Below are 57415 nucleotides of genomic sequence, written 5' to 3'. Positions count from 1 at the left end.
TTCCAGGAAGCCTTCAGGAAAGAAGAGGCCTGACTCGTCCCCCTACACAGATTAAAGTCTCCGTGGGCTGTCCGGGTCCTTCCTGGGCAAGGTCATTTATTTTACTTGTACCTATCTATTCTATTTATTTTATTTTGTTAGCATGTTTGGTTTTGTTCTCTGTCTCCCCATTTTAGACTCTGAGCCCACTGCTGGGTAGGGACCGTCTCTACATGTTGCCAACTTGTACTTCCCAAGCGCTTAGTCCAGTGCTCTGCACACAGTAAGCGCTCAATAAATACGATTGATGATGATGATGATGCTCCCATCTATCCCCCTGCCTCCTCCCACACCTCGTCCACTGCTGGCTTCTAGAGAAGCAGCGCGGCTCGGAGGTAAGAGCCCGGGCTTTGGAGTCGGAGGTCATGGGTTCAAATCCCAGCTCCGCCAACTGTCAGCTGTGGGACTTTGGGCAAGTCACTTCACTTCCCTGTGCCTCAGCGACCTCATCTGTAAAATGGGGATTAAGACTGTGAGCCCCACGTGGGACAACCTGATCACCTTGTAACCTCCCCAGCGCTTAGAACAGTGTTTTGCACATAGTAAGCGCTTAATAAATGCCGTTCTTCTTCTTCTTCTCCTTCTGTGGGCCTCAGTGACCTCTCCTCCCTTCAAGGCCCTGCTGAGAGCTCACCTCCTCCAGGAGGCCTTCCCAGACTGAGCCCCTTTCTTCCTCTCCCCCTCATCCCCCTCTCCATCCCCCCATCTTACCTCCCTCCCTTCCCCACAGCACCTGTATATATGTATATATGTTTGTACATAGTTTTTTACTCTATTTATTTATTTAATTTATTTGTACATATCTATTCTATTTATTTTATTTTGTGAGTATGTTTGGTTTTGTTCTCTGTCTCCCCCTTTTAGACTGTGAGCCCACTGTTGGGTAGGGACTGTCTCTATATGTTGCCAATTTGTGCTTCCCAAGCGCTTAGTCCAGTGCTCTGCACACAGTAAGCGCTCAATAAATACGATTGATGATGATGATGATGATCCCATCTATCCCCCTGCCTCCTCCCGCACCTCGTCCACTGCTGGCTTCTAGAGAAGCAGCGCGGCTCGGAGGTAAGAGCCCGGGCTTTGGAGTCGGAGGTCATGGGTTCAAATCCCAGCTCCGCCAACTGTCAGCTGTGGGACTTTGGGCAAGTCACTTCACTTCCCTGTGCCTCAGCTACCTCATCTGTAAAATGGGGATTAAGACTGTGAGCCCCACTTGGGACAACCTGATCACCTTGTAACCTCCCCAGCACTTAGAACAGTGTTTTGCACATAGTAAGCGCTTAATAAATGCCATTCTTCTTCTTCTTCTCCTTCTGTGGGCCTCAGTGACCTCTCCTCCCTTCAAGGCCCTGCTGAGAGCTCACCTCCTCCAGGAGGCCTTCCCAGACTGAACCCCTTTCTTCCTCTCCCCCTCATCCCCCTCTCCATCCCCCCATCTTACCTCCCTCCCTTCCCCACAGCACCTGTATATATGTATATATGTTTGTACATAGTTTTTTACTCTATTTAATTTATTTGTACATATCTATTCTATTTTATTTTGTTAGTATGTTTGGTTTTGTTCTCTGTCTCCCCCTTTTAGACTGTGAGCCCACTGTTGGGTAGGGACCGTCTCTGTATGTTGCCAATTTGGACTTCCCAAGCGCTTAGTACAGTGCTCTGCACATAGTAAGCGCTCAAGAAATACGATTGATGATGATGATGATGATGGGGATGAAGACTGTGAGCCCCGAGTGGGACAACCTTGTAACCTCCCCAGCGCTTAGAACGGTGCTTGGCACATAGTAAGCGCTTAATAGATGCCAGCATTATTATTCTGGTCTATAGTGCCTGGTTCCAGGGAAGGCTTTGAGTGAGAGGAGGCCGGGGGGAAGAGGCACGGAGACGGGCGATAGTGGGAATGGACCTTGGGCCGTCCCTTGGCCTTAGAGGCCGGATGTTTAGCAGGAGCGGGGCGGAGGCCAGCTTGAGTCATGAGTCTGGTGTTGGGCAGAGGCCTAAGCGGAGGAGCAGGAGGATCGGGTCTTGGCAGGCTCCACCTGGCCCTGCCCTCAAGCTGCCCCCACCCCCTGGACTCCATCCACCGGCCAGGCCGGGGGTGTAGTCATTCATTCACTCATTCAATCCTATCTATGGAGCGCTTAGGGGGTGTACTCATTCATTCATTCAATCCCATTTATTGAGCGCTTGCTATGTGCAGACCACTGGGAAGTCCAAGTCGGCAACATCTAGAGACGGTCCCTACCCAACAGCGGGCTCACGACCTAGAAGGGGGAGACGGACAACGAAACAAAACACGTGGACAAAACAAAACGTGTGTATGTATATGTCGGGGGGGGGGGTATTAATTGCGAGGAGGGTGCACTGTGGGCAGAGAATGTGTCAGTTATATTGTAATAATAATAATGGCATTTTTTTATTAAGCGCTTACTATGTGCAAAGCACTGTTCTAAGCGCTGGGGAGTTTACAAAGTGATCATCATCATCATCATCAATCGTATTTATTGAGCGCTTACTGTGTGCAGAGCACTGGACTAAGCGCTTGGGAAGTCCAAGTTGGCAACATAGAGAGACAGTCCCTACCCATCAGTGGGCTCACAGTCTAAAAGGGGGAGACAGAGAACAAAAGCAAGCATACTAACAAAATAAAATAAATAGAATAGATATGTACAAGTAAAATAGAGTAATAAATATGTACAAACATATATACAGGTGCTGTGGGGAAGGGAAGGAGGTAAGATGGGGGGATGGAGAGGGGGACGAGGGGGAGAAGAAGGAAGGGGCTCAGTCTGGGAAGGCCTCCTGGAGGAGGTGAGCTCTCAGCAGGGCCTTGAAGGGAGGAAGAGAGCTAATAATGGCATTTTTTTATTAAGCGCTTACTTTGTGCAAAGCACTGTTCTAAGCGCTGGGGAGTTTACAAAGTGATCAGGTGGTCCCACGGGGGGGCTCACAGTCTAAATCCCCATTTTGCAGATGAGGGAACTGAGGCCCAGAGAAGTGAAGTGACATGCCGAAAGTCACACAGCTGAGAAGTGGCGGAGCTGGGATTTGAACCCATGCCCTCTGACTCCAAAGCCCGGGCTCTTTCCACTGAGCCATGTACTCTCCTGAGCGCTCAGTACAGTGCTCTGCATGCAGAAAGAGAAGCAGCAGGGCCTAGTAGAGCGCGTGACTGGGAGTCGGAAGGACCTAGGTTCTAATTCCGACTCCGCCATCTGCGTGACCTTGGGCAAGCTCTCACTTTTCTGGGCCTCGGTTACCTCATCTGTCAAATAGGGATTAAGGCTGGGAGCCCCATGTGGGACGGGGGTTGTGTCCAGGGCTCGTAACTGCTCCGGCGCTTGGAGCAGCGTGAGCCCGTTGTTGGGTAGGGACCGTCTCTTTATGTTGCCGACTTGTACTTCCCAAGCGCTTAGTCCAGTGCTCTGCACACAGTAAGTGCTCAATAAATACGATTGAATGAATGAACAGTGCTTGATGCATAGTAAGCACTCAACAGATACCATTATTATTAGTATTATTATTATTAGTCAGCAATCAATAAGTATGAGTGAGTGAGTGGGAGGGGAGGGTCCTTGGGGAAGAGAAATGGAGAAGCAGCGTGGCTCTGTGGAAAGAGCCCGGGCTTTGGAGTCAGAGGTCGTGGGTTCAAATCCCGACTCCACCAATTGTCAGCTGTGTGACTCTGGGTAAGTCACTTCACTGGGCCTCAGTGACCTCATCTGTCAGATGGGGATGAAGATTGTGAGCCACCCGTGGGACAACCTGGTCACCTTGCAGCGTGGCTCAGTGGAAAGAGCCCGGGCTTTGGAGTCAGAGTTCATGGGTTCAAATCCCGGCTCTGCCCATTGTCAGCTGTGTGACTTTGGGCAAGTCACTTCATTTCTCTGGGCCTCAGTGACCTCATCTGTAAAATGGGGATTAAGACTGCGAGTCCCCCGTGGGACAACCTGATCACCCTGTAACCTCCCTGGTGCTTAGAACAGTGCTTTGCACAGAGTAAGAGCTCTCCCCCTCCTCCCGCTTCTTACCTCCTTCCCCTCCCCACAGCACCTGTATATATGTATATATGTTTGTACATATTTTTTACTCTATTTTACTTGTACATATCTATTCTATTTATTTTATTTTGTTAATATGTTTTGTTGTCTGTCTCCCCCTTCTAGACTGTGAGCCCGCTGTTGGTAGGGACCGTCTCTAGATGTTGCCAACTTGGACTTCCCAAGTGCTTAGTACAGTGCTCTGCACACAGTAAGCGCTCAATAAATACGATTGAATGAATGCCATCATTATTATTATTATTATTATTGTAACCTCCCCAGCGGTTAGAACAGTGCCTTGCACGTGGTAAGCGCTCTGCACACAGTAAGCGCTCAAAAAGCGGTTAGAACAGTGCTTTGCACATAGTAAGCGCTTGCTACACGCCATCCTGAAGGGCGAGGAAAGGGACCTCTAAGCCACTGTTGGGTAGGGACTGTCTCTATATGTTGCCAACTTGTACTTCCCAAGCGCTTAGTCCAGTGCTCTGCACACAGTAAGTGCTCAATAAATACGATTGATTACCTCATCTGTAAAATGGGGATTAAGACTGTGAGCCCCCCGTGGGACAACCTTAGCACCTTGTAACCTCCCCAGCGCTTAGAACAGTATTTGCACATAGTAAACGCTCAATAAATACGATTGATTACCTCATCTGTAAAATGGGGATTAAGACTGTGAGCCCCCCGTGGGACAACCTTATCACCTTGTAACCTCCCCAGCGTTTAGAACAGTGCTTTGCACATAGTAAACGCTCAATAAATACGATTACCTCATCCTGTAAAATGGGGATTAAGACTGTGAGCCCCCCGTGGGACAACCGTATCACCTTGTAACCTCCCCAGCGCTTAGAACAGTGCTTTGCACATAGTAAACGCTCAATAAATACGATTGATTACCTCATCTGTAAAATGGGGATTAAGACTGTAAGCCCCCTGTGGGACAACCTTATCACCTTGTAACCTCCCCAGCGCTTAGAACAGTGCTTTGCACAGAGTAAGCGCTTCATAAATGCCCTCAAAAAAAATAAAATCAAGTAAGCGCTCCTCCGGCCCAGCCTCTGCTCTCCCCCGCCCCCTACTGACTGTCCCGGGGAGCGAGGCGGGCCGCTTCATCAATCAGAGCGCGAGCCGGGACTTCCGCGGGTGCAGCATGCCCCTTTAAGGGCCTGGGGTGTGAGTCCCGCCCCCTGGAGGTCTGGGCCAATCCCGAGCCCGCCCGGGGACGCTCGGACGCTCCCATTGGCCGGCGGCCCACGGGGGCCGCAGCACGGGAATGCGGAAGGGCAGTGAAATCCCCTCCCGCCTCCGGCGTTTAAAGGGCCAGCGTGTTTCTCGTCGGGCCCTCCGTGCCCACCCCCACCTGCTGCCCTTCCTCCCTTCAAGGCCCTGCTGAGAGCTCACCTCCTCCAGGAGGCCTTCCCAGACTGAGCCCCTTCCTTCCTCTCCCCCTCGTCCCCCTCTCCATCCCCCCCATCTTACCTCCTTCCCTTCCCCACAGCACCTGTATCTATGTATATATGTTTGTACAGATTTATTACTCTCTTTATTTTACTTGTACATAGCTATTCTATTTATTTTATTTTGTTAGTCTGTTTGGTTTTGTTCTCTGTCTCCCCCTTTTAGACTGTGAGCCCACTGTTGGGTAGGGACTGTCTCTAGATGTTGCCAATTTGTACTTCCCAAGCGCTTAGTCCAGTGCTCTGCACATAGTAAGCGCTCAATAAATACGATTGATGATGATGATGATGTATATATGTTTGTACATATTTATTACTCTATTTATTTTACTTGTACATAGCTATTCTATTTATTTTATTTTGTTAGTCTGTTTGGTTTTGTTCTCTGTCTCCCCCTTTTAGACTGTGAGCCCACTGTTGGGTAGGGACTGTCCCTAGACGTTGCCAATTTGTACTTCCCAAGCGCTTAGTCCAGTGCTCTGCACATAGTAAGCGCTCAATAAATACGATTGATGATGATGATGATTCTGTTGCTGCAGCGACTCCGGGTCGGGCGGGGGCTTGGCAGCAGGGGGCTTCCCCCCGGGCAGGATGTGGCGCCGAGGGCAGGATGTGGGGGTCGGGGGAGGGGGGCGGCCGCCGGGCGACAGCCTTCTCCTCCCCCACCCCCATCTTTTGGCATCGTCACGTGACTTCTGCCCCGCTACTTTCGGGAACTACTTCGGCGGAAGAGCACTGCTTTCTATGCAAGCTCGAGAAAGAAGATCCGGGGTGGAAAATAGTCCCGTGCCCCCTCCAGGAGGCCTTCCCAGACTGAGCCCCTTCCTTCATCATCAATCGTATTTATTGAGCGCTTACTATGTGCAGAGCACTGTACTAAGCGCTTGGGAAGTACAAATTGGCAACATATAGAGACAGTCCCTACCCAACAGTGGGCTCACAGTCTAAAAGGGGGAGACAGAGAACAACACCAAACATACTAACAAAATAAAATAAATAGAATAGATATGTACAAATAAATTAAATAAATAGAGTAAAAAAATATGTACAAACATATATACATACATTCCTTCCTCTCCCCCTCTCCATCCCCCCATAATAATGATGGCATTTATTAAGCGCTTACTATGTGCACTGTTCAAAGCGCTGAGAAGCTTACAAGGTGATAATAATCTTACCTCCTTCCCCACAGCACCTGTATATATGTTTGTACATATTTATTTATTTTACTTGTACATATCTATTCTATTTATTTTAGTTTGTTAGTATGTTTGGTTTTGTTCTTTGCTTCCCCCTTTTAGACTGTGAGCCCGCTGTTGGGTTGGAACCGTCTCTCTATGTTGCCAACTTGGACTTCCCAAGCGCTTAGTACAGTGCTGTGCACACAGTAAGCGCTCAATAAATACGATTGATGATGATATGTATATATGTTTGTACATATTTATTTTACTTGTACATATCTATTCTATTTAGTTTGTTAGTATGTTTGGTTTTGTTCCCTGTCTCCCCCTTTTAGACTGTGAGCCCGCTGTTGGGTAGGGACTGTCTCTATATTAGTTGCCAACTTGTACTTCCCAAGCTCTTAGTCCAGTGCTCTGCACACAGTAAGTGCTCAATAAATACGATTGATGATGATATGTATATATGTTTGTACATATTTATTACTCTATTTTACTTGTACATATCTATTCTATTTTAGTTTGTTAGTATGTTTGGTTTTGTTCTCTGTCTCCCCCTTTTAGACTGTGAGCCCACTGTTGGGTAGGGACCGTCTCTATATGTTGCCAACTTGTCCCAAGCGCTTAGTCCAGTGCTCTGCACACAGTAAAAGCTCAATAAATACGATTGATGATATATATATATATGTTTGTACATATTTATTACTCTATTTATTTTACTTGTACATATCTATTCTATTTGAGTTTGTTAGTATGTTTGGTTTTGTTCTCTGTCTCCCCCTTTTAGACTGTGAGCCCGCTGTTGGGTAGGGACTGTCTCTCTATGTTGCCAACTTGGACTTCCCAAGCGCTTAGTCCAGTGCTCTGCACACAGTAAGCGCTCAATAAATACGACTGATTGATTGATTCCTGGTTCCGCCTCGCCCCCACCTATCTTCGACGCCCGGGGGTGCGGCCCCTTTAAATGCAAATGAGCTGCGCTCCCCCTGCCCCCCTCTCGGGCGCCATTGACGTCACGCGTGCGTCACCGTCGCCAGCCCAACCGGCCGGCACGTGGGGGGAAGGGGGGGCCTTAAAGGGCCAGGCGCCACCTTCCCCTCAGAGGGGCGAGCCTGCCACAGTTCAATAATGATAATGGCATTTACTAAGTGCTTACTATGTGCAAAGCACTGTTCTAAGCGCTGGGGAGGTTACAAGGTGATCAGGTTGTCCAATGGGGGGCTCACAGTCTTCATCCCCATTTTACAGATGAGGGAACTGAGGCACATGGGGACAAGGGGGGGCCTTAAAGGGCCAGGCGCCACCGTCCCCTCAGAGGGGCGAGGCTGCCTCAGTTCAGTAATGATAATGACATTTACTAAGCGCTTACTATGTGCAAAGCACTGTTCTAAGCGCTGGGGAGGTTACAAGGTGATCAGGTTGTCCAATGGGGGGCTCACAGTCTTCATCCCCATTTTACAGATGAGGGAACTGAGGCACGTGGAGAGAAGGCGGGCCTTAAAGGGCCAGGCCCCACCTTCCCCTCCGAGGGGCGAGGCTGGCACAGTTAATAACAATAATAATAATAATGGCATTTACTAAGCGCTCACTATGTGCAAAGCACTGTTCTAAGCGCTGCAGAGCTTACAAGGTGATAATAATAATAATAATAATGGCATTTCTTAAGCCATTATACATGACATTTATTAAGCCACAAGGTGATAATAATAATAATGATGGTGGCATTTATTAAGCGCTCACTATGTGCAAACCACTATTCTAAGCGCTGGGGAGCTTACAAGGTGATCAGGTTGTTCCAGGGGGGGGCTCCCAGTCTCCATCCCCATTTTACAGATGGGGGAACTGAGGCCCAGAGAAGTGAAGTGACTTGCCCAAAGTCACACAGCTGACAATTGGCGGAGCCGGGGTTTGAACCCATAATAATAATGGCATTTATTAAGCGCTTACTATGTGCAAAGCACTGTTCTAAGCGCTGGGGAGCTTACAAGGTGATCAGGTTGTCCCACGGGGGGCTCCCAGTCTCCATCCCCATTTTCCAGATGAGGGAACTGAGGCCCAGAGAAGTGAAGTGACTTGCCCAAAGTCACACAGCTGACAATTGGCGGAGCTGGGGTTTGAACCCATGACCTCTGACTCCAAAGCGCGGGCTCTTCTCCACTGAGCCACGAAATAATAATAATGGTATTTACTAAGCCCTTACAATGCGCAAAGCACTGTTTGAAGCGCTGGGGAGCTTACAAGGTGATCAGGTTGTCCCGTGTGGGGCTCACAGTCTTCATCCCCACTTTACAGATACGGGAACTGAGGCACGTGGGGAGATGGGGGGGGGGGGGGGCCTTAAAGGGCCAGGCTCCACTTTCCCCTCCGAGGGGCAAGGCTGGCACAGTTAATAATAATAATAATAATAATAATAATAATAATAATAATAATAATGGCATTTACTAAGCGCTCACTATGTACAAAGCACTGTTCTAAGCGCTGTGGAGCTTACAAGGTGATAATAATAATGGCATTTATTAAGCGCTTACTATGTGCAAAGCACTGTTCTAAGCGCTGGGGAGGTTACAAGGTGATCAGGTTGTCCCACGGGGGGCTCACAGTCTTCATCCCTATTTTACAGATGGGGGAACTGAGGCCCAGACAAGTGAAGTGACTTGCCTAAAGTCACACAGCAGACAATTGGCAGAGCTGGGATTTGAACCCATGACCTCTGACTCCAAAGCCCGGGCTCTTTCCACTGAGCCACGCTGCTCCCCTGAGCAGGTTGTCCCGTGTGGGGCTCAGTCTTAATCCCCGTTTTACAGATGAGGGAACTGAGGCCCAGAGAAGTGAAGTGACTTGCCCAAAGTCGCACAGCTGACCAGTGGCGGAGCCGGGATTTGAACCCATGACCTCCGACTCCCAAACCCGTGATCTTTCCACTGAGCCACGCTGGAGGGAGGACAGGAAGGAAGAAGGGGAAGGAGGAAAGGGGTGGGGGAGTGGACTGGCTGGCCATGTCATTTAGGTGCAGTTGGAGGGATGAGGGGGAAACGGCCAGAAGAATTTAGTTTAGCTACCCCCCCCTCCCTCAATAATAATAATAATGGCATTTATTAAGCACTTACTATGTGCCAAGCACTGTTGTAAGCGCTGGGGAGGTGAACAGGTTGTCCCACGGTGGGCTCACAGTCCTAATCCCCATTTCAGAGAAGCAGCGTGGCTCAGTGGAAAGAGCCCGGGCTTTGCAGGCAGAGGTCGTGGGTTCAAATCCCCACTCCGCCACTTGTCAGCTGTGTGACTTTGGGCGAGTCACTTCACTTCTCTGTGCCTCAGTTACCTCACCTGTAAAACGGGGATTAAGACTGTGAGCCCCCAGTGGGACAACCTGATGAGCTTGTATCCCCTCCCAGCGCTTAGAACGGTGCTTTGCACATAGTAAGCTCTTAATAAATGACATTATTATTATTTTACAGATGAGGTCACTGAGGCACAGAGAAGTGACTTGCCCAAAGTCACACAGCTGACAGCTGGCAGAGTTGGAATTTGAACCCATGACCTCTGACTCCAAAGCCCGGGCTCTTTCCACTGAGCCACGCTGCTTCTTGCCATTCATTTAGAACAGTGCCTTGCACATAGTAAGCGCTTAACAAATGCCATCATTATTATTCATTCATTCAATCGTATTTATTGAGCGCTTACTGTGTGCAGAGCACTGTACTAAGCGCTTGGCACTGCCATTCAAGTGCCTAGGGTAGGGGTGACACCCCCTCCCCCACTATAAAGGGAGGGGAGAGCTTGAGATGGGAGGGTCTGGTGCAGAGGCCAGGGGAATTACAGGAATCACAATTTATAGTCCCCTCTAAACCGTAAGCCCCTTGTGGGCAGGGAACATGTCTAGCCCCTGTTGTAGTGTACACTGCATCATCATCATCATCAATCGTATTTATTGAGTGCTTACTATGTGCAGAGCACTGTACTAAGCGCTTGGGAAGTACAAATTGGCAACATCATAGAGACAGTCCCTACCCAACAGTGGGCTCACTGCACACACCAAGTGCTCAGTAAAGCACTTAGAGAAGCAGCGTGCCTCGGAAAGAGCCCGGGCTTTGGAGTCAGAGGTCGTGGGTTCAAATCCCGGCTCCGCCAGTTGTCAGCTGTGACTTCGGGCAAGTCACTTTACTTCTCTGGGCCTCAGTTCCCTCATCTGTAAAAAGGGGATTAAGACTGTGAGCCCCCACTGTGGGACAACCTGATTACCTTGTAGCCTCCCCACCGCTTAGAACAGTGCTTTGCACATGATAAGCACTTAATAAATGCCATCATCATTATTATTATTAATAATAATGGCAGTTATTAAGCGCTTACTATGTGCAAAGCACTGTTCTAAGCACTTAACTTCTCTGTGCCTCAGTTCCCTCATCTGTAAAAAGGGGATTAAGACTGTGAGCCCCCACCGTGGGACAACCTGATTACCTTGTAGCCTCCCCAGCGCTTAGAACAGTGCTTTGCACATAGTAAGCGCTTAATAAATGCCATCATCATTATTATTATTATTAATAATAATGGCATTTATTAAGCGCTTACTATGTGCAAAGCACTGTTCTAAGCACTCCACTTCTCTGTGCCTCAGTTCCCTCATCTGTAAAATGTTGATTACGACTGTGAGCCCCATGTGGGACAACCTGATCACCTTGTAACCTCCCCAGCGCTTAGAACAGTGCTTTGCACATAGTAAGTGCTTAATAAATGTCATTATTATTATTATTCCATATGAATGAAATGATTGAGGATGTCTGGAGGGATGGGAGGGATCCTACGGCTGTCAGATAGGGATTGTGGGCCCCGTCCCCTCAAGGCTCCGTGCGTTCCTTGCTCTCAAGAGGAAGGGTGGGAATTTCCCAGGATGCTTCTAGGACCATCCAAATCCCCGCTATCTTCCACTCTAAAGTGGGTCCCTAATTAGCCCCGACCCGAACCCTGTTCCCCGCTGCTGTCTGCCCTCCATCCTTCCCACTGCAGCCTCCTCTTTTCCCCCAGCAGATGCTGAGGTTGCCGTGGCGGCTGTGGTGGTTGCCGTGGCGACGCTGGGTTGCCACGGCGACCGCAATCTCGCCGCGTGGGCTGCGGGGAGGAAAGGCCCACAAGCCCTGGGGACCGAAAGGATGTTCTGGGAGTGAGGAGGAGGTGGCGGGGGGGGGGGGGGGGGGGGTCCTCGGCCTGCCAAGGCAGGAGTGTGGGAGACCCGGGACGGGACGAAGAGGCGGGGGCTGGGGTGAAGGGTCGATTTTATTTTCCTGGATTGGAGGAGGGAGAAACAAGCGGGTGGGAAAAGGGCTGGCCGACCTGCCCCCGACACCCACGGCGGGGGCCGAGGGGGTGGGATCTGGGGGCGAATAAGTGTGTGTGTGTCTGTCGGGAGATATATGCTTGTACATATTTATTACTCTATTTTACTTGTACATATCTATTCTATTTAATTTTGTTAGTATGGTTTTGTTCTCCATCTCCCCCTTTTAGACCGTGAGCCCACTGTTGGGTAGGGACTGTCTCTAGATGTTGCCAACTTGGACTTCCCAAGCGCTTAAGTCCAGTGCTCTGCACACAGTAAGCGCTCAATAAATACGATTGATGATGATGATGGGGGGGGGTAGCCCCCTTCCGCCCCCCGCCGCCCCCTCACTTCTTGCAGAACTTCCTGTCGAGGAGGAAGAGGAGAAGGTTCACGTTGACTGTCGCCCTGTGGAACAACTTCATGACAGCAACCCCCTCATATTGCAGCTGCAGCAGGTCCTGGGGAAATAATAATAATAATAATAATCAGCATTTGTTAAGCGCTTACTATGTGCAAAGCACCGTTCTAAGCGCTGGGGAGGATACAGGGTGATCACGTTGTCCCACGTGGGGCTCACAGTCTCCATCCCCGTATTCCGGATGAGGGAACTGAGGCCCAGAGAAGTTAAGTGACTTGCCCAAGCTCACACAGCTGACATGTGGTGGAGTCGGGATTCGAACCCATCCCCCTCTCCATCCCCCCCATCTTACCTCCTTCCCTTCCCCACAGCACCTGTATATATGTATATATGTTTGTACATATTTATTACTCTATTTATTTATTTTATTTGTACATATCTATTCCATTTATTTTATTTTGTTAGTATGTTTGGTTTTGTTCTCTGTCTCCCCCTTTTAGACTGTGAGCCCACTGTTGGGTAGGGACTGTCTCTACATGTTGCAATTTGTACTTCCCGAGCGCTTAGTACAGTGCTCTGCACATAGTAAGCGCTCAATAAAAACAATTGATGATGATGATGACCTCCGACTCCAAAGCCCGGGCTCTTTCCACTGAGCCCCGCTGCTTCTCAGGAGGGGGTGGGCTCGGACCCGAGTCCTGACCAGAATCAATCAATCATATTTATTGAGCGCTTACTATGTGCAGAGCACTGGACTAAGCGCTTGGGAAGTACAAATTGGCAACACATAGAGACAGTCCCTACCCAACAGTGGGAAAGGAAAAGGGCTTCGTGGGAAAAGCCCCGCCCGCAGTCCAACCCTCGTGGGCTCCCGGCACCTGGTAGTTAAGTTGGAACTGCTCCATCTCGACGCCCATGAACCGGGCGGAGACCTCGAACTGTCCCGCCCGGACCCCCGGAGCGATGTCGAAGATCACGTTGCGGAGCCTGGCGGGACGGAGGGACCGGCTGCCGCACCGCCACCCACCCGGGCCTCCCCCCAGCCCTACCTCGCGTCCCTCCCGCTGTGGGCCCAGCCGGTGCCCCCCGCCCCCCGCGCTCACTGTTGGGGCGGGAGTCCCTCGATGCCCAGCAAGACCCCCTTGTCCAGGAGCCGCATGGCCGTGTAGCGCACGGGTGACGGGGCCTTCCCTTTCCCCGGGCACCTGTAGCGGGAGGACACCGGCATGGGGTTGGGGTGGGTCTCCCCTCGCCGACCACCCTGGTTCAGGTGGCGGCGGGGAAAGGGAGCGGGGGGCTTCGGGTGGTCCCAGCCCAGACCTGTCCCCGCCGCTGGCCGCCAGCCCGCCCAGGCACGTCCGGAGGTACTGGCCATAGTAGTCCAGCTGCTCCTCGTGGAAGGCCGCCTTGGCCTCCAGGGCCCGCAGGGCCGCCCGCAGCTTGGCCAGCTCCATCCGCACCCGCTGTCGGGCCCCGTGCTGCTGCCGGATGTCCTGAGGACCGGGAAGGGGGGGGGTTTCGAGGTCATCCACCCCGTGGTGGGACGGCGGCTTCAAGGACCCCCCGAGGGGAGACCGCTCTCCCCCTTCTATAACATTTGTTGGCATTTGTTAAGCGCTTACTACGTGCCAAGCACTGTTCTAAGCACTTGCGGGGGATACAGAGTGATCCGGTTGTCCCACGTGGGGCTCACGGTCTTAATCCCCATTTTACAGATGGGGGAACCGAGGCTCAGAGAAGTGAAGTGACTTGCCCAAGGTCACACAGCAGACGTGGTTTTGTTCTCTGCCTCCCCCTTTTAGACTGTGAGCCCACTGTTGGGTAGGGACCGTCTCTAGATGGTGCCAACTTGGACTTCCCAAGCGATTAGTGCTCTGCACACAGTAAGCGCTCAATAAATACGATTGATGATGATGTGGCGGAGCTGAGATTCAAACCCATGACCTCTGACTCCAAAGCCCTTGCTCTTTCCACCGAGCCACGCTGCTTCTAGACTGTGAGCCCACTGTCGGGTAGGGACCGTCTCTGTTTGTTGCCAACTTGGACTTCCCAAGCGCTTAGTACAGTGTTCTGCACACAGTAAGCGCTCAATAAATATGATTGAATGAATGAATAAATACGACTGAATGAATGAATGAGGGCACTCCATGGGGAGAATGGTTTCAGGGGCTCCCTTTGGGGGAAAGGGGCACTGTTTCAAGAGCACCCCTGGGGGAGAGGGGAAAAGCGGGTTCAAGGGCACCCCAGAGAGGGGGTTGTCGAGCTCCACCCCCTGCCCGACAGTTGTGTGTCCCCCCCAACCCGGTGGCCCCCGACCTTAGCCATCTCGTCCACGATGCCCTGGTAGCCTTCGGCCGGGGCCAGCACCCCCAGCCCCTCCAGTCGCCGCAGGTCCCGGGCAAGACGGCGTTTCTTCTCCTGCAGGGTGAGCAGGGGCGGGCGGAGGTCGCGACCCCTCGGGCCGGGGGTCCGCAGCTCCTGCTCGCGGCGGCGGAGCTGCAGGCGATGGTGGGCGTCCTCCTGGGGGTCGGCAGGAGGGGAAGGTGAAGCCGGGGCGGGCCGAGGAGCCGCGAGACCCCAGGCCCGCCCGGAGCGGGGGGAGCCCCTCACCTGCGCCTGGGACGGCGGGAGGGCCAGGACCTCGGGGACGGTGTCCCCCGCCTGGAACTCGATCACGTCGGCCAACATCTGCTTCGCGCTGCGACGGAGATCAATCAATCAATCAATCAATCAATCGTATTTATTGAGCGCTTACTATGTGCAGGGCACTGTACTAAGCGCTTGGGAAGTACAAATTGGCAACACGTAGAGACAGTCCCTACCCAACAGTGGGCTCACAGTCTAAAAGGGGGAGACAGAGAACAGAACCAAAAACATACCAAAAAAATAAAATAAATAGGATAGAAATGTACAAGTAAAATAAATAAATAGAGTAATAAATATGTACAACCGTATATACATATATACAGGTGCTGTGGGGAAGGGAAGGAGGTAAGATGGGGGGATGGAGAGGGGGACGAGGGGGAGAGGAAGGAAGGGGCTCAGTGTGGGAAGGCCTCCTGGAGGAGGTGAGCTCTCAGCAGGGCCTTGAAGGGAGGAAGAGAGCTAGCTTGGCGGAGGGGCAGAGGGATTGGGGGCATTCCGGGCCCGGGGGTCGACGGCGGGACAGGCGAGAACGAGGTACAGTGAGGAGATTAGCGGTGGAGGAGCGGAGGTTGAGGATTAGCGGTGGAGGACCGGACGGAGATCCGGTCGGTCGGTCGGTGGCTCGGGGAGGGCACCCCGGGCAGCCTCCCGCCCCGGCCGGGCGAGCGGCTGGTGGGATGTGGCTCGGGCCCGGGACGGGGGGAGTCCTGTCTGCCCCAGAGGGGGTGCGGAGGGGCGGCCTCCACCTTCACCCACCTCAGCAACAGGCTCCCGGCGGCGGCCTGGTCCGTGTCAGCCTCGGCGGCGGCGGCGGCGACGGCATCGGCTGGCTTTGCGGTCAGCGTCAGGGAGATCTCCAGCTGGTCCAGCTGGCCGCCATCGGTTTCCTCGGCCACCCCTGGACGGTGGGAGGGAAAAACGCTGGGCCGGGCGGGCGGGGCCGGGAGCTCCGGCTCCCATGGCTCCGAGCTGGACCCCGGGAGCGTTGGGCACCGGGGGGGAAGAGGGCAGAGGGCAGAGGACCGGCCCGCCAGCCTGGGGGTACGGGTGCCAGCCGGGGGAAGGGAGCACTTCTTCCAGTTCTGCCTGGCCGTCAGCTGACAGGCCTTTTAGACTGTGAGCCCACTGTTGGGTAGGGACTGTCTCTATATGTTGCCAATTTGTACTTCCCAAGCGCTTAGTACAGTGCTCTGCACATAGTAAGCGCTCAATAAATATGATTGATGATGATGATGATGATGATGATGATGATGGCATTTATTAAGCGCTTACTATGTGCAAAGCACTGTTCTAAGCGCTGGGGAGGATACAAGGTCATCAGGTTGTCCCACAGGGGGCTTCCAGTCTTCATCCCCATTTTACAGATGAGGTAACAGGCGCAGAGAATAATAATAATAATAATAATAATGATGATGATGGCATTTATTAAGCGCTTACTATGTGCAAAGCACTGGGGAGGATTCAAGGTAATCGGGTTGTCCCACAGGGGGTTTACAGTCTTAATCCCCATTTTACAGATGAGGTAACTGTGGCGCACAGAATAATAATAATAATAATGATGGCATTTATTAAGCGCTTACTATCTGCAAAGCACTGTTCTAAGCGCTGGAGAGGATACAAGGTCATCAGGTTGTCCCACAGGGGGCTTAGAGTCTTCATCCCCATTTTACAGATGAGGGAAGAGGCGCAGAGAATAATAATAATAATGATGATGATGATGGCATTTATTAAGTGCTTACTATGTGCAAAGCACCGTTCTAAGCGCTGGGGAGGATACAAGGTGATCAGGTTGTCCCACGGGGGCTCACAGTCTTCATCCCCATTTTACAGATGAGGTAACAGGCGCAGAGAATAATAATAATAATAATGATGGCATTTATTAAGCGCTTACTATGTGCAAAGAGCACTGTTCTAAGCGCTGGGGAGGATACAAGGTGATCGGGTTGTCCCACAGGAGGGCTCACAGTCTTCATCCCCATTTTACAGATGAGGTAACTGTGGCGCAGAGAATAATAATAATAATAATGATGGCATTTATTAAGCGCTTACTATGTGCAAAGCACTGTTCTAAGCACTGGGGAGGATACAAGGTGATCAGGTTGTCCCACGGAGGGCTCACAGTCTTCATCCCCATTTTACAGATGAGGTAACTGAGATCCAGAGACTGGGGAGGCCCTTCCTCCGCGGATAATCTCCGCCCAGACCCCCTGCTCGGACCCCTGAATGGCCTCGCCTTTCATTCATTCAATCGTATTTATTGAGCGCTTACTGTGTGCAGAGCACTGGACTAAGCGCTTGGGAAGTCCAAGTTGGCAACATCTAGAGACGGTCCCTACCCGACAGTGGGCTCACAATCAATCAATCGTATTTATTGAGCGCTTATTGTGTGCAGAGCACTGTACTACGCGCAGCTCGGACTGAAATTTACCTATTCCTATTAATCTCTGTCTCAATCAATCAATCAGTCGTATTTATTGAGCGCTTACTGTGTGCAGAGCACTGTACTAAGCGCTTGTCTCACCCTCCAGACTGTAAGCTTGTTGTGGGCAGGTAACGCGTCTGTTTATTGTTGCATCGCGCTCTCCAGAGCGTTTAATCCAGTGCTCTGCACACAGTAAGCGCTCGATAAATACGATCGAACAAATGAATGACGAGGGTCTCTGGGGACATTCATTCAATCATATTTATTGAGCACTTACTGTGTGCAGAGCACTGTACTAAGCGCTTGGGTTGGCCCGGTGGGAGGGGGGCCGGGGGCTTCCCTTCAAAGCCCTACTGAGAGCTCACCTCCTCCAGGAGGCCTTCCCAGACTGAGCCCCCTCCTTCCTCTCCCCCTCCCCATCCCCTCTGCCTTACCTGTATATATGTATATATGTTTGTATGTATTTATTACTCTATTTTACTTGTACATATTTATTCTATTTATTTTATTTTGTTAATATGATTTGTTTTGTTCTCTGTCTCCCCCTTCTAGACTGTGAGCCCGCTGTTGGGTAGGGACCATCTCTATACGTTGCCAACATGTACTTCCCAAGCGCTTAGTCCAGTGCTCTGCACACAGTAAGTGCTCGATAAATACGACTGAATGAATGAATGAATGAATAGTAAGCGCTCGATAAATACGACTGAACAAATGAATGACGAGGGTCTCTGGGGATGGGGCTCTCTGGGGACAGGCCTCTTTGGGATCAGGTGCCTCTGAGACCAAGGGTCTCTGTTTATTGAGCGCTTACTGTGTCCCAGACTGAGCCCCTTCCTTCCTCTCCCCCTCGTCCCCCTCTCCATCCCCCCCATCTTACCTCCTTCCCTTCCCTACAGCACCTGTATATATGGATAGATGTTTGTACAGATTTATTACTCTATTTATTTATTTTACTTGTACAGATCTATTCTATTTATTTTATTTTGGTAGTAAGTTTGGTTCTGTTCTCTGTCTCCCCCTTTTAGACTGTGAGCCCACTGTTGGGTAGGGACCGTCTCTATGTGTTGCCAACTTGGACTTCCCAAGCGCTTAGTCCAGTGCCCTGCACACAGTAAGCACTCAATAAATACGATTGATGAGGATGATATGTTGCCAACTTGTACTTCCCAAGCGCTTAGTCCAGTGCTCTGCACACAGTAAGCGCTCAATAAATACGATTGATGATGAATAGGGGGTCTCTGGGACCAGTCTGCCAGGCCCTCGGACCCAGCCCTGACGGAGAACTAAAACAGTGGCTGGAGGCACTGTCAATGAGCCCCCCCGGGGCCACTCTGTCAGGATAACGGCCCTCCCTCCTCCCCCCCCATCAACATACACACTCCCCCAGCCCCCCTCCCCCCCGGGGCCAACCCAAGCGCTTAGTACAGTGCTCTGCACACAGTAAGTGCTCAATAAATACGATTGAATGAATGAACCCAGTCCCCCCAGCCCCTCTGTGGCCCGGTACCTAGCAGAGCTGTGATGGAGGGCACCTCCCCCAGGTCTTCGAGGAGCCCACGCAGCGGGTCCCTGGGGTCCGGGGCGACGGAGTCCCGGTGTGCCAGCAGTAGCTGCCCGGACATGAGGGGTGCCAGTCAGAGGCCGCACGGGCACGCCCTCTCCCCCAGGGCCCCGGGCAGCGGAGGGGGAGCATCCCCGTCCTCACCTTGTGGATGTTGACCAGCTCCCCGGCCGTGAGGTAGACCACAGGCCGGGCCACGGACACCAGCTCCGCGTACTCATCGACGCCAAAGCGCGCTTCTGGCTCCTGGACGCGGCACACCCTGCCCACCAGCTTCCTGCAGGGGTGAGGGAGCCCCAGGGAGCCCCAGGGGCAAGTCCCGCATTGGCTATTTCGGGAGGAAAAGCCTCCTCACCCCCCGCTTTTCCGCGACAGGCCCGAGGGAGGAGAAGAGGGGGGATTAGGGGAAGAAGGGGAAAGCAGGAGGGTTGCCGGAGACCTGAACTGGTGGTGTCCCTCCGTCAGGAAGTCGTTGAGCGGCTGGAGGTGACTGCAGCTAGGCCCGGGCCAGGTCTGGCCACTGGCCGCCCGCTGCAGCAGCTGGGCCACGGCGCCGAGGTGACGCCGCTGGTCCAGGGTCAGGGCCCCTCCGGCCACCAGGTCCACCACGTCAAAGGCGTCCGGGGCCACCACGGCCGGGTTCAGGAAGCGGTAGTACAGGACGTGGCTCACCACCTGCTCCGGGCCGGGCGGACGGAGGGATGCCCCCGAAGCCAGGCTGTGAGATCCAACACCCTCGCCAGGGCGAGAGGGAGGGCTACACCTGCCCCTCCTCACGCCCACCCCCTCCTCCCCCGGCCCCACCTTCCAGATCTCGGCCTCGGCGTCGGGGAATTTCTCAGCCAGACTCGTCCTCAGGACCTTGGCCACGTAGCGCATCCCGTACCTCGGGGGGAGGAAGACGAGGTCAGCGCCGCCCGCTTCCTCGGGCCGCCCCCCCCCCCCCCCAACCCCTCCCACCCCCGTCCCGGGCAACGCACGGGATCCCATCCGCGGAGGCGGTGATGGCAGCCGAGAAGCGCGAGGCCGAGGCGACGAGGCTGCAGATGGCCGCATCCAGCTGCTGCCGGACCTCGGGGTGGCTGAGGGCCTCGTCGGGGCCGACGTCGTAGGGCAGGGCGCTGCGGGCAAGAACGGGGGACGGGAACGACGAGACGGATGGGGGAGGGCAGCACCACAACCCAGGGGGCACGGGCTGACCGGAGTTTCCTCCTCCACCCTCCGCGCCCTCTGGGGTTAACGTCACCCTAGGGCGGTGGGGGGGCTCCTCTCTGGCCCCCCCGTTTTGCCCCCCTGCTCACCTCTTCTTCCCGGTCTGAGCCTCGGTGCGGTTGACCCAGGCCTTGTAGACGTCTACGGGGTCCGTGCGGACAGCGGGGGCCGGGTCTCGCAGGACGTCCCGGACGGGACCCTCCAGGATGGCCCGCAGCGCGCCCGTCCCGGGCCCCCGCCGGTAGAAGCTGACCACCAGGCGGATGACCGGCGGGTTCCCCGTCACGATGTCGCGGGGCCGGTCCACTCGGGCCCTGGGGGGGTGGGAGTACGGACGAGGAGGACGGTGGCTCCCCCGGCCTGCCCGGGCTCGGCCCTTGGGCCGGTTGACCGCGTCCCGGGTGATCCGTGTCCTCGGTTCTCCTCGCCTGGGTTATCCGTGCCCGGCTCTGCCCACGCTCCGGCTTTTCCACGTCCTGGCAGATGGGGGATCCCTACCGGGTTCCTTCTTCACTCACCCTCCCCACTTTAGCCAGAGAATGGCTTTTGGGATGATCCGTGGTTGTCAGTCATCTGCCCCCCGTCCCCAGCTCTCAGCGCAAACAACGGGGCCTCGGGCAGGGCCACCCCACCTTGCCAGGGGTCAGCCGGTCCTTCAGGATGAGAATCCCACCCCCCGACCCCGGGTGGGGGGGTCTGCGAGGAAGAGCGAGACAGGACCCGGCCCTCACACTTTGCTCCTCTAACACTAACCTTCTTGCCATCCCTCCACCTCGTCTATCTCGCCGCCGACCTCTCGCCCACGTCCCGCCTCTGGCCCGGAATTCCCTCCCTCCTCATAGCCGACGGAGAATTCCTCTCCCACTTCAAAGTCACTTTGAAGGCCCTTCTCCTCCAAGAGGCCTTCCCTGACTGCGCCCTCCTTTCCTCTTCTCCCGCTCCCTTCTGCATCGCCCGACTTACTCCTTTTATTCATCCCGCTCTTAGCCCCACAGCACGTATGTCCATATCTATCTTATATTGATTTCTATACGTGTCCATCTCTCCCTCTAGACTGTGAACTCGCTGTGGGCAGGGAATGTATCCGTTTATCGTTGTACTGTCCTCTCCCAAGCGCTTAGTCCGGTGCTCCGCACGTGGTAAGCGATCGACTGACTGCCTGCCCCCCGGCCCACCCTCGGGGCCGAGTCCCACCTGATCTCCTCCTGCAGGGCCGCCCGGAAGAGCTGCAGCAGCAGGTAGGCGTCCCGCCGGCCACACGCGTAGTTGAACAGGGAGAACACCACCGGCTCCAGGAGGCGGCTCGCCCGGGTCGGGGGCATCTGCGCGATGAGCCTCGCTAGGTAGGTGGGATGGGTCTGCCCGGGGGAGAGGGGTGGCGCCGGGTCAGACCCCCGGGGGACCCCGGCCCGGCCCCCCCCACCCCCCGACCCGCGACCCACCTGCAGCAGGTAGAACAGGTGCTGGTAGGCTTCCAGCTGGTGCCGCTTCTCCCGGGTCAGAGACTTGAGCCCCTCGGGCCGGCCGGGCCCCAGCAAGGCTGCCAGCCGCTCCCTGTTCCCCCGCGTCAGCCTCCGGCACTGCGATGCCACCTCCTGTGGGTGCCCGGCGAGCCCGGGGGGTGGGAGGTGGGTCAGATGGGGGGGCGGGAGGGGACTGAGAGGTCAACTGCCGGGCTGGACGGGCGCCATCTGCTCCCAGCCCTGTCCCGAGGGATGGTTTGGACGCGGCTGCCGGGAGGCCTGCCTGTGCCACAATCACGCCCGCTGTGACCCTGGCACTGGCCACGGCCTCTGTGTCCAAGGCTACACCAGGGAACGGTGAGAGGGGACCCTTCTGGGGGGGGTGGGACCCCAAATCTGGGGGTCCTTGGGGTGGGGAGTCCCGCAGGGTTTCATTCATTCATTCAATCGTATTTATTGAGCACTTACTGTGTGCAGAGCACTGTACTAAGCGCTCTGGGACGTACAAGTTGGCAACATATAGAGACGGTCCCTACTCAACAGTGGGCTCACAGTCAGTCAGTTTCACAGCCCCATCGCCCCGGCCCGCTGCCCAACCCTAGGCCTGGGACTCAGAAGGCCCCGGGTTCTAATCCCTGCTCTGCCACTCATCCGCTGTGTGACCTTGGACGAGTCACTTCACTTCTGTTACCTCATGTGGAAAATGGGGATGGAGACTGAGCCCCCTTTTTCCTCTCCTCCTCCCCATCCCCCCGTCTTACCTCCTTCCCCTCCCCACAGCACCTGCATATATGCTTGTACAGATTCATCACTCTATTTTACTTGTACATATTTCCTATTCCATTTATTTTATTAATGAATATTAAGCTCTTAGTACAGTGCTCTGCACATAGTAAGCGCTCAATAAATATGATTGATGATGATGATGATGATGTGCATCGAGCTTTATTTCTATTTATTCTGACGACTTGACACCCGTCCACATGTTTTGTTTTGTCGTCTGTCTCCCCCTTCTAGACTGTGAGCCCACTGTTGGGTAGGGACCGTCTCTATCCGTTGCCAACTTGGACTTCCCAAGCACTTAGCCACATCACATCAATCGTATTTATTGAGCGCTTACTGTGTGCAGACACTGGACTAAGCACTTGGGAAGTACAAGTTGGCAACATATAGAGACAGTCCCTACCCAACAGTGGGCTCACAGTCTAAAAGGGGGAGACAGAGAACAGAACCAAACATACTAACAAAATAAAATAGAATAGTTATGTAGTCCAGTGCTCTGCACACAGTAAGCGCTCACTAAATACGATTGAGTGAATGAAATGAATGAACTGCAATCTGACTGGGGGCGGGACGGGAGTTGAGAGGTCATCTGCGGTGTGGCCCAGTTTGGGAGGTGGGGAGGGAATCAATCAATTGTACTTATTGAGCGCTTACTGTGTGCAGAGCACTGGACTAAGCGCTTGGGAAGTCCAAGTTGGCAACATATAGAGACAGTCCCGACCCAACAGTGGGCTCACAGTCTAGAAGGGGGAGCCGAGAGGTCACCTGCAGCGTGGCCCGGCTGCGGACCAGCAGGCCGATCTGGACGTCCAGGAGGTCGAGGTCTCGCTCCAGGGCGCGGTTGGCCCGGACCCTGCGGCTCAGCTCCGCCTGTAGCCGGCCCAGCTCCGCCCGCTCCTCCCGACCCCGGCTCAGACGCCCGGCGAAGCGGCGCACCACGCGCAGCGGCGGGTGAGGGGCCCGCACTGGGAGGCCCCGGACACGCGCCCATCAACTCACGTGGCCCACCGCCCTCGACGCGGCCCGCCCGCCGTCCTCGGATCCCCGGGAGCGGACGCGGGGGACCGGGTGGGGGTCCCGGATCGCGGGGTGGGGGGGGTGTCGGTTCGGCCGCCGGACTCACGCAGCAAGTGGTAGTCGCTCTGCGCCTTCCAAGCCCGGACGCGCGCTTGGATCTTCACGACGGCGGCCACCTGCCGGCACGAGGGCCCCGTGGGACACGGCGCATCCACGGGACCCGGTGCGCACGGGCCACGGCACGCACGGGTCACGCCACCGGCCCGAATGCCGCCCCCGGGACGGGCACGGCCCGTGCGGGGCCGCGGGGGCAGGGTCGCGGTGCGGTGGGGAAGGGGAGAGGCTCCCACAGCTTACGTTTTTTTGGAAATGCCTCTGTCGCTCTCTGTATCGTCTCTGCACCCTCCACCGGCGCACCCAGGCCTGGATCTGCAGGACGGGCAGGGCGGCGTCCCCATCCCACCTGGGCTGGGCCAGCCTTGCCCGGGGGCTGTAGGCCCTCAAGCAATTGTGGCCCAAACCCTAACCCGAGGGACAGGGCTGCTGGACGTGTGAAGGAGGGTGGGGCGAGGGCGTGGCAGGGGATGCCGAGCGGGCCGCAGGACCGTGAGCGGGGCACGGGACGGCGGACAGGGAGCGGGAAGTCGGTCGGGAAGCGCTCACCCGGATGACAGCTGCCGCGTTCTTCCGGAGAAACACCAGTCGCTCCCCAAATGCTCGCCGCTGTCTGTATCCGCGCCAGCAGGACTGTGGAGTGGGGAGGCTGTGGGATGGGGAGGCCGGGATACTGGGGACGCCGAGGGGCGGGGAGGCTGTGTGGCCAGGAGGCCGTGGGGCCAGGAAGCCGAGGACCGGGAGCAGTGTGGATAGACGGAGTTGGTGGGAGCGGGTGAGTGGAGCGTTCCCTCACCTGAATGCGGACGGCGGCATCCCAACGCCGTGCCCGCAGCTGACGCAGACGCGCGGCGAAGGTGCGCCTGACGAGGCAGCCCCTGAGCCGCGCCTGCAGTCGCACCACCAGCTCCTCCTGGGCCGCCCACAGTCGCCGCCGCCCCAGCCCCTCGGCCACCGCGCTGACCGCGCCCTGCGGGCAAGGGGGTGCCGGGGGCTCAGAGGGGACGCGGCCCGGCGGCCGGGCCCCCGGGTCCCCTCCCGGGTCCCGCCCTCTCCCCCGGTACCTGGATCTCCCGGCGGGTGAGCGGGGCCGGGGGTGGGACGGGGGCCGGGGCGGGGGGCGGCGCCCAGGACCCCTCCAGCGTCCGCAGCTGCAGGTAGAAGGCCGAACCGTCCCGGAGCCGGTGCTGGACCCACGGGCTTTCACGCCCTGGGAGGGCGGGCCAGGGGTGGACACGAAAGACAGACAAGGCGTCAAGGAGCCCTTCCCCTGCCCACTCTCCTCCTCCCCGCCACCCACTACCGCCAACCGCCGCCCACCCTCCTCCTCCCCAGCCGGCCACTACCTGGGGTCCGCTTCCCGGTCAGGAGAGCGGTCAGTCGCTGCTGGTAGCCCGCAGCCCCGGCCGCCTGGACCCCACGCAGGCCCACGGCAGGGCAGCCCAGGGCCCGCAGCAACGCCGGCTCCGGCCCACCCGCCCGGACCGCCCGCTCGATGGCCGCCACGGCCAGCACCTCTGAGGCCCGGGGGACGCGCAGAGACACGGGAGGGGGAGAGGACACGGACCCGACGTGGACGGTGAGAAAGCGGGGGCAAAAATGGGAGACAGACATGGGGGGGAAACAGCTCTCAGACTCACTGCTACTGCAGAGAAAGGACATAGGCGCGTCACCCCCACCCCGACGCCCACCCCTACCATCTGATTTTTTCCTCAGGGGAGGTCCGGGCAGGGGCTTGGGGAGTGGCAGCCTCGAGGCAGGGGAGACGGGAGGTGGCCCTCGAACTCACCCCCGTGGGCAGCCTCGGTGTCCTCGTTGGCCCGGGCCACGACTTGACCGATCTCGTCCAGCGTCAGCGCGGCGTCGGCACCCGCAGCCTGGGGGAAGGGGGCCGGGCCGGAGCGGGAGCTGTACCGCCGGGATGGGGGAGGGTGCAGGCCGGGCTGGGGAAGGGGTTGTGCCCCAGGGATGGGGCCTTGAGGATTTGAGGTTCGGGTTGGAATAGGGAAGCCAAGTCAGTCCTCAGGGGTGCGGGGAATACAGCGGAGGAGGGCACGGGAGCCGCGGGGGGTCCGGGATGGGGAGGGGGGACCCGGGGTGGATGGGGACACCAGGAGTGTCTCCCCCTTTTAGATTGTGAGCCCACTGTTGGGTAGGGACTGTCTCTATATGTTGCCAATTTGTACTTCCCAAGCGCTTAGTACAGTGCTCTGCACATAGTAAGCGCTCAATAAATACGATTGATGATGATGAGTGAGGAGGGACCGGGGAGTGTGGGGGTGGCACCTTGCCCGCCTGGGCGGCAGCCAGCAAATAATGGTAGCGGGCGGCTGCGTCGGAGCGGATGACGGGGTGCAGGCGGGCGGGGGGCAGGAGCAGGGCACGGAGGGTCTCGGCCGGGTCATCCCGCCGCAGCGCCGCGTTGATGATGCTGACGGCAGCGGCTTCTGTAGGGGCGAGGCAGGACGGCGAGTGGCACGGGCCGGTCGGGCCCCCGGGCCCCCCGCAGCCCCCAGGCCCCCCACCCCGGGTGCCCCCGGCCCCCGGCCTCACTCACGGCCTTCGGCCTCCGCCCGGGCCTGCATGTTGACCCGGCCCACGCAGTCTTGCAGCTCATTCCAGCACAGGAAGCCCCCGGCCCCCCGGGACTCCTTCAGCCGCAGCAAGGCCTCGAAGTAGCTGAGAGCGTAGAGGGGGATGATGATGATGCCGACGATGGCATTTGTCAAGCGCCTACTATGTGCGAGGCACTGTACTAAGCGCGGCTTGGACTCAGTCCCCGTCCCACATGGGGCTCCCGGTCTTAATCCCCACTTTACAGATGAGGAAACTGAGGCCCGGAGAAGTGAAGTGACTTGCCCATGGTCACGCAGCGGACGAGTGGCTGAGCTGGGATTCGAACCCAGGTCTCTCCGACTCCCAGGCCTGGGTTCTAGCTACTAGGGCCGGGGAGAGGGGCTGGGGAGAGGAGTCAGCGCTCCCCGTCCGATCTCTACGTCCCTGCTGGGGAGTCATTCATTCATTCACTCATTCATTCAATCGTATTTATTGAGCGCTTACTGTGTGCAGAGCACTGGACTAAGCGCTTGGGAAGTCCAAGTCGGCAACATAGAGAGACGGTCCCTACCCAATAACAGGCTCACAGTCCCTACGTGTTGACAACTTGTACTTCCCAAGCGCTTAGTACAGTGCTCTGCACACAGTGAGCGCTCAATAAATACGATTGATTGATAGAAGGGGGAGACAGACAACAAAACAAAACATGGAGATGGGTGTCCCAATCGTCAGAACAAATAGAATTAAAGCTATATTCATTCATTCATCCATTCAATTGTATTTATTGAGCGCTTACTGAGTGCAGAGCACTGGACTAAATGCTTGGGGAGTGCAAGTCAGCAACAATGCACGTCGTTAACAAAATAAATAGGATAGTAAATATGTACAAGTAAAATAGAGTAATAAATCTGTGCAAATATATACAAGTGCTGTGGGGAAGGGAAGGAGGTAGGGCGATGGTGGGGATGGGGAGGAGGAGAGGAAAAAGGGGGCTCAGTCTGGGAAAGCCTCCTGTAATAATAATGATAATAATGATGATGATGGCATTTGTTAAGCGCTTACTACGTGCAGACTTCTAGATTGTGAGCCCACTGTTGGGTAGGGACCGTCTCTATGTGTTGCCAACTTGTACTTCCCAAGCGCTTAGTACAGTGCTCTGCACACAGTAAGCGCTCAGTCATCATCACCATCATCAATCATATTTATTGAGCGCTTACTATGTGCAGAGCACTGTACTAAGCGCTTGGGAAGTACAAATTGGCAACATCTAGAGACAGTCCCTACCCAACAGTGGGCTCACAGTCTAAAAGGGGGAGACAGAGAACAAAACCAAACATACTAACAAAATAAAATAAATAGAATAGATATGCACAAGTAAAATAAATTAATAAATAGAGTAATAAATATGTACAAACATCTATCCATATATACAGGTGCTCTGGGGAAGGGAAGGAGGTAAGATGGAGAGGGGGACGAGGGGGAGAGGAAGGAAGGGGCTCAGTCTGGGAAGGCCTCTTGGAGGAGGTGAGCTCTCAGCAGGGCCTTGAAGGGAGGAAGAGAGCTAGCTTGGCGGATGGAGAAGTTAAGTGACGTGCCCAAAGTCGCACAGCTGACAATTGGAGGAGTCGGGATTTGAACCCGTGACCTCTGACTCCAGAGTCCGTGCTCTTCCCACTGAGCCACGCAGCTTACCAATAATAATAATAATAATGATAATATAATAATAATAATAATGATGATGGCATTTGTTAAGCGCTTACTATGTGCAGACTTCTAGACTGTGAGCCCACTGTTGGGTAGGGACCGTCTCTATATGTTGCCAACTTGTACTTCCCAAGCGCTTAGTACAGTGCTCTGCACACAGTAAGCGCTCAATAAATACGATTGATTGATTGCTTGCAGAGCACTGTTCTAAGCGCTGAGGGGGGATACAAGTTGTCCCACGGGGGGCTCACAGTCTTCAACTCCATTTTACAGATGAGGTAGCTGAGGCTCAGAGGTCACACAGCAGACACGTGGCGGAGTCGGCATTCGAACCCATGCCAACTTGTACTTCCCAAGCGCTTAGTCCAGTGCTCTGCACACAGTAAGCGCTCAATAAATACGATTGATGATGATGATGACCTCCGACTCCAAAGCCCGTGCTCTTTCCACTGAGCCACGCTGCTGTACTTCCCAAGCACTTACTTGGTGCAGCGCCCTGCCCGCAGTAAGCGGTCGGAGGAGCGGGCCCCCTTCCCCGCCCCGCCGCCCCGCGCTCACCGCTGGGCGTTCTCCCCTCGGACCTCGGCCAGGCCGGCGGCGGCGGCGGCGCCCAGGGAGTCCCCCACGGCCCCGGCGTCCCCGGCGTCCAGCGCCGCGTTGACCAGGGCCACGGCCGAGAGCATCTCCACGGCCACGAACAGCTCCTCGGGCCCCAGCTCCTCCTGGTGAGAGATGCCCGGGCGGGCGGGCGGGCGGGCGGGTGGGCCGTCAGGGTCCCGCCGAGGCCCACGCCCTCCCCGCGCCGCGCCCGGCCGGCCCTCGCGCTCACCCCGGGCCGCCGCCTCTGCAGGGCCCGCAGCTCCCGCTGGTACAGGGGGGCGGCCGACGGGACGACGGGCGGCAGGCGGGCGGCCGGGCTCCGCAGCTCGCGCAGGGTCTCCTCGGGCCGCCCGCGCCGGACGGCGGCGTTGACGCGGCCCGCGGCCCGCAGCGCTGCGGGTGAGGAGCCGCGCCTCAGCCGCGGGGGCCGGCGCTGAGCGGGCAGCCCCCACACCGTGTGACCGTGGGTGACGGACACCTGGGCATACGCGGGGCACGGGGAGGGACCCCCCACACACCCACACATGCCAAGCACGGACGGGGACCAGACTGGGCAACGCCCGGGGAGGGTCGAAGCCCACGGGCTGAGCATTCCTAGATGGAGGCGCCACAGGTAGCCGGACAGATGGATCTCCCGCCTCCCCGGGTACCGGCCGCCTGCTGCCCCGTTGTCTCCCCGGCCAAGAGGTCGGCGATGCCACCGAACGCCGGCAGCTGCAGCCCTTGTCGGTCCAGCTCCGATCTGACGCTGCTCAGCTCCTCCCCTGCAAGGCAGCCGTCCGTCAGCTCGCCCCCGCCGCGACTTTCCGGGCACCGGTGAGGGCAGAGAGGCGGACAGTCCAGACTCCGGGGGCGGAAAGCGGGGGGACGCGGGAGCCCAACTCACTGGTGAACCTCAGCTGGCCGTCCAGGTCCAGGATCTGCGGGGCCAGGCCCAGATGGAACAGGTACAGGCTGCGGGGGCCGGGCCGGAGAGCCAAGCGTTGGGGAGGGGGAGAAAGGGACAGGTCAGTTGCTCACGCTGCCCTGCCCAGTGCCCCACCTCTTCTATGTTGCCAACTTGTACTTCCCAAGCGCTTAGTACAGTGCTCTGCACACAGTAAGTGCTCAATAAATATGATTGATTGATTCTAGACCGTGAGCCCGCTGTTGGGTAGGGACCGTCTCTATATGCTGCCACCTTGGACTTCCCAAGCGCACACAGTAAGCACTCAATAAATACGACTGATTGATTCTAGACCGTGAGCCCGCTGTCGGGTAGGGACCGTCTCTATATGCTGCCAACTTGGACTTCCCAAGCGCACACAGTAAGCGCTCAATAAATACGATTGATTGATTCTAGACCATAAGCCCGCTGTTGGGTAGGGACCGTCTCTATATGCTGCCAACTTGGACTTCCCAAGCGCACACAGTGAGCGCTCAATAAATACGATTGATTGATTCTAGACCGTGAGCCCGCTGTTGGGTAGGGACCGTCTCTATGTGTTGCCAACTTGGACTTCCCAAGCGCACACAGTAAGCGCTCAATAAATACAATTGATTGATTCTAGACCGTGAGCCTGCTGTTGGGTAGGGACCATCTCTATATGCTGCCAACTTGGACTTCCCAAGCGCACACAGTAAGCTCTCAATAAATACGATTGATTGATTCTAGACCGTGAGCCCGCTGTTGGGTAGGGACCGTCTCTATGTGTTGCCAACTTGGACTTCCCAAGCGCACACAGTAAGCGCTCAATAAATACGATTGATTGATTCTAGACTGTGAGCCCGCTGTTGGGTAGGGACCGTCTCTATATGTTGGCAACTTGGACTTGCCAAGCGCATACAGTAAGCGCTCAATAAATACGATTGATTGATTCTAGACCGTGAGCCCGCTGTTGGGTAGGGACCGTCTCTATATGCTGCCACCTTGGACTTCCCAAGCGCACACAGTAAGCACTCAATAAATACGATTGATTGATTCTAGACCGTGAGCCCGCTGTTGGGTAGGGACCGTCTCTATATGTTGCCACCTTGGACTTCCCAAGTGCACACAGGAAGCGCTCAATAAATACAATTGAATGAATGAATGGTGGAGACAGTAAACAACCCCCTGCCCACCCCCACCCCATGACCCATCTTGGCCCAGGGAGACAATAAACCCCCCATTGCCCACCTCCACCCGACGCTCCACCTTGTCACGTGGTGACAGTTAATAACCCCCCGTCCACCCCCACCCCCATCTTGTAATGTGGAGACATTAAATAATTCCCTGCCCACCCCCACCCCGGCACGTGGAAACAGTAAACGACTCCTGGTCCAAGCCCACCTCAGCGCGTGGAGACAGTACACAACCCGAGGGAGATTCTTGCCATCGTACACATCCGTGGTCTCTGGGTAGAAGATCTGTGGGGAGGGGAGAAGAGGGATGGTCAGAGCCCTGGCCCGGTTGCCAACTTGTACTTCCCAAGCGCTTAGTACAGTGCTCTGCACACAGTAAGTGCTCAATAAATATGATTGATGATGATGGCCCACTCCCAGGGCAACACTGCCCACCTCCAGGGGAATTCTGGCCACCCCAGGGGAACGCTGACCACCCCCGGGGGAACTCTGCCCACGGAGGGGAATACTGACCAGCCGGGGAACACTAACCCAGCTCGGAGGAAACTTTCCCGTCCAAGTTCCTATCGGGGAGGCTTCTACACTGAGAGCCCGCTGTCGACGTCTCTGGGAGTCAGAAGGACCTGGGTTCTAATCCCAGTTCCGCCACGCGTGACCGTGGGCAAGTCATTTCGCTTCTCTGTGCCTCAGTTCCCTCATCTGGAAAATGGGGCCGCAGACCGGGGGGGGGGCGGGGAGGGTTACCGAGGGGAGGCCGAGGGTCTCCATGGCGCCGCGCCAGAAGTTGATGTTGTCCGTGTGGCGGAAATGCAGCCCGGAGGCCTGGGGGAGAGTCGGGGCAGGCGTCCGCTGGGGGCCGGGAGGGGTCCCCCCCCCCCCCCCAGCTGCCCCCCGCGGCCCGGCCGCCCCCCGGCCCCCTCACCTTGTAGCGGGTCTGGTCGGCGTCGTAGATGCGGGCCGGGGGCGCGGCGTCGGGGGCCAGCAGGCTGCCCAGCCGCGCCAGGACCACCCCGTTGCGCAGGCTCCGCTCCAGCTCCAGCGCAGGGGGCAGGCGCTCCCCCAGGCACGACTCCAGCCAGCTGCGGGGCCGCCGGGGGGACGGGTCCGGAGGGCCACCGACGTTCGGGGGGCGCGGGGGGCGGGGGGACCAACAGGGCAGAGAAGGGACCAGATCGGGGAGGGATAGAGGGGGACAACAGGGGGTTGGGAAGGACAGCGCAAGTCACCCACCATCCCCCCGTGCCCGGCCCTGAGGTGGTCCTCGTGTCTCTCCCCACTTCAATCCATACTTCACGCCGCTGCCCGGATTGTCTTTGTCCAGAAACGCTCTGGGCATGTTACTCCCCTCCTCAAAAATCTCCAGTGGCTACCAATCAATCTGCGCATCGGGCAGAAACTCCTCACCCTGGGCTTCCAGGCTGTCCATCCATCCCCTCGCCCCCTCCTACCTCCCCTCCCTCCTCTCCTTCTCCAGCCCAGCCCGCACCCTCCGCTCCTCTGCCGCTGATCTCCTCCCCGTACCTCGCTCTCGCCTGTCCCGCCATCGACCCCGGGCCCACGTCATCCCCCGGGCCTGGAATGCCCCCAATCCCTCTGCCCAGCCGCCCAGCTAGCTCTCTTCCTCCCTTCAAGGCCCTACTGAGAGCTCACCTCCTCCAGGAGGCCTTCCCAGACTGAGCCCCTTCCTTCCTCTCCCCCCTTGCCCCCCTCTCCATCCCCCCATCTTACCTCCTTCCCTTCCCCACAGCACCTGTATATATGTTTGTACATATTTATTATTCTATTTATTTATTTATTTTACTTGTACATATCTATCCTATTCATTTTATTTTGTTAGCATGTTTGGTTTTGTTCTCTGTCTCCCCCTTTTAGACTGTGAGCCCGCTGTTGGGTAGGGACTGTCTCTCTATATTGCCAACTTGTACTTCCCAAGTGCTTAGTCCAGTGCTCTGCACACAGTAAGCGCTCAATAAATACGATTGATGATGATGATTTAGTACTCTATTTATTTATTTATTTTACTTGTACATATCTATTCTATTCATTTTATTTTGTTAGCATGTTTGGTTTTGCTCTTCGTCTCCCCCTTTTAGACTGTGAGCCCACCTGTTGGGTAGGAACTGTATATGTTGCCAACTTGTACTTCCCAAGTGCTTAGTCCAGTGCTCTGCACACAGTAAGCGCTCAATAAATACGATTGATGATGATGATTTAGTACTCTATTTATTTATTTATTTTACTTGTACATATCTATTCTATTCATTTTATTTTGTTAGCATGTTTGGTTTTGCTCTTCGTCTCCCCCTTTTAGACTGTGAGCCCACCTGTTGGGTAGGGACTGTCCCTCTATGTTGCCAACTTGGACTTCCCAAGCGCTTAGTCCGGTGCTCTGCACACAGTAAGCGCTCAATAAATACAATTGATCGATTGATTGACTGGTCTGCGAACCCTCACCCCCCGCCCCACCTACCGCTTTGCCTCCTCCAGACGGCACAGATACTGGTAGACCACCGTCTCCCGTCGCTGCGCATCCATCTCGTCCGCCGTCGGACGCTCCGCTGCGCCTAGGAGAGGGGAGGGAGGCGGGAGGTTGGGGTGGGGACCCCCCACCCCAGGGCCCCACTCCCCTCATCCCCTCCCCACCTTGGGTGCAGAGGGGTCCTCACTAGTCCCCTCTTCCACCCCCAACACGACTTTTAGATTAGGAGCCCCACGCGGGGCAAGGACTCCGTCCGACCCAAGTAACCAACTGGTACCTTCCCCAGCGCTTAGAACAGTGTTTGGCATAGATTAAGCGCTGTACACGACAATAATAATAATAATGATGGCATTTATTAAGCGTTTACTATGTGCAAAGCACTGTTCTAAGCGCTGGGGAGGTTACAAGGTGATCGGGTTGTCATCATCATCATCAATCGTATTTATTGAGCGCTTACTATGTGCACAGCACTGTACTAAGCGCTTGGGAAGTACAAATTGGCAACAGTTTGTCCCACGGGGGGCTCACAGTCTTCATCCCCATTTTCCAGATGAGGTCACTGAGGCCCAGAGAAGTTAAGTGACTTGCCCAGAGTCACACAGCTGACAAGTGGGGGAGCCGGGATTCGAACCCATGACCTCTGACTCCAAAGCCCGGGCTCTTTCCACTGAGCCATGCTGCTCCTCAACAATAACAACAATATTAATAATAACACTATAACAATATAATATTATTATATTAATATATTACACTAATATATTACATTATAAATTAATATAATAATATTAATAATATTATTATATTAATATATTACACTAATATATTCTAGATTAATATATTAATACAATAATATTATTAATAATATTATAACAACAATAATAGAAATTCCCACCTTCCCATCCACACCCTGTACTCCCCCAGGCTTTCCCATCACTGTAGACGACACTACCACCCTCCACCCCAACCCCATTTTCCTCTCAATCTCTAGATGGCAAACTCCCCATGGGCAGGGATCGCGGCCACCTACTGCACCGCAGTCCCCCAAGCGCTCTTTCCAAACTAAGCAGAGGCCACGACTGTTTGGTCTCAGCGATCCATAACCGCAGCATTAATAATAATAATGACGATGATGGCATTTCTTAAGCGCTTACTCTTTGCAAAGCACAGTTCTAAGCGCCGGGGAGGTTACTGGGTGATCAGGTTGTCCCACGGGGGGGCTCGCAGTCTTAATCCCCATTTTCCAGATGAGGGAACTGAGGCGCAGAGAAGCAAAGTGACTTGCCCAAAGTCACCCAGCTGACAACTGGCGGAGCCGGGATTTGAACCCACGACCTCTGACTCCAAAGCCCGGGCTCTTTCCACTGAGCCACGCTGCTTCTCTGCACTCAACTTACCTCTCTCATTCAACCCATCTATTTCACCCGGCGCCGAATCCCGTCAGTTCGACTTTCGCGACTTCTCTAGACGCCACCTTTTCCTCTCCAAACTGCCACCCACCCTGATCCCAGGATTTGCCCTACCCTCATCATCATCAATCGTATTTATTGAGCGCTTACTATGTGCAGAGCACTGTACTAAGCGCTTGGGAAGTCCAAATTGGCAACATCTAGAGACAGTCCCTACCCAACAGTGGGCTCACAGTCTAAAAGGGGGAGACAGGGAACAAAACCAAACAGACTAACAAAATAAAATAAATAGAATAGATATGTACAAGTAAAATAAATAGAGTAATAAATATGTACAAACATATATACATATATACAGGTATATACATCCTATCCCACCTGGATTCTTGCATCAGCCCCCTCGCTGACCTTCCCGCCTCCCGTCTCTGCCCACTCCAGTTTGTCCTTCATTCTGCTTTTAGTCTTTTTAGACTGTGAGCCCACTGTTGGGTAGGGACCGTCTCTATATGTTGCCAATTTGTACTTCCCAAGCGCTTAGTACAGTGCTCTGCACATAGTAAGCGCTCAATAAATACGATCGATGATGATGATTCTGCTGCCCGGATCATTTTTTCCGTAAAAAAAAGTTCAATTCACCGCTGCCCCCTCCTCAAGACGCTCCCATGGTTCCTTCGAACAGAAACTCCGCACCGTCGGCTATAAAGCGCTCAGTGGAAAGAGCTTTGGAGTCGGGGGTTGTGGGTTCCAATCCCGGCTCCGCCGCTTGTCAGCTGTGTGACTTTGGGCAAGTCGCTTAACTTTTCCGGGCCTCGGTGACCTCATCTGGAAAATGGGGATTAAGACTGTGAGCCCCCCGTGGGACAACCTCATCACTTTGTATTTCCCCCCAGTGCTTATAATAATAATAATAATGGCATTTATTATGCGCTTACTATGTGCAAAGCACTGTTCTAAGCGCTGGGGAGGTTACAAGAGAAGCAGCGTGGCTCAGTGGAAGGAGCCCGGGCTTTGGAGTCAGAGGTCATGGGTTCAAACCCCGGCTCCGCCAATTGTCAGCTGTGTGACTTTGGGCAAGTCACTTCACTTCTCTGGGCCTCAGTTGCCTCATCTGTAAAATGGGGATTAAGACTGTGAGCCCCACAGGGGACAACCTGATCACCTTGTAACCTCCCCAGCGCTTAGAACAGTGCTTTGTGCATAGTAAGCGCTTAATAAATGCCATCATTATTATTATAAGGTGATAGGGTTGTCCCACGGGGGGCTCACAGTCTTCATCCCCATTTTACAGATGAGGTCACTGAGGCACAGAAAAGTGAAGTGACTTGCCCAAAATCACACAGCTGACAGTTGGCAGAGCCAGGATTTGAACCCATGACCTCTGACTCCAAAGCCCGGGCTCTTTCCACTGAGCCACGCTGCTTCTCGGGTTTATAGCCTGGGCTTGGGAGTCAGAGGTCGTGGGTTTTAATCCCGGCTCCGCCACTTTCATTCATTCAATCGTATTTATTGAGCGCTTACTGTGTGCAGAGCACTGCACTAAGCGCTTGGGAAGTACAAGTTGGCAACATATAGAGACGGTCCCTACCCAACAGTGGGCTTGTCAGCTGTGTGATTTTGGGCAAGTCACTTCACTTCTCTGGGCCTCAGTTCTCTCATCTGTAAAATGGGGATTAAGACTGAGCGCCCCATGGGACAACCTGATCACCTTGTAACCTCCCCAGCGCTTAGAACAGTGCTTTGCACATAGTAAGCGCTTAATAAATGCCATCATTAAGAGAGTTGGCAGAAACGTTCACTGCCCACGACGCGCTGACGGCCTTGGAAAGGAGGGAGGGAATCTAAGTCAATAATTTAGATGCTCTGCACACAGTAAGCGCTCAATAAATACAATTGATTGATTGAATAATAATAATAATGATGATGGCATTCGTTAAGCGCTTAGTTGACAAATACGCACATAAGCTGTGGGGTTGAGGGTGGGGCGAATATCACATGTCCAAGAGTCACGGATCCAAGTGCACTGTCATGATTTTTATTACTATTAATGATAATAGTAACTGGCAGTGCAGGATTAGAACCCAGGTTTTTTTGACTCGTGGTCCACTTTTTGACTCTCTTTCCACCAGGGATTGCTGCTTCTTTGTATCCCCAACTTGTACTTCCCAAGCGCTTAGTCCAGTGCTCTGCACACAGTAAGCGCTCAATAAATACGATTGATGATGATGAATGAGGAATTGATTGATTGATTGCTCCCCCCGGCCGAAATATCAGCCCCCTCCTCCCCCAGCACTGCGCGGCCAGAGCCCGGGCTTGGGAGGCAGAGGCCCTGGGTTCTAATTCCGCCTCCGCCCCTTGTCAGCTGTGTGACTTCGGGCAAATCACTTCAGTCCTCTGGGCCTCAGTGACCTCATCTGTAAAATGGGGATTAAGACTGTGAGCCCCACCTGGTCGCTCTATGTTGCCGACTTGTACTTCCCAAGCGCTTAGTACAGTGCTCTACACCCAGCAAGTGTTCAATAAAAACGACTTTGCTTACCTCCTCCATCTTACCTCCTTCCCTTCCCCACAGCACCTGTATATGTTTGTACATATTTATTACTCTATTTATTTATTTATTTTACCAGTACATATCTATTCTATTTATTTTATTTTGTTAGTATGTTTGGTTTTGTTCTCTGTCTCCCCCTTTTAGACTGTGAGCCCGCTGTTGGGTAGGGACCGTCTCTAGATGTTGCCGACTTGGACTTCCCAAGCGCTTCGTCCAGTGCTCTGCACACAGTAAGCGCTCAATAAATACGATTGATTGATTGATTGATTGATTGATTGATTGACTCACAGGCGGCGCCCCCGTCCATGCTCGTCTCCATCTCCCCCGCCGCCGCCGACAAGTCCTGGGTTTGAATCTCCCGCCTCCCCCGGCCCCCGGTCCGGCCGCCACTTCCTGTCCGGGCCGCGGGGCCCGCTGGGAAATGTAGTCCCCGGCCCCAGCCAGCCCTGCCCACCACTTCCTGTCCGCGGCGCGGGGCCCGCTGGGAAATGTAGTCCCCGGGCCGAGCCAGCCCCGCCCACCACTTCCTGTCCGCGGCGCGGGGCCCGCTGGGAAATGTAGTCCCCGACCCGAGCCAGCCCTGCCCACCACTTCCTGTGAGCCCACTGTTGGGTAGGGACTGTCCCTATATGTTGCCAACTTGTATTTCCCAAGCGCTTAGTACAGTGCTCTGCACACAGTCAGCGCTCAATAAATACGATTGATTGATTGATTCCTGTCCGCGGCGCGGGGGCCGCTGGGAAATGTAGTCCCCGGCCCGAGCCAGCCCTGCCCACCACTCCCTGTCCGCGGCGCGGGGGCCACTGGGAAATGGAGTGCCCGGCCGCCACTTCCTGTCCGCGGCGCGGGGCCCGCTGGGAAATGTAGTCCCCGGCCCGAGCCAACCCTGCCCACCACTTCCTGTGAGCCCACGGTTGGGTAGGGACCGTCTGTATATGTTGCCGATTTGTACTTCCCAAGCGCTTAGTACAGTGCTCTGCACGCAGTAAGCGCTCAATAAATGCGATTGATTGATTGATTGATTCCTGTCCACTCCGCGGGGGCCGCTGGGAAAGAGCCCGGGCTTGGGAGTCAGAGGTTGTGGGTTCTAATTCCGACTCCGCCACTTATCAGCTGTGTGACTTTGGGCAAGTCGCTTCACTTCCCTGGGCCTCAGTTACTTCATCTGTAAAAGGGGGGTAAAGGCTGTGAGCCCCACGTGGGACAACCTGATCACCTTGTATCTACCCAGTGTTTAGAACAGTGCTTGGCCCATAGGAAGCACTTAACAAATACCCAAATTAGTATTATTATTATCTCATCATCTCTAGCCACTGCGCAATCTCCACCCTCACCCATTCTGAAATCCCTCTATTGGATCACAACCTCCTCACCTGACTTCTCTCCCACACACCTCCTCTTTGTAAATCCATCCTGCTTGTGTGACTTTGGGCAAGTCGCTTCACTTCCCTGGGCCTCAGTTACCTGCCTTCAGGACATCTCCATCTGGAGGTCCGCCCGCCACCTAAAGCTCAACATGTCGAAGACTGAGCTCCTTGTCTTCCCTCCCAAACCTTGTCCTCTCCCTGACTTTCCCATCTCTGTTGACGGCACTACCATCCTTCCCGTCTCACAAGCCCGCAACCTTGGTGTCATCCTCGACTCCGCTCTCTCATTCACCCCTCACATCCAAGCCGTCACCAAAACCTGCCGGTCTCAGCTCCGCAACATTGCCAAGATCCGCCCTTTCCTCTCCATCCAAACTGCTACCCTGCTCATTCAAGCTCTCATCCTATCCCGTCTGGACTACTGCACTAGCCTTCTCTCTGATCTCCCATCCTCGTGTCTCTCTCCACTTCAATCCATACTTCATGCTGCTGCCCGGATTATCTTTGTCCAGAAACGCTCTGGACATATTACTCCCCTCCTCAAAAACCTCCAATGGCTACCGATCAATCTGCGCATCAGGCAGAAACTCCTCACCCTGGGCTTCAAGGCTGTCCATCACCTCGCCCCCTCCTACCTCACCTCCCTTCTCTCCTTCTACTGCCCAGCCCGCACCCTCTGCTCCTCCACCACTAATCTCCTCACTGTACCTCGCTCTCGCCTGTCCCGCCATCGACCCCGGCCCACGTCATCCCCCGGGCCTGGAATGCCCTCCCTCTGCCCCTCCGCCAAGCTAGCTCTCTTCCTCCCTTCAAGGCCCTGCTGAGAGCTCACCTCCTCCAGGAGGCCTTCCCAGACTGAGCCCCTTCTTTCCTCTCCCCCTCGTGCCCCTCTCCATCCCCCCGTCTTACCTCCTTCCCTTCCCCACAGCACCTGTATATATGTATATACGGTTGTACATATTTATTACTCTATTTATTTATTTATTTATTTATTTTACTTGTACATTTCTATCCTACTTATTTTATTTTGTTGGTATGTTTGGTTCTGTTCTCTGTCTCCCCCTTTTAGACTGTGAGCCCACTGTTGGGTAGGGACTGTCTCTATGTGATGCCAATCTGTACTTCCCAAGCGCTTAGTACAGTGCTCTGCACATAGTAAGCGCTCAATAAATACGATTGATTGATTGATTGATTACCTCATCTGGAACATGGGGATTAAAACTGTGAGCCCCCCGTGGGTCAACCTGATCACCTTGTAACCTCCCCAACGCTTAGAACAGTGCTTTGCACACAGTAAGCGCTTAACAAATACCATCATCATCATCATCAATAAATACGATTGAATGAATGAATGAATGAATGAATGAAGGCTTCTGTACCGTGGGCCCCCGGCCGCCACGAGGGGGCGCGCGCTCACACTCCTCGACCGCCGCCCAGGTCCAGGAGGGGGGCGCAGGGAACCAGACGTCCTCCAGAGGGCGCTTCTTCCCTTCCCTCGCCGGAAGTGGGAGCCAGGTAGGCGCTCTAGCCCGCCACTGCCCCCTCTCGGCTGCCGTCGCCTTGCACTGCGCACGCGCCCCCTGGCGGCCGGCCCCGGGAGAGAGCAGCAGTGGGGCTCAGCGGCCAGAGCCCGGGCTTGGGAGTCGCCGGTCATGGGTTCTAATCCCGCTCCGCCTTTTGTCTGCTGTGTGACTTTGGACAAGTCACTTCGCTTCTCTGGGCCTCCGTTACCTCCTCTGGAAAATGGGGATTAAAACTGTGATCCCCAAGTAGCACAGACCCTATAGTAATAATAATGATTGCATTTGTAATAATTTGTAATATTAATAATGATGATGGTATTTGTAAAGTGCTTACTATGCGCCAAGCACTGTTCTAAGCACTGGGGTAGTGGGAAGAGCCCGGGCTTGGGAGTCAGAGGTCGTGGGTTCTAATCCTGGCTCTGCTACTTGTCAGCTGTGTGACTTTGGGCAAGTCACTTAATTCAATTCAATCATATTTATTGAGCACTTACTGTATGCAGAACACTGTCTCCCCCTTTTAGACTGTGAGCCCACTGTTGGGTAGGGACTGTCTCTATATGTTGCCAACTTGTACTTCCCAAGCGCTTAGTACAGTGCTCTGCACACAGTAAGTGCTCAATAAATATGATTGATTGATTGATTACCTAGTGTCTACCCCAGCACCCAGAACAGCGCTTAGCACATAAGAGGGTCTGGGCGGTGCTGGAGCAGGGCAGTGAAGTGGTTTGCTCAGCCTCCAATACAAAAGGCATTCGACCCCATCTTTATCACGTGACAATCAAACGCACTTGCCCAGTAGACTGGACGCCCCTTGAGGGTGAGGAATGGGTGTCTGGGGCTTCTGGTGTTGGCACAGTGCTCTGCACACGGCAAGTGCTCAATAAGTATCATTGACTGACTGAGCTGGCAGCCCGTGACGTGTTTCCTGCCCACAAGGAGCTTACAGTTTCAAGGGGGTGGCAAACACACTGTGAGCCCACTGTTGGGTAGGGACTGTCTCTATATGTTGCCAGTTTGTACTTCCCAAGCGCTTAGTACAGTGCTCTGCACATAGTAAGCGCTCAATAAATACGATTGTTGATATTACATAAGAATAGGTACATAAATGCTGAGAAGAGGCCTAATAAACACCATAGTGCACGAAAGGGATGAGGGTGGATATGAACTGGGGTGGTGAGCCCAGACTGTGAGCCCACTGTTGGGTAGGGACTGTCTCTATATGTTGCCAACTTGGACTTCCCAAGCGCTTAGTACAGTGCTCTGCACACAGTAAGCGCTCAATAAATACGATTGATTGGTGATGAAGCCAAGGAGAGAAGCTTAGAGAAGCAGCGTGGCTCAGTGGAAAGAGCATGGGCTTTGGAGTCAGAGGTCATGGGTTTGAATCCCAGCTCCACTGCATGCCTGCTGTGTGACCTTAACTTCTCTGAGCCTCAGTTACCTCGTCTGCAAAATGGGGATGAAGACTGTGAGCCCCACGTGGGCAACCTGATCACCTTGCATCCCCCCCCGGCGCTTAGAACAGTGCTTTGCACATAGTAAGCGCTTAACAAATGCCATTATTATTATTATTAAGGAAGGACTGCTGTCCGAGGTGGGGTTTTGAAGTCGCTGAGGATGGCGGAAGGAGTTCTAAGCCCTAGGGACAACCAAGTAAGGTTGTCTGTACAGTGCTCTGCACACGGTAAGCGCTCAATAAATACGATTGATTGAAGTAAGGGATCGGACGGGGGTAGTACGAGACGAGGAGGTGGGCTTGGAGGAGCACAGCGCGGGCAAGGGAGAGCCAGGTTTGGGCCACCCGCCCTCCAGCCTGTTTTCCACGGTGCCCGAGGCCTCTGTCAAGAAGGGGACCCATCGGAAGCCACTGGCTGCTGAGGCTTATTTATTATTCAGGTGGCCCAGGCCGCCCGGGGCTGGGGATCAGCTGGATCACAGAGGCTCGCAGGTCTTCCAGGATGGCCACCTGCTGCTGGGTGAGCTGAGTCTGCCACTGGAGGTTGGCATGCAGACTCTCCAGCAGGCCCTGGCGCTCCGGCAGCACGGGCACAGCTCCTGGGAGGCCACAGGGCATTTTTACGTGGCGGCCATGGCCACCCCTGCCCCCGCACAGGCCTGCCCACCCTGTCTCTCAAACCTGGGTGACCCTTCTGCTCCAGACCACCTCCTCCAGGGGCTTCCCCGATTGATCACCCCAACTCCCCCGCCCGCTAGCACCTGCTCGACCCCCGCCTCTCCTGGGCAGGCTGTATGCCCGCCCGGCTGATGCCCTCTGACACCTGAGCTCCCCGGGGGGTTTGGTTCAGGGTGCTCCCCCCAAACCACTCCTGAGCGGAAGGTGGTCTTGGCTTCTGGGGAATCTGACTTTTGCCTGTCCCCTATGGGATCGGTGTGCCCCCGCGCTGAGGCAGAGGATTAGACCTGATGCCCTTTGGGGGTCCCAAGTGACCACCTCCTCACCCCAGGCAGGGTGTAGACAGACCCACGCCCACTGGGCATTACCTGGCAGGAGCTTAGGCGCCGGGCTGGAGAGGCGGCATGGGAGGTGGAGGGAGCTCGGCGCCAGCCTGGCTGGGCGCAGTGTGTTGGCCGTTTCTGCTTTCCCTTTGGCTGGAATGAAATTGGGGGAGGAGATGGGATGGGAGGAAGGCGGGTGGGAGCGTGCCGTCTCTGTATGTTGCCAACTTGGACTTCCCAAGCGCTTAGTCCAGTGCTCTGCACACAGTAAGCGCTCAATAAATACGATTGAATGAATTAATGAATGAGCGTGGGGCGGGAGGCTTTGGAGAGGGGCTGGAAGAGGACTTGGCAAGGGGAGGGAAGGGGACGGGCTTCAGGGAGGGCTGTATCTATGGCAACAATTCCCCCTCCCCACCCGCAGTAGGTTAGAGGACCCACCTCTCCTCAGGACCGGGAACCCCGATGCCTGGTCCATCTGTGGGGCTAGAAAGGGTTAAGGCTGTTAGGGCGAAGCAGTGTGGCCTACTGGGTAGGACACGGACCTGGGAGTAGGAAGGACCTGAGTTCTAATCCCAGCTCTGCCACGTCTGCCGTGGGACCCTGGGCAAGTCCCTTAACTTCTCTCAGTTACCTGATCTGTAAAATGGGGATGAAGACTGGGAGCCCCACTGGGACGTGGACCGTGTCCAACCCGATCAGCTCATCCTGATAGAGTCCTTCGGATTCCCAGGCCTGTGCATTATCAATCGTATCTATGGAGCGCTTACTGTGTGCAGAGCATTATCGACTAAGCGCTTAACGAATACCATAAAAAAAGGGCTGTGGGCCTAGGGGAGGGGCCATTCTAAGGCGGTTTTCCGGGGACGTAGATGCAGAGGAGGTACAATATCTACTGTCCGTTTTCCTCTTCAGGAATGTCGTCCACACACACACCTCTGCCTGGACCAGTCTTCTAGACTGTGAGCCCGTTGTTGGGTAGGGACCGTCTCTCTATGTTGCCGATTTGTACTTCCCAAGCGCTTAGCCCAGTGCTCTGCACACAGTAAGCGCTCAGTAAATACGACTGAATGACCACATGTCCCCCAGGTCTACAGCAAAGAGTTTCAGGAAAGGGCTGCCGCCACCTCCTCCAGAAAGCAATCCTGAGTTGCCATCACTTTCCCTAGGCCCGAGGCTTGTCTGGGGTGAGCCCGTTGTTGGGTAGGGATCGTCTCTCTATGTTGCCGACTTGTACTTCCCAAGCGCTTAGTACAGTGCTCAGCACACAGTAAGCGCTCAATAAATACAACTGACTGAATGAATGAATGTGTCACACTGCACCGCCAACCTAAGAAGGCCAACGTGGCTCAGTGGAAAGTGCCCGGGCTTTGGAGTCAGAGGTTGTGGGTTCAAATTCCGGCTCTGCCACTTGTCAGCTGTGTGACTTTGGGCAAATTGTTTAATTTCTCTGTGCCTTGGTTACCTCATCTGTAAAATGGGGATTAAGACTGTGAGCCCCCCTGGCGGGACAACCTGATCACCTTGTAACTAGTACAGTGCTTTGCACATAGTAAGCTCTTAATAAATGCCATTATTATTATTAAGTAGCGTGGCTCAGTGGAAAGAGCACGGGCTTTGGAGTCAGAGGTCATGGGTTCGAATCCCAGCTCCATCAACTGTCAGCTGTGTGACTTTGGGCAGGTCACTTAACTTCTCTGGGCCTCAGTTACCTCATCTGGAAAATGGGGATGAAGACCGTGAGCCCCCCCGCGGGACAACCTGATCACCTTGTAACTAGTACAGTGCTTTGCACATAGTAAGCTGTTAATAAATGCCATTATTATTAAGTAGCGTAGCTCAGTGCAAAGAGCACGGGCTTTGGAGTCAGAGGTCATGGGTTCGAATCCCAGCTCCGCCAGTTGTCAGCTGTGTGACTTTGGGCAGGTCACTTAACTTCTCTGGGCCTCAGTTACCTCATCTGGAAAATGGGGATTAAGACCATGAGCCCCCCCGCGGGACAACCTGATCACCTTGTAACTAGTACAGTGCTTTGCACATAGTAAGCTCTTAATAAATGCCATTATTATTAAGTAGCGTAGCTCAGTGGGAAGAGCACGGGCTTTGGAGTCAGAGGTCATGGGTTCGAGTCCCAGCTCTGCCAACTGTCAGCTGTGTGACTTTGGGCAGGTTGCAACTTCTCTGGGCCTCAGTTACCTCATCTGTAAAATGGGGATTAAGACCGTGAGCCCCCCGCGGGACAACCTGATCACCTTGTAACTAGTACAGTGCTTTGCACATAGTAAGCTGTTAATAAATGCCATTATTATTAAGTAGCGTAGCTCAGTGCAAAGAGCACGGGCTTTGGAGTCAGAGGTCATGGGTTCGAATCCCAGCTCCGCCAGTTGTCAGCTGTGTGACTTTGGGCAGGTCACTTAACTTCTCTGGGCCTCAGTTACCTCACCTGGAAAATGGGGATTAAGGCCGTGAGCCCCCCGCGGGACAACCTGATCACCTTGTAACTAGTACAGTGCTTTGCACATAGTAAGCTCTTAATAAATGCCATTATTATCATTATTAACGTAGCTCACTGCAAAGAGCACGGGCTTTGGAGTCAGAGGTCACGGGCTCGAATCCCATCTCCGCCAACTGTCAGCTGTGTGACTTTGGGCAGGTCGCAACTTCTCTGGGCCTCAGTTACCTCATCTGTGAGATGGGGATTAAGGCTGTGAGCCCCCCCGTGGGACACCTTGATCACCTTGTAACCTCCCCAACGCTTAGAACGGTGCTTTGCACATAATAAGCGCTTAACAAATGCCATTATTATTATTATTATTATTAAGGCCCGTTGCGACTCCCAGCATCCTTTGGGGTGGGGCAACTAGTCAAGTCCCCCACCACCCACGCTTAGCTCGACTCCCCTTCCTCCTAACCCCGGGGCAAGGGGTGAATAAGCTCTATCCTCGCCCCTTCCCCGTCGCCCTAGTCGGCCTGTGCCTCCCGACTCTGGCGAGGGATGAGGGGGGAAGGCAAGCAAGGCCCGCTAATGGCCGCCAAGGCCTAACGGCCTCACCGGCCTCCTCAGCGCCTCGCTCCTGCGCACGCGCGCCGGCCCGGCCTCGCACCGCCCGCCAACGACTGCGCCTGCGCGGCTCCCTCTCCTCCCCCCCCGCCCTCTCCGGAACGACGCAGAAAGACGGGCCCCGATTGGCTGGGGCGGGTTCCGCTCGGTGAGACGGGCGCGGTGATTGGCCGGCTGGGGACGAGGGGGCGGCGCAGGCGCAGGGGCGGGCAAGGAGGCCGGCCGGCTCAGAAGGTTCGGGCCCGTGATCCTGTGCGCTGAGGCCTTCGCTCCGCCATGATGGGTCACCGCCCCGTCCTCGTGCTCAGTGAGTCCTCATCAATCAATCAATCAATCGTATTTATTGAGCGCTTACTGGGTGCACAGCACTGTACTAAGCGCCTGGGAAGTACAAGTTGGCAACATATAGAGACAGCCCCTACCCAACAGTGGGGTAGCCACCCCCCATAATAATGGTGGGCACTGATAAGCGCTTACTATGTGCGAAGCACTGTTCTGAGCGCTGGAGGGGATACAAGGTGATCAGGGTGTTCCCCAGTCTTCATCCCCATTTTACAGATGGGAGAACTGAGGCGCAGAGAATAATAATGATGGCATTTGATGAGCGCTTACTATGTGCGAAGCACTGTTCTAAGCGCTGGGGGGGATACAAGGTGATCAGGTTGTCCTCCAGTCTTCATCCCCATTTTACAGATGGGAGAGCTGGGGCTCAGAGAATAATAATGATGGCATTTGATAAGCGCTTACCACGTGCGAAGCACTGTTCTAAGCGCTGGGGGGATACAAGGTGATCAGGTTGTCCCCCAGTCTTCATCCCCATTTTACAGATGGGAGAACTGAGGCGCAGAGAATAATAATGATGGCATTTGATAAGCGCTTACTATGTGCGAAGCACTGTTCTAAACGCTGGAGCGGGATACAAGGTGATCAGGTTGTCCCCCAATCTTCATCCCCATTTTACAGATGGGAGAACTGAGGCGCAGAGAATAACAATGATGGCATTTGATGAGCGCTTACTATGTGCGAAGCACTGTTCTAAGCGCTGGGGGGGATACAAGGTGATCAGGTTGTCCCCCAGTCTTCATCCCCATTTTACAGATGGGAGAACTGGGGCTCAGAGAATAATAATGATGGCATTTGATAAGCGCTTACCACGTGCGAAGCACTGTTCTAAGCTCTGGGGGGATAGAAGGTGATCAGGTTGTCCCCCAGTCTTCATCCCCATTTTACAGATGGGAGAACTGAGGCGCAGAGAATAATAATGATGGCATTTGATAAGCGCTTTCTGTGTGCGAAGCACTGTTCTAAGCGCTGGGGGGATACAAAGTGATCCGGTTGTCCCCCAGTTTTCATCCCCATTTTACAGATGGGAGAACTGAGGCGCAGAGAATAATAATGATGGCATTTGATGAGCGCTTACTATGTGCGAAGCACTGTTCTAAGCGCTGGGGGGGGATACAAGGTGATCAGGTTGTCCCCCAGTCTTCATCCGCATTTTACAGATGGGAGAACTGAGTCTCAGAGAATAATAGTGATGGCATTTGATAAGCGCTTTCTGTGTCCGAAGCACTGGTCTAAGCGCTTGAGGGGATACAAGGTGATCAGGTTGTCCCCCTTGGGGCGCCCAGTCTTCATCCCCATTGTACAGATGAGGGAAGTGAGGCTCAGAGAATAATAATGATGGCATTTGATAAGTGCTTACTATGTGCGAAGCACTGTGGGGATACAAGGTGATCAGGTTGTCCCCCTTGAGGGTCCCAGTCTTCATCCCCATTGTACAGATGAGGGAAGTGAGGCTCAGAGAATAATAATGATGGCATTTGATAAGCACTTACCGTGGGCGAAGCACTGTTCCAAGCACTGGGGGGGATACAAGGTGATCAGGTTGTCCCCCTTGGGGTTCCCAGTCTTCATCCCCATTGTACAGATGAGGGCAGTGAGGCTCAGGGAATAATAATGATGGCATTTGATAAGCGCTTACTGTGTGCAAAGCGCTTGGGGGGGGTACAAGGTGATCAGGTTGTCCCCCTTGGGGCCCCCAGTCTTCATCCCCATTTTACAGATGAGAGAACTGAGGCTCAGAGAATAATAATGATGGCATTTGTTAATAATGATGATGATAATAATAATGATGTAATAATAATGATGATGATGGCTTTTATTAAAGCGCTTACTATGTGCAAAGCACTGTTCTAAGCGCTGGGGAGGTTACAAGGTGATCAGGTTGTCCCACGGGGGGCTCACAGTCTTCATCCCCATTTTACAGATGAGGTAACTGAGGCACGGAGAAGTTAAGTGACTTGCCCAAAGTCACATAGCTGACAGTTGGAGGAGCGGGGATTTGAACCCATGACCTAACTCCAAAGCCCGGGCTCTTTCCACTGAGCCACAATGCTTCTCTGTCTTACTATGTGCGAAGCACTGTTCTAAGCGCTGGGGGGGATACAAGGTGATCAGGTTGTCCCCTGTGGGGCTCCCAGTCTTCATCCCCATTTTACAGATGAGGGAAGTGAGGCTCAGAGAATAATAATGATGGCATTTGTTAATAATGATGATGATAATAATAATGATGATGATGGCTTTTATTAAAGCGCTTACTATGTGCAAAACACTGTTCTAAGCGCTGGGGAGGTTACAAGGTGATCAGGTTGTCCCCCTTGGGGCTCCCAGTCTTCATCCCCATTTTACAGATGAGAGAAGTGAGGCTCAGAGAATAATAACGATGGCATCTGTTTGGCGCTTACTGTGTGCGAAGCACTGTTGTAAGCGCTGGGGGGGATACAAGGTGATCAGGTTGTCCCACGTGGGGCTCGCAGTCTTCATCCCCATTTTACAGATGAGGGAACTGAGGCTCAGAGAAGTTAAGTGGCTTGCCCAAAGTCACACAGCTGACAAGTGGCGGAGCTGGGATTAGAACCCTGGACCTCTGACTCCGAAGTCCATGCTCTTTCCATGGAGCCGCGGAGAAGCTAAGTGGCATGCCCAAGGCCGCACAGCTGACAGGTGGCGGAGCTGAGATTCGAACCCATGACCCCCGACTCCCAAGCTCACACTCTTTCCACTGAGCCACGCTGCTTCCCCATCTCCGTCCCCCTCCACAGGTCAGAACACCAAGCGCGAGTCCGGGAGGAAGGTCCAGGCCGGGAATATCAGCGCCGCCAAGGTAATAACGGCAGTGAGGGGGTTTGTTAATAATAATAATAATAATAATGATGACATTTGTTGAGCGCTTACTACGTGCCAAGCACTGTGCTAAGCGCTGGGGTGGATACAAGGTCAACAGATTGTCCCCCGTGGGGCTCCCAGTCTTCATCCCCATTTTACAGATGAGGTCACTGAGGGACAGGGAAGTGACGTGACTCGCCCAAGGTCACACAGCTGACAAGTGGCGGAGCGGGGATTAGAACCCGCGACCTCTGACTCCCAAGCCCGGGCTCTTAATCAGTCAATCAATCGTATTTATTGAGCGCTTACTGTGTGCAGAGCACTGTACTAAGCGCTTCATTATCAATCATCAATCATACTTATTGAGCGTTTACTGTGTGCAGAGCACTGTACTAAGCGCTTGGGAAGTACAAGTTGGCAACATAGAGGGACAGTCCCTACCCAACAGTGGGCTCACAGTCTAAAATCACTGAGCCACACTGCTTCTCTACAGGCTGTTGCTGAGCGCTTACTGTGTGCCAAGCACTGTTCTGAGCGCTGGGGTATCGCCCCAACCACCTTCCCGTCAACCGTCCCCCCCAACCCCCTGCCACAGACCTGCCCCAAGATGCCCCTCCTTCATCGGGGTCCGGCTCCGTCACGACCTGCGAGCCCGTTATTGGGTAGGGACCATCTCTATTTATTACCGACTTGTGCTTCCCAAGCGCTTAGTACAGTGCTCTGCACACAGTAAGTGCTCAATAAATACGACTGAATGAATGAGTGAACCCAGATCGCTCGATAGACGGTGCAGGACTGTTGATTCACCTCCCCCTCCCAGCCCCGTAGCCCCTACGTACACATACGTGTTTTATTTGTGCACGTTACCGTCCTTCTCCCCCTCTAGACTGTAAGCTCGTTGTGGGTAGGGAATCATCATCATCATCAATCGTATTTATTGAGCGCTTACTGTGTGCAGAGCACTGTACTAAGCGTTTGGGAAGTACAAATTGGCAACATAGAGAGACAGTCCCTACCCAACAGTGGGCTCACAGTCTAAAAGGGAATGTGTCGTAGCGTCCCCGGCGCGTAGTACGGTGCTCTGCCCAGAGCAAGCGTTCAGTAAATACGGTTGCAATGCAAAACAATGACCGTGAGCCCACTGTTGGGTAGGGACTGTCTCTATGTGTTGCCAATTTGTACTTCCCAAGCGCTTAGTACAGTGCTCTGCACACAGTAAGCGCTCAATAAATACGATTGATGATGATGATGACCCCGCTGGGGCTGACTGCCTCCTCGCCTTTTCTCCGGCCACCGGTGCTGACCGCCTCTCCCCTCACAGACCATCGCAGATGTGATCCGGACGTGTCTCGGGCCCAAGTCCATGATGAAGGTAGGACCAGCTCTCCGACGACCCCGCCCGACCCCTCTATAATAATTTGTTAAGCGCTTACTATGTGTGAAGCGCTGTTTTAAGCGCTGGGGGGGGGATACAAGGTGACCACATTGTCCCACGGGGGGCTCACAATCTTAATCCCCATTTTACAGATGTGGGAACTGAGGCTCCGAGAAGTTAAGTGACTTGCCCAAGGTCACACAGCAGACATGTGGCGGAGCTGGGATTCGAACCCATGACCTCTGGCTCCAAAGCCCATGCTCTTTCCACTGAGCCACGCTGCTTCTAAGCGCTTACTATGTGTGAAGCACTGTTTTAAGCGCTGGGGGGGGGGGGAATACAAGGTGATCACGTTGTCCCCCGTGGGGCTCACAGTCTTCATCCTCATTTCACAGATGAGGTAAGTGAGCCCAAAGTCCCACAGCTGACAAGCGGCCGAGCCGGGATTAGAACCCGCAACCTTTGACTCCCAAGCCCGGGCTCTTTCCACTGAGCCACGCTGCTTCTAAGCGCTTGTTAAGCGCTTACTATGCGTGAAGCACTGTTTTAAGCGCTGGGGGGGGGATACAAGGTGATCACGTTGTCCCACGTGGGGCTCACAGGCTTCATCCCCATTTTGCAGATGAGGTAAGTGAGCCCAAAGTCCCACAGCTGACAACCGGCCGAGCCGGGATTAGAACCCACGACCTCTGGCTCCAAAGCCCGTGCTCTTTCCACTGAGCCACGCTGCTTCTAAGCGCTTGTTAAGCGCTTACTATGTGTGAAGCACCGTTCTAAGCGCTGGAGGGGGGGATACAAGGTGATCAGGTTGTCCCACGTGGGGCTCACAGGCTTCATCCCCATTTTACAGATGAGGTAAGTGAGCCCAAAGTCCCACCGCTGACAAGCGGCCGAGCCGGGATTAGAACCCGCAACCTTTGACTCCCAAGCCCGGGCTCTTTCCACGGAGCCACACCGCTTCGCTAACGTGAAGCACCTCCGCGCTCTCTCTCCCTCCCAGATGCTCCTGGACCCGATGGGGGGGATCGTGATGACCAACGACGGAAACGCTATCCTGCGAGAGGTGCGGCGGTCCCGTGGGGCTCGGGGGGAGGCCTTGGTGGCCCAGTGGGAGATGGGGGTCCCCCCCCACCCCGAGAACATCACCAACCTCAGCCCCCCCAAACCCCCTCCAGATTCAGGTCCAGCACCCGGCGGCCAAGTCCATGATCGAGATCAGTCGGACCCAGGACGAAGAGGTCGGAGACGGGACCACATCTGTCATCATCCTCGGTGAGGGAGCGGGATAAAATAATAATAATAATAATGATAATGGCATTTGTTAAGCGCTTACTATCTTCTAAGCGCTGGGGGATACAAGGCGACCAGGCTGTCCCACGTGGGGCTCACAGTCAATCCCCATTTTACAGATGAGGCTGTAACTGAGGCTCAGAGAAGTTAAGTGACTCGCCCGAGGTCACACAGCAGATGTGGCGGAGCTGGGATTCGAACCCATGGCCTCTGGCTCCGAAGCCCACGCTCTTACCACCGAGCCACGCCGCTTCCCCGATGGAGCGCCAAGGGGGAGAACGGCTCCTAGGGAAGGGGACGGAGCGCGGTCACTGCTTTCGGTCTCCGGTCAGTCGTATTTAGCGCTTACCGTGTGCTGAGCACTGTACTGAGCGCTAGGCCGAGTCCAATATCTCCGGCATGGAGGAGCAGCGTGGTGTAGTGAATAGAGCACGGACTTGGGGGTCCTCGGCTCCTCCATTCGTCTGCCGTGTGACCTTAGGCCAGTCACTTCTTAGCAAGTCACTGCTGCTTGGGGAAGCAGCATGGCTCAATGGAAAGAGCCCGGGCTTTGGAGTCAGAGGTCACGGGTTCGAATCCCAGCTCTAGCCAATGGTCAGCTCTGTGACTTTGGGCAAGTCACTTCACTGTGCCTCAGTTCCCTCATCTGTCAAATGGGGATGAAGACTGTGAGCCCCCCGTGGGACAACCTGATCACCTTGTAACCTCCCCAGCGCTTAGAACAGTGCTTTGCACATAGTAAGCGCTGAATAAATGCTGTCATTATTATTATTATTCTTTGGGCCTCCGTTGCCTCTTCTGTAAAATGGGGGTTGAGGCTGTGAGCCCCACATGGGGCAGGGGCTGTGCCCAAGTAGGTTGGCCTGTATCCAACCCAGCTCTTAGTGCCTGGAACGTAGTAAGCGCTTAACAGCTATCTCCCCCTCGTCCCCCTCTCCATCCCCCCCATCTTACCTCCTTCCCTTCCCCACAGCACCTGTATATATGTTTGTACATATTTATTACTCTATTTTACTTGTATATATCTATTCTATTTTATTTTGTTAGTGTGTTTGGTTTTGTTCTCTGTCTCCCTCTTTTAGACTGTGAGCCCAATGTTGGGTAGGGACCGTCTCTATATGTTGCCAATTTGTACTTCCCAAGCGCTTAGTCCAGTGCCCTGCACATAGTAAGCGCTCACTAAATACGATTGATGATGATGATCTTTATTGCTGTTACCGCTGTCGGTATTTTTCTAACCCACCAGCCGGGGAGATGCTGTCAGTGGCGGAACACTTCCTGGAGCAGCAGATGCACCCGACGGTGGTGATCGGTGCCTACCGCAAAGCCCTGGACGACATGATCGGCGTCCTGCATGACATCAGGTCCGGAGGGCCGGCGGGAGACGGGCGGGGGGCGGCGGACCGGGAAAACGTCCCCCCAGCCGGCGGCGGGGGGTCCCCGAGTCTCCTTCGGCCCCTGGAGCGCGCCCGTGGTCTCCGTCCGACCCCCAGTGCCCCCGTGGACGTCGGCAACCGGGAGAAGATGCTGAGCATCATCGGCAGCGCCATCGCCACCAAGGCCGTGGGCCGCTGGTCCCCCTTGGCGTGCGCCATCGCCCTGGACGCCGTCAGCACCGTCCAGTTCGAGGAGAACGGCCGCAGAGAGATCGACATCAAGAAGTACGCCAAGGTGGAGAAGGTAGGTGCCGCCCCTCCATCCCCCGGGGCGGGCGGGAGACTGAGGCAGGGCGCCGGCCCCTCACCCGAGCGCCCCGGCCCCCAGATCCCCGGCGGCATCATCGAGGACTCCTGCGTCCTGCGCGGCGTCATGATCAACAAGGACGTGACACACCCACGCATGCGGCGGCTGATCCGGAACCCGCGCATCGTGCTGCTGGACTCCTCGCTGGAGTACAAGAAGGGGGAGAGCCAGGTGGGGTCGCGGCCGCGGGCGGGCGGGGGGCGGCTCCGGGGCGGGGGGGGACGACGGCTGACCCCTCCCGTCCCGTCTCCGCTTGCAGACGGACATCGAGATCTCGCGGGAGGAGGATTTTGCGCGCATCCTGCAGATGGAGGAGGAGCACATCCAGCAGCTGTGCGAGGACGTGATCCGCCTGCGCCCTGACGTCGTCATCACTGAGAAGGGCATCTCCGGTACCTCACCGCCTGCCCGTCTGCCGCTTCCCCTGTTGCTCCCGATCGGCCTGACCACTGGACTTCCCTGGCTCCCCCTGCTTCTTGCTGTCTTGACGGCTGTCCCTCCCTCTTTTCCACCGTGTTGACCTCCCCCTGCTTGCTCCTCCCTGGTTTCCCCTACTTAGTGCTGTCCTGACCGTTATTCCCCTGCTCCTCACCATCCTGACTGCCGTCCCCCTGCTCTTCCCCGCTCCTCGCCGTCCGCGCTTCCCTCTGGCTCTCCCTGTTCACGCCATCCTGACCGCTTCTCTGTCTTTACATCAGACCTGGCCCAGCACTACCTCATCCGCGCCAACATTACCGCCATCCGCCGCGTTCGCAAGACTGACAACAACCGCATCGCCAGGTCAGCGGGGTGGGGATGCTCTGGAACAGCAGGCCGTGTGGAAGGCCCGTGGGGAGGGAGGGTTCCCCAGCAATCAATTCGTGCATTTATTCGGCCGTATTTGTTGAGCACTTACCGTATGCAAGTCACTCTACTTAAGTAAGCATTTGGGAGAGTACAGTACAACAGAGTTGGCAGACGTGTTCCCTGCCTCTAAGGAGCTTATGCTGTAGAAGAGGGGAGTTGGACACTAAAGTGTATTTCCGATAAGTGAACAAATGCCGGGGGGAGAGGGTGGGCTGAATATTCAGGGTTTAAAGGGTCAGATCCAGGTGCGTAGGTGACCCAGGGAGAAGGAGTAGAGGAGGTGAGAGCTTAGTTGGGAAAGGAGTTGTGGTTTTAAATAAGGCTTTGAAGGTGGGGAGGGTGATGGTCGGTCAGATGTGAAGCAGGAGTGAGTTCCAGGCCGGAGGGAGGATGCGGGCGAGGGGTCGGCGCCGAGGCGGGCGAGACGGAGGTGCAGCTAGCAGGTTGGCATCAGGAGTGAATCGTGTGGGCTGCGTCGGAGAAGGAAATAGGAGGGGCGAGCCGACTGAGGTGCTTTAAAGCCGAGGATAGGAAAGTGGTCCGGGCAGCAAGGTGAAGTAACTAAGTACCGGAGTGGGGAAAGACGGGAGGCAGGGAGGTCAACAGGGAAGCTGGTGCAGAAATCAGAGCAGGAGAGGATAAACGCCTGGATGGATGTAGTAGCGGTGTGGATGGAAGAAGATAAGGTGGATTTTAACGATGCTGTGAACTTGCTTAGTACAGTGCCCGGTATATGGTAAGAGCTTAACAAATATCATTGTGACCATTAGAACCGACGTGATTTAGTAACGTGAATGAGAGATGAATTGAGGGTAATCAATCAATCGTATTTATTGAGCGCTTACTGTGTGCAGAGCACTGCCAAGATTATAGGCTTGGGAGACCACTGTTGTCTACAGTGACGGGAAAAATGCAAGAGGACAGGGTTTGGGTAGAAAGATGAGTTCCTTTGTGAACCTTTTAAGTGTGAGGTGTTGGCAGGACATTCAGATCGAGATGTTCTGCAGGCGGGAAGAAATGGTAGACTGCAGAGAAGGAGAGAGGTCGGAGCTAGAGAGGAAGATTGGGGAATCGTTCACATGGGGGAGTGGTTTGAAGCCCTGAGTTCTCTTGAGAGAATGGGTGTAGATGGAGGAGAGAAGGGGATCTAGAGCTGAGCCACAGTTAGGGGGTGGGAGGCAGAGGAGAAGCCCGCAAAAGAGCAACTGAGGAGAGAGGAGGAGAACCAGGAGAGGACTATCTGTGAGAACAGTTGGATGATGTTTTAGAAAGGGGTGGTCCACAGTATCAAAGGCAGCAGAGAGGTCGAGGGGAATTAGGATGGAGTCGAGGCCATTGGATCAGAGGCCAACAGTGCTTTGCACATAGTAAGTGCTTAATAAATGCCATTATTATTATTATTATTATTGGATTGGGCAAGAAGGAGATCATTGGTGACTTTAGAGAGGACGGTTTCGGTGGAGCGAAAAGGGCGGAAGCCAGATTGGAAGGGGTTGAAGAGAGGAACGATAGATGGGATGATAACTCGAAGGAGCCGGGGATCGAGGGAAGTTTTTTTTAGGAGAGACATGAGCATCTTTGAAAGTATGGGGAAGGAGCCATTGGAGAGGGCAGGGGTCCCACATACAGCAGCCCTGACGGACGGGCTTGGGGCAGAGGGCCGGGGGCCCGGGCAGAGCGGCCCTGACGGCGGGACGGGCGATACGTGCAGGGCGTGCGGGGCTCGCATCGCCAGCCGGCCAGAGGAGCTGCGGGAGGAGGACGTGGGCACGGGCGCCGGCCTGTTCGAGGTGAAGAAGATCGGGGACGAATACTTCACCTTCATCACCGAGTGCCGGGACCCCAAGGCCTGCACCGTCGTGCTGCGCGGTGCCAGCAAGGAGATCCTCTCCGTAAGCCACCCCGGGGCGTTCTGAGATGGGGGCCCCCCCCGGGGGATTCAAGCATCAGGGTGGGCGGGCGGGCCACCCGCGGTGCGTACGGGGCTCTGCTCTCACTGCCCCCCACCCCGGCCCCTCCAGGAAGTGGAACGCAACCTGCAGGACGCCATGCAGGTGTGCCGCAACGTCCTGCTGGACCCTCAGCTGGTGCCCGGGGGCGGGGCCGCGGAGATGGCCGTGGCCCACGCGCTGACGGAGAAGTCCAAGAGCATGACGGGCGTGGAGCAGTGGCCCTACCGCGCCGTGGCCCAGGCCCTGGAAGTCATCCCCCGCACCCTCATCCAGAACTGCGGGGGCAGCACCATCCGCCTGCTCACGGCCCTGAGGGTGAGGCCCGCCGCCCGCTTGGGGTCCCCGGGGGGTCGGGGGTGGGCTCCCGCACCATCATCATCATCAATCAATCGTATTTATTGAGCGCTTACTATGTGCAGAGCACTGTACTAAGCGCTTGGGAAGTACAAATTGGCAACATATAGAGACAGTCCCTACCCAACAGTGGGCTCACAGTCTAAAAGGGGGAGACAGAGAACAAAACCAAACAGACTAACAAAATAAAATAAATAGGGGGCTCACAGCCTTAATCCACATTTTACAGATGAGGGAACTGAGGTCCACAGAAGTTACGTAACTTGCTCACAGTCACACAGCAGACAAGTGGCGGAGCTGTGATTAGAACCCAGGTCCTTCTGACTCCCAGGGCCTCTATCCGCTATGCTCTAGTGCTCTAGTCATTCATTCATTCATTCAATCGTATTGAGCACTTACGGTGTGCAGAGCACTGCACTAAGCGCTTGGGAAGTACAAGTTGGCAACATATAGAGACCAGCCCCGACAGCCTCTCCCCCACCGCAGGCCAAGCACACCCAGGACGGCTTCAGGACGTGGGGCGTGGACGGGGAGTCGGGCACGTTGGTGGACATGAAGGAGCTGGGCGTCTGGGAGCCGCTGGCCGTGAAGCTGCAGACGTACAAGACGGCCGTGGAGGTGAGGGGCGCGACGTGGCGGGGGTAGAGAAGGTGGGGAGGGGAGGGCCGCCCCCCTGACCCTCCCTCTCCTCCCCCTGGCCCCCAGACCGCCGTGCTGCTCCTGCGCATCGATGACATCGTCTCCGGCCACAAGAAGAAGGGGGAGGACCAGGGCCGCGCCGGCGGGGCTCCCGATGCTGCCCAGGAGTGAGCCGTGGCCGGGGGGGTCTCCGGGAGCCCGGGCCGGCGTCGCTGTGGGGTATCCGGAGTGGGGCAGGAGTCACCCCCTCCCCCCCAACACGTACACGCGCCCCAGCCCACATCCCTCCTCCCGACCCCCCGCGCCCGTTTGGGCTTCCAGTGATTAAACGTGAATTGTGTCTGCCAGCCGTGCTCCGGTGTGATTTCGGGGGGCCCAGATTCCAGTCGCTACGGTTTAAGAGCCTCGTCTCCCCCACACGTCCCGCTCCCCCGGCCGGCCTGGGGCTCCGTCCGGGAAGTCGACAGAGGACCCTGGGGGCTCCGGTCCCTCTCTCTTCCCTTCACTCCCCTAATCCAGGGGTCCAGGCACCCCTCCAGCCTGGCTTGTCCCGCCTGACGCGTCCCTGCTCGTCCACCTTCCCTCAGCCCTTTCCACTTTTTTTTTTTAGCATTTATTAAGCGCTTACTATGTGCAAAGCACCGTTCTA

The 57415-nt window shown here is 55.1% G+C and overlaps 3 protein-coding genes across 3 annotated transcripts; 1 reads left to right on the top strand and 2 right to left on the bottom strand.

Annotated features, from left to right (window-relative positions):
* Positions 1-12325: 12325 nt before the first annotated feature.
* Positions 12326-37301, bottom strand: IQGAP3 (IQ motif containing GTPase activating protein 3). The gene is made up of 34 exons (XM_038768509.1): positions 37283-37301; positions 33032-33125; positions 31484-31640; positions 31306-31383; positions 30770-30846; positions 29348-29415; positions 29116-29225; positions 28691-28939; positions 28420-28583; positions 26159-26280; positions 25888-26048; positions 25369-25544; positions 24948-25246; positions 24666-24811; positions 24398-24571; positions 24151-24234; positions 23845-23916; positions 23594-23663; positions 23236-23435; positions 21667-21819; positions 21419-21582; positions 20314-20538; positions 19993-20133; positions 19817-19898; positions 19452-19687; positions 19157-19289; positions 18959-19061; positions 15786-15927; positions 14994-15081; positions 14700-14903; positions 13704-13876; positions 13487-13588; positions 13262-13370; positions 12326-12483 (listed from the first exon to the last, which is right to left on the bottom strand). The coding sequence occupies exons 1-34, from the start codon at positions 37299-37301 to the stop codon at positions 12370-12372; spliced, it is 4689 nt and encodes a 1562-aa protein (XP_038624437.1). The 3' UTR covers positions 12326-12369.
* Positions 37302-41752: 4451 nt separating this feature from the next.
* Positions 41753-42887, bottom strand: TSACC (TSSK6 activating cochaperone). Its single transcript, XM_038769069.1, has 3 exons — positions 42783-42887; positions 42387-42494; positions 41753-41939 (listed from the first exon to the last, which is right to left on the bottom strand). The coding sequence occupies exons 1-3, from the start codon at positions 42817-42819 to the stop codon at positions 41773-41775; spliced, it is 312 nt and encodes a 103-aa protein (XP_038624997.1). The 5' UTR covers positions 42820-42887; the 3' UTR covers positions 41753-41772.
* Positions 42888-45678: 2791 nt separating this feature from the next.
* Positions 45679-57129, top strand: CCT3 (chaperonin containing TCP1 subunit 3). The gene is made up of 14 exons (XM_038768933.1): positions 45679-45709; positions 48504-48565; positions 49889-49939; positions 50943-51005; positions 51118-51214; positions 52479-52596; positions 52726-52912; positions 52997-53146; positions 53235-53367; positions 53674-53755; positions 55533-55713; positions 55843-56088; positions 56614-56745; positions 56833-57129. The coding sequence occupies exons 1-14, from the start codon at positions 45679-45681 to the stop codon at positions 56935-56937; spliced, it is 1638 nt and encodes a 545-aa protein (XP_038624861.1). The 3' UTR covers positions 56938-57129.
* Positions 57130-57415: the final 286 nt, after the last annotated feature.

Source organism: Tachyglossus aculeatus, chromosome Y4 (genome assembly GCF_015852505.1).
Source record: "Tachyglossus aculeatus isolate mTacAcu1 chromosome Y4, mTacAcu1.pri, whole genome shotgun sequence".
Lineage (NCBI taxonomy): Eukaryota > Metazoa > Chordata > Mammalia > Monotremata > Tachyglossidae > Tachyglossus > Tachyglossus aculeatus.
The sequence above is the reverse complement of the archived record's forward strand: the minus strand, read 5'-3'. Positions and strand labels throughout refer to the sequence as shown.

Excerpts from the sequence above, each read along its gene's own strand:
- IQGAP3 (XM_038768509.1), bottom strand. Across the intron at positions 19,062-19,156 it reads AGCTGGTCAACATCCACAAG|CTACTGCTGGCACACCGGGA; the intron begins GTGAGGACGGGG and ends ATGTCCGGGCAG. Across the intron at positions 13,589-13,703 it reads GCGGCCAGCGGCGGGGACAG|GTGCCCGGGGAAAGGGAAGG; the intron begins GTCTGGGCTGGG and ends CTCCCGCTACAG.
- TSACC (XM_038769069.1), bottom strand. The coding sequence starts at position 42,819 with ATGGACCAGGCATCGGGGTTCCCGGTCCTGAGGAGAG. Across the intron at positions 42,495-42,782 it reads GTTCCCGGTCCTGAGGAGAG|CCAAAGGGAAAGCAGAAACG; the intron begins GTGGGTCCTCTA and ends ATTTCATTCCAG. Across the intron at positions 41,940-42,386 it reads GGCGCCTAAGCTCCTGCCAG|GAGCTGTGCCCGTGCTGCCG; the intron begins GTAATGCCCAGT and ends GTGGCCTCCCAG.
- CCT3 (XM_038768933.1), top strand. The coding sequence starts at position 45,679 with ATGATGGGTCACCGCCCCGTCCTCGTGCTCA. Across the intron at positions 51,215-52,478 it reads CACATCTGTCATCATCCTCG|CCGGGGAGATGCTGTCAGTG; the intron begins GTGAGGGAGCGG and ends CTAACCCACCAG. Across the intron at positions 55,714-55,842 it reads CCAGCAAGGAGATCCTCTCC|GAAGTGGAACGCAACCTGCA; the intron begins GTAAGCCACCCC and ends CGGCCCCTCCAG.